Source organism: Acipenser ruthenus, chromosome 8, assembly GCF_902713425.1.
Source record: "Acipenser ruthenus chromosome 8, fAciRut3.2 maternal haplotype, whole genome shotgun sequence".
NCBI lineage: Eukaryota > Metazoa > Chordata > Actinopteri > Acipenseriformes > Acipenseridae > Acipenser > Acipenser ruthenus.
The window spans coordinates 8,428,423-8,489,370 of NC_081196.1; the positions used below are offsets into that span (position 1 = coordinate 8,428,423).

Sequence of the window (60,948 nt, forward strand, 5' to 3'; positions counted from 1 at the left end):
CTACCCACTGTGTCCCTACTCCTAAGAACCATGTCGAGTCCCCTCAAATTAAAGAGAATGAAAAGACTTGCTGCCCCCCCCCCCCCCCCTCCTAAAAAAAAAAAATACGTCTCTCAAATGTGAAACCTACTATCGTATAATACAGGCTCTCCATGAATGACTGTAATGCTGCCGACACCGTCATTATTAGTAGTTAACAGTATTGAAGTCGTAATGTTATTTTACTATTACAATATCCGTACAGACAGCAGATGCTTCAAATATACTATAGTGACGACATATACAGACGTGCTCAAATTTGTTGGTACCCTTACAGCTCATTAAAATAATGCTTCATTCCTCCTGAAAAGTGATGAAATTAAAAGCTATTTTATCATGTATACTTGCATTCCTTTGGTATGTCATAGAATAAAGCAAAGAAGCTGTGAAAATAGATTAATTATTGTTTATTCTACAAAGATATTCTAAAATGGCCTGGACACATTTGTTGGTACCCCTTAGAAAAGATAATAAATAATTTGATTGTAGTGATATTTCAAACTGATTAGTTTCTTTAATTAGTATCACACATGTCTCCAATCTTGTAATCAGTCATTCAGCCTATTTAAATGGAGAAAAGTAGTCACTGTGCTGTTTGGTATCATTGTGTGCACCACACTGAACATGGACCAGAGAAAGCAAAGGAGAGAGTTGTCTGAGGAGATCAGAAAGAAAATAATAGACAAGCATGGTAAAGGTAAAGGCTACAAGACCATCTCCAAGCAGCTTGATGTTCCTGTGACAACAGTTGCAAATATTATTAAGAAGTTTAAGGTCCATGGAACTGTAGCCAACCTCCCTGGGTGCGGCCGCAAGAGGAAAATCGACCCCAGATTGAACAGAAGGATAGTGCGAATGGTAGAAAAAGAACCAAGGATAACTGCCAAAGAGATACAAGCTGAACTCCAAGGTGAAGGTACGTCAGTTTCTGATCGCACCATCCGTCGCTTTTTGAGCGAAAGTGGGCTCCATGGAAGAAGACCCAGGAGGACTCCACTTTTGAAAGAAAAACATAAAAAAGCCAGACTGGAATTTGCTAAAATGCATATTGACAAGCCACAATCCTTCTGGGAGAATGTCCTTTGGACAGATGAGTCAAAACTGGAGCTTTTTGGCAAGCCACATCAGCTCTATGTTCACAGACGAAAAAATGAAGCTTTCAAAGAAAAGAACACCATATCATACAGTGAAACATAGAGGAGGCTCGGTTATGTTTTGGGGCTGCTTTGCTGCGCCTGGCACAGGGTGCCTTGAATCTGTGCAGGGCACAATGAAATCTCAAGACTATCGAGGCATTCTGGAGCGAAACGTACTGCCCAGTGTCAGAAAGCTCTGTCTCAGTTGCAGGTCATGGGTCCTCCAACAGGATAATGACCCAAAACACACAGCTAAAAGCACCCAAGAATGGATAAGAACAAAACATTGAACTATTCTGAAGTGGCCTTCTATGAGTCCTGATCTGAATCCTATCGAACATCTATGGAAAGAGCTGAAACTTGCAGTCTGGAGAAGGCACCCATCAAACCTGAGACAGCTGGAGCAGTTTGCTCAGGAAGAGTGGGCCAAACTACCTGTTAACAGGTGCAGAAGTCTCATTGAGAGCTACAGAAAATGTTTGATTGCAGTGATTGCCTCTAAAGGTTGTGCAACAAAATATTAGGTTAGCGGTCCCATCATTTTTGTCCATGCCATTTTCATTAGTTTTATTATTTACAATATTATGTTGAATAAAAAATCAAAAGCAAAGTCTGATTTCTATTAAATATGGAATAAACAATGGTGGATGCCAATTACTTTTGTCAGTTTCAAGTTATTTCAGAGAAAATTGTGCATTCTTCATTTTTTGTGGAGGGGTACCAACAAATTTGAGCACGTCTGTATATGTGTATATTATATGCACACATTATTATCTCAGCAAAAATAAACTGCCAGTACATTCTGGGACTTTCACATGTCTTCCACTATTCCACTTAGTACGATACTAAAATTCTTTGTCCATAGCAAGAGTTATACTAAGTTAGTCCCATACTTCGTATCCTCTAGAGCAGGGGTAGGCAACCCTGGTCCTGGAGTGCCACAATCCTGCAGGTTTTATAGGTATCTCTTAATTGTCAATTACTAAATACCTGGAACACATGGTAATTCTAACCAATTAAGCCCATCATTAAATCAATTAATTAAGGGGCTTAGGTAAAACAAAAACTAGAAGTGTCTGTGGCACTCCAGGACCAGGGTTGCCTACCCCTGCTCTAGAGGGCAGCAGCAGTTATTTTTAGGTTTGTTGCAATTGAGACCTTTTTTAGTATGCAGCTGGGGACTAACTTCAGCCGCCAAGTTCGTTGCAATTGGTATTTAACTTGCGTACTAGTTTAGAACGGAGCTGAGTACTAACCGCGGGATCATCCCTGGTTAGTACGCTACTTTCAGTTTGTTGCAATTGACCCTATGTGTTTAATCTGTGCCATTTTTACTAAGTTTAATGTTTAGATGTTAAACACCAGTCCTGTTATAAACATAATGTGATAGAATTGTGACAATTGTAAGTTGCCCTGGATAAGGGTGTCTGCTAAAAAATAAATAATAATAATTTCAATGCAATCTGCTAAACTATTTGCATTTGTCTTGGTATTTGTATATTCTGAAATATAAGAATTTGCATTTTAATTTCTATTCACCTGAAAGATGCAAACTAAAGGACACTTTTGAGAACTTCATGTTTATTAAACATAACAATCGAAACAAGTACAAAGAATAATTGTGCAATGCACACATATATAAATGTATACATATATCTAATCATTTACGTCCGTTTTTCACAAACCTGGTCCTGCGGGCCCACTGTGTCTGTTGTTTGTGTTCCAACTGAGTTCTCAATTATTAAATTGATCCCCCAATTGAACTAACAATTAGTGACTTGATGCAATGTTAGAAATAACTTGAAATATCCAACTCTTTCGCCTGCTTTCACAAACCCTGATCAGCACTAATCTTGGACTACCTTACCTGAGTTAACATTAGGTAGTCCTAGATTAGTGCTAATTGAGGCCTACGCAGCCAGCCATTTCTACAAATAATTCAAATGCTTTGATTAGACATTTTATTCATTCAATTAAGGGTTCAGTTCGTAATTTAAAGCTCAGTTGGAACACAAATCAGCAAACACTGGGTCCTCAGGACCAGGATTGGGAAACACTGTTTTATGTAACTTGCTTCCTATATTGGTGCATACCTGTTAATTATTATGAGCTACATGATTACTGCGTTTATGTTGTTATTTTTTGTTATTATTTCACCTCATGCTATGCAAATGTAACACTGCAGTGCCTTCTTCACTTGCAACCTCTGAAGGATTCATTAAAATACAGTCAACAAGAGGCTATCGGGAGCTTTGTTCACAAATAGGATCACTTGCCATCCACTGCGTCTCTAACTACTGTGGATATTTGTAACTTCTTAGGAGAACCTTTCAATAGAGGTGAGCAGCAACATGTTGCAGTTTCTCACCAAAATGTCTGAAATTTGTCCTGAAGTATCTGGCATGGTTTCAGTCACAATAAGTCATGGCATTCTATGTACTACAAGTAACTACTGCTCAACAAACCGAGAGGTGTTGCATGTTTATCCTCTACATGTACCTGCTGGTAAAGATTCCATGTGTTTGGAAGAACTCATTTATAGAAATGACAAATTGGCAATGATTCCTGGTAGCAAATGTAGGCAATCCAAAACTTCTCCAATCATGAAACATGAACTTATTGAAATCAGCAGGGAGACTGATTGCAGTCCAACTTATGCTTTGGGAAACCAAACCAGACGGGACCGTTACAAAGTGACACAATGCTAAGTTTACTGCTGTGCAGAAGAGCACAATTACTGTGGACAACAGGAATTACCAATTAGATTACATTATAATACACCAAGGACAGGGTGTTACTTCAGGACACTATGTGTCTGTTCTTGCTGTGGGTGCTACTGGAAAATGGGTGCATGCAAATGATGCACTTATTGAAGTCAAACCATGGTCAAGCAATGCAAACAAAATCTATAGGGCCTTATTATGAAGAGATCTAATGCTTTACAAATGCCTTAGCCTAAGTTCATAACACCACTATATCAAGGAGAATAATGTTTTTTTCCAGCATTAAAATGTGTTAGTACCCTTTAGCACGGACATGCATATGTACCTTTTGAACCATTCATAACATTGTAGTTTTGTACCTACGTAAATATCAATATATCAATACCTACCAAAATAGACATATTGTTTTCACCACTCATGCAACTATAAGAATACAATGTTTACACTTTCAATACTGTCCAAAAGTCCCTTCTACCATTATTTTACTTTCAAATCTTTTCTCATTTCTCTTATATTACTCGACTTATAACTATCTTGTAATGTCTATCTGTCTATTTACCATACACATTCTTGAATATCTTTCCCTCGCTTTATTCATTATTTGATGAAGTAAAAAAAGAAGTGATATCTAGAACAAAAACATTGTCAATGTAAAAAAACAAATTAAAAAAACGCAACAGCCGTTTAAAGGGGTGATATCAAACACAAAAGTCCAAGTTAGGAGAAGCAGTTAGACCAATCTTGTCAAGCATCAAGCAAATAGGCACAATTGGAAAGGTGCTGGGGCCCAAGATTCACACAATTCTTGCTTCTAATTTGGCGCCTTTTTTTGATCGCTTCGCTCCACTTTATCACTCCACTTGAAATGCTCTTTGTATGACTTGAAGTGACTGAGACACACACTCACACACACTGAGACTGTGTGTTGTAGTGTGTGTGTTTCTCAGTGTATGTATGTCTCAGTGTGTGTATGTCTCTGTGTGTGTGTCTCAGTGTATGTGTGTCTCAGTGTGTGTGTATGTCAGTTTGTGTGTGTGTGTCTCAGTGTGTCTGTGTGCCTCAGTGTGTGTCTCAGTCACTTCAAGTCATACAAAGAGCATTTCAAGTGGAGCGATAAAGTGGGCCAAGTTAGAAGCAAGAATTATGTGAATCTTGGGCCTAATTGCTTCTCCTAACTTGGGCTTTTGTGTTTGACATCACCCCTTTAAACAGCTGTTGCGTTTTTCTAACTTGTTTTATTTTACATGTTAGATATATATACACACACATATATACAAGCTGTGGCTTATCCAAGCAGGGTATAGGTTGATCAGCAAATGTATGTAAGCCCTTAAAGGACATGGAGCTAGCAAAATATTTCCAGTAATCCGAACTAATTTACATTACCCTCACTTTATAGGTATCACGTTCCTATATGAAATATTCACAAAACGCAGTGCTCCTTGCACATATTTTAATCCTGCACTTCAGTGTTTAGTTTGTAGGAATTTACAGCTCTTGCATTTATACTAACTCATTTCCCAGGGGTAGTATACATGTAGATAGAGAATATGCAATAGGACTTATGATTCAAGGCAGATACACACAGCTGACATTAAATAGAATAAAATAAAAAAAAAAAAACTTAAAATACTTTTGCTCTTTTTAGGTCAACTTGAACAGTGGGGGGGGGGGGGGTTAAAAAATGCTGTTATGACACATTTCATTTTACACAGTATTTGCTGTACTTATAAAAAGAAAATGCAACTACATTCACTTGAATAGTCTCCCAGGTGTGCTGTTTTAGCTACTGCTGTTTGAAGTTACCTTCTCCCCTTGTGGTTTACACTTTACCCCCAATAGTCTGTCACCTTTTTATCCTAATTGGCTCCAAGGCCTTCATCTGCTCACATTAGCAAGATGCAGCAGGTTTTTAAATTACTGTGGTTTTTTTTTTTTTTTTCGGTTTTGTTCCACTGATTTTTAATATAACCATCAGCTGCAAGAACTGTACCCTAGCTATCATCTTCTTCGGGATTTTAAAGTGGTAGTGATCAAAACAAAAAACACATTGGGGTCTATTTTAAGGATCTAAATGGCAGAGAGGGAGCTTCACATATAGAAAATGACTGGTGCCAAGGCAATTCATTAGGTGAAAATCAGCTACCCCACACTTACTCCTCCAAACACAAGTCAAATGAAAAGAAAATTCTTAGTCGAGCAGACACACTGTATGCTTCGACGCGTCTCTCTTTCTGTATACTATACTTCAAACTAAAGGACAATTTGTGGGGATTAAGCCAACACACAATTGCAGGTTGGTAACACATTGGCAGGACATGTATAATTAAGTTATTGTTTAATTTTGATTTTTAACATTGGCACCCTAATGTTAGCACAGTGTCATGCTGATTGGAGAGCACCGTTCCACTCAACACAGTAACAGTTTAAAAAGGCAGACAGTGCACATGGATATGCAGCAATGGAAACTAGCAACATATTACCAAGTTGTCCTTTTTCCATCTAAAGATTGCTCGGTTGCTCCCTGTCTTGTCGCTGTCTGCTGCAGAAAAGCTTGTACATGCGTTTGTATCCTCCAGGCTTGACTATTGTAATGCCTTACTTACTGGGGTGTCAAAGAATACCCTTCAAAAGTTCCAGTGTGTTCAGAATTCTGCAGCTAGGGTGCTGACAAGGTCTCGCTCTGGTGGTCACATAACCCCCATACTGAAATCATTACACTGGTTACCGGTCAAATACTGCATTGACTACAAAGTACTGCTGTTGACTTTTAAAGCCAATAGGGGTATCTCTCCCTCTTACATTTCTGAGTTAGTTACCACCTACACTCCTTGTCATGCTTTGCGGTCCTCCGATGCTGGCCTTATGGTTGTCCCCCTGACTAAACTGCGTACAGTGTGTGACAGGGCTTTTTCCTCCTATGCTCCTAGGCTGTGGAACACACTTCCTTCTGAGATCCGTCTTTTTAAATCCCGCCTAAAAAGTTTATTTAAATTGGCATTCTTATGACTTTTACTGTCATTGCATTTTTAATTCTAACTGTTTTAATATATTTTGTATGTTTGTTTCATTTTTTCTGTTTTTCACTTTTGTTAAGCGCTTTGTGATATTTATTTATGAAAGTTGCTATATAAAATAAAGATTATTATATTATTATTATTATTATTATTATTATTATTATTATTATTATTATTATTATTATTATAGGGTACAGGTTAATTGACCATTTAATATTAAACAACACACTCACAAAATGGAAAACAGTTTGCAAATATCACAAGCAAAAATATATTTATTACTTGAAACCCACACACTTAAACATTTTGCATACAGAAAATAGCATTTATAAATAATAATAAATAAATAAATAAATAAAACAAAGTCATACAACTTGATTAAATAAGACATTTGCAGGATTGAAAAGTCAATTGCTCTTTTTAAATTCGGCATGTGTGACAAAATTGCACTGAAAATAACATATATATTATGATCAGATCCTGGCTCTACCAGTAACTCTACCTGGTGACACAATAAATACCTCCATATTAAACTGGGTTAGGATTTCATAAGATTAGACAGGAACTTTTCAAACATGCTATACATGTCTCGGGGTATTTCAGACAAGGGTCTAAAATACTTTCAAAAACAGGTAGGATTATAAATGTTGCTTGCTTACACACTGCACTTACTTCTCTTGATGCCACTTAAAGTAAAACAATTAAATTACACGTAAACAAGCTTAATTTAATTAGAAAATAAATAAGTGCCATTTAAAAATTGTCTCGGTGTCAAATCTGCACCCCACAAACCTCCCTTCAGTAGATACTGGAGCCCAGCTTTTAAAACTGTTGAGGTTTTAATCCATCTGTCAAGGCTCTTCATATGTAATGTTCAATACTAAAGTACAGCAACATTAAACTTTAATTTGAAATTTAACACAGAGTGCTCCTAAGTAATGTTTTTGTTGAATAATACATTTTCCTGAATACCAGGACACCTTATTTCTAATTGTCTTATTTTTATTCTGGGGGGGGGGGGAGATTTCCACAATTACATGAAAGGAAACAAAAACGCCATGTTGTAAAACAAGAAGAAAAAAAAACCAGTGGACTTCAGGGTTCATACAGGAGATCTCCATCTCTTGTAACTGTCCGCATTTTCAGCTACAATTTCTCAATATACAGAACCCCACCCATCAAAACAACAAAACTGTCTGCACACCTTTGTGTCAGACTACATTTAGGGTGCAATTCATAGCTGTAATTAATCTTTAAAACATACAGAACTTACTCAGCTCTGTTGTAAACATTAATACCACTTAGCATTCCATGTATTTGCAATAGACGAGGCAGAGTCACCTGTAAGAAACTGAAAACCACCTCTGACACACAATAGAGCCGTGCAACCTGTTCTGTCTCTCACGGGAGTAATATAACATTGCACAATCCAAGGCAGTTTCTCTTACAGGGCATATAAAAAAAGGAATGATTTTTTTTTTTTTTTTTAGGCTTTATCCCAGAGCAAAAATAAATGTTCAAACACAAATGATACCTGAAAAGCAACAAAAATAAAAAAACCAACAACAACAAACATGTGTTTCTGAGCCAACAACGAGGTAACATGACAATGAGGTAACATAACAGAGAAGCAGATAAAAAGCGAAGCTCTTCCTCCGCTTTTGGAATTGTGCGCACAGTTCAAGCATTAGAAAATACAGCAACCCCCCCCCCCCCCCCCCCCCCACGCAGCAGCCCATCCCCTACAGCTGCGTTCATCTCTGCTGTGTAATTAGAAACGTTCTTTTTTTACAGAAGGTGTTTCTTTTATTATTATCTGTAGTGGTTTTATTAAGAGATGTGAAAGCTTTACTTTTTATATTTTTACACAGCTACAGGCTGTTTTTACCTCAACCTCCTACACAGAACAGTGATTGTCCAGGCTTTTTTTTCCATAAGCCTTTCTATTCAATTAGCCAAAGCCTCAGACTGTCATTATAAATCTACTAATTATTTTTATGTGCAGTATATTTTAAATACGCCTTTATCCGTGTGTTGGAACAAATTAGCAAATGGTTTATTTCAAAAGGCAGGTTACTTGACCCGAGCATAACTTCTGCCTTGATAGTGCATTGTATCTTTAAAGCAGGTAGCCCACCGTTTGTTAAACCCTGTTTTATAGTCATGCATGCAGCCTGGTACATTCTTTAAATTCATGTAAACAACAATGCTTAAGCTTCATTTAGAAACTCTACTTCGCGCCAAGACCAGTAGCAATTTGATCAATCATTATCAATATAAAAATATATAATCTTGAAGGTATTTTCCCTCCAGTCAGCCTTTTATCCTCTTAACACAGAGTGCTCCTAAGTAATGTTTTTGTTCAATAATACATTTTCCTGAATACCAGGACACCCTATTTATAATTGTCTTATTTTTATTCTGGGGGGGGATTTCCACAATTACATGAAAGGAAACAAAAACGCCATGTTGTAAAACAAGAAGAAAAAAAAAACAGTGGTTCATACAGGAGATCTCCATCTCTTGTAACTGTCCGCATTTTCAGCTACAATTTCTCAATATACAGAACCCCACCCATCAAAACAACAAAACTGTCTGCACACCTTTGTGTCAGACTACATTTAGGGTGCAATTCATAGCTGTAATTAATCTTTAAAACATACAGAACTTACTCAGCTCTGTTGTAAACATTAATGCCACTTAGCTTTCCATGTATTTGCAATAGACGAGGCAGAGTCACCTGTAAGAAACTGAAAACCACCTCTGACACACAATAGAGCCGTGCAACCTGTTCTGTCTCTCACGGGAGTAATATAACATTGCACAATCCAAGGCAGTTTCTCTTACAGGGCATATAAAAAAAGGAATGATTTTTTTTTTTGTTTGTTTGGTTTTTTTTTTTAGGCTTTATCCCAGAGCAAAAATAAATGTTCAAACACAAATGATACCTGAAAAGCAACAAAAATAAAAAAACCAACAACAAACATGTATTTCTGAGCCAACAACGAGGTAACATGACAATGAGGTAACATAACAGAGAAGCAGATAAAAAGCGAAGCTCTTCCTCCGCTTTTGGAATTGTGCGCACAGTTCAAGCATTAGAAAATACAGCAACCCCCCCCGCAGCAGCCCATCCCCTACAGCTGCGTTAATCTCTGCTGTGTAATTAGAAACGTTCTTTTTTTACCGAAGGTGTTTCTTTTATTATTATTTGTCGTGGTTTTATTAAGAGATGTGAAAGCTTTAATTTTTATATTTTTACACAGCTACAGGCTGTTTTTACCTCAACCTCCTACACAGAACAGTGATTGTCCAGGCTTTTTTTTCCATAAGCCTTTCTATTCAATTAGCCAAAGCCTCAGACTGTCATAAAAATAATTAGTAGATTTATAATGTGCAGTATATTTTAAATACGCCTTTATCCGTGTGTTGGAACAAATTAGCAAATGGTTTATTTCAAAAGGCAGGTTACTTGACCCGAGCATAACTTCTGCCTTGATAGTGCATTGTATCTTTAAAGCAGGTAGCCCACCGTTTGTTAAACCCTGTTTTATAGTCATGCATGCAGCCTGGTACATTCTTTAAATTCATGTAAACAACAATGCTTAAGCTTCATTTAGAAACTCTACTTCGCGCCAAGACCAGTAGCAATTTGATCAATCATTATCAATATAAAAATATATAATCTTGAAGGTATTTTCCCTCCAGTCAGCTTTTATCCTCTGTAACCTCATCTGTCACCCCCAATAATCAGAAAAGAAGGTGCTTTTGAAATTTAATGCACAACAATACAGCTCAAGACACCTTCCTTCCCGCTGCTAATGTTTATATTTAGACTCACGCTCACAACACCCACCCACACAGTACAATCAATAGTCTTTTAAAATCATTAGGCCTACATCTTCCAAGGCGACATGTAAAGAAAGGCATTTAGGCGCCATATTGTCAACCTCTGCACATATTTTATAACCACAGTTTTTTTTTTCTGTCCCCAATGCAGCCAGAACTTGCTAAGCTTACAGTCTATCTTGTAACGCATTTCAAACAGCAAAGGCAAGACCAGTCATTGTCTTTATAAAAGTAAGCCAGCATGACCTTGTGATCTGCCACTTTGAATGGTGAATCTAGCATAAACAACATGTCTGTCAGACAACTAGAACAAAAAGCAGCTCCTGAGCGCATAGTTAGGACTATTTTTTTCACGGTAAAAAATTGCTTACTTCACAGTATTTCACTGTCTAAAAATAGGGTTAAGCATAATATTTATTAAACCAGAACAAAATAGCATTGTCACTTCAAAATTGATCATTTTCTCTAGAGTTATTCTACAACAGCCGCTCCTAAATATTTAAATAATTTCCTCATAAAAAACAGTAAATGCTAAATTGCAGAATATTTCGTTTATGTCCACCTTTTGAAAAGACATTAGGGTTAAGCATAATATTTATTAAACCAGAACAAAATAGCATTGTCGCTTCAAAATTGATCATTTTCTCTAGAGTTATTCTACAACAGCTGCTGCTAAATATTCAAATTATTAGCTGAATCAAAACAATGATTACCAAACCACTCAGAACAATATCAAGCATAACAAAAAGGCGCAGGGCAGTAAAAACAAACTATATGTAATTGGAAGCTACTTACTCCAAGCCTTTCCATTAGGAGCCCATACTCAGTTATATCCACTAGTGCGGACGAAACCAAACTAGGCTAATAACTTAACAGCACAGAGACCTCACAGAAGGCGGCAGTATCCTTTATGTTCTTGTAACATGTCTGTAAACTGTTGTCATGTCGTAGTAGGCAAGTGGTCACTTGACAGACAGCCAGATGAACATGTTCACATCCAGCACGTGTAGAGTGCCTATGTATTATTTTCTCCCTCAGCTCAGAGATTTCCCAACGGTGAAATGAGCTGTTCTAAAGGTTAAGAGCCCACCCCTGAACCAAAACGTATTTTACAGCCTCCGACAAAAAAAGATGCTGCCTGTAAACATAGATGCATTACCTGTAACATTATACTATAGCTGTGACTATAAATCGCAGTAAAGGATTGTCCCCTGTACAAGGTTCTTCCTATTATGTTTCAAATCCCCATAAATGTTTGTTTATTGTGAAAGCCAAGTTGAATTTTAATATGCTGTAATGTATGTGGCGCTCTACACTTAATAGGCTTGATGTGATTAATGCATTACATACTAAAAGTGCAATGGTATATACTAGTGTGCAGTGAAGCATCCAACACGTCAATGCGACATTCCTTCATGCGCTCCTGAATGGGAATGTGTGAAGGAGCGTGTAAATGAATGTGCTTCTAGACGGAACGCTGGATCAGTTTGTTCTTGTCCGGCTCAAGAAACTCTTCAACCAGGACATGGATCAGCTTCTGAAGTTCCTCTTTCAGACAAGCGGGGTCGCTTAAAAAGAGCAAAAATCAGAAACACAAAGTTATGCCCACCTCCAAAGAAACAACATGTAAGTGGTGAATCCACATGCCAAAGTGGTACATGATTGCATTAGATTATGTTAAGATTAGCTCTTGTATTTTCTGTACTATCATGCTCTACCTTTTTTGTGGCACATGATATACCTAGCATTATACTGTGTGTACACTTGTGTATCACCACATGCTCATGTCATTTTTCCCCACCACCACAAAACCCATAAGAATACATATTCTTAATAAAATTTGGCTTTATAGCTGGAGACATTCCAAGTCAAAATGATATAGCCCATGGTTAAAGTTTGTGACTGCGGATTGTTGTTAAGGAGTATCCACACACAATATTCAAAGACTGAAACAACTTAAACAATTTGGTGGATTCATCATTTTCCTGCAGTTCCCGAAGACAATGTACTACTAGTTTGAACAGGGTAACTGTAATGGGAATCTTTTGGAATGCTGAATTAGCTGAAGTCTTTTTTTCTGGTCATCTTCTTAGTACTGTGGAGTATTACTCTGTGTAAAAGGATGCTCCAGCACTAACCTCTGTCCTGGAGCAGCACGTAACTCAGCATAGTACTTGATCTTGGGTTCTGTGCCACTTGTCCTCAGAGTTGCAACACATCCATTCTGGAAAGTGAAGGTGACCATCTGGCTGTTTTTAGTCACAGGAAGCACCTGCACCAGTGAAAGTTTTGTAAAGGTGACTGTAATGTTAAGCTCTGCATTATAAATGATGTTCTAAACTGGCTTCACCTTTTTGAGGAGGGGGGACGGGGACTTGAACATAGCTCAGAAATGTACATAAACAAATTCCCTTATACATTAGAAAAATCCTTACGAAATACTGTCATGTTTTTAATTATAAAATCACACCAGAAACCAACTAAATCACAGTGCAGTATTTGCCAGCATTCCAGTATCCTGTGTACAGATGTCATTCCATGCATAGAACTTCCAATGTTCCAAAATCAAAACAAAACAAAAAAAAAAAAACCCACACACATACCTTTGGTACCTATTCGCTTCACTCTTTAAATTTGGATGAATTTTATATATGTTTCTCCAAAAGAGAATATTACCGAAATCACTTTAAAAACACACGTTTCTCCGGTTGCACTTTTGCCACCACCTATGGAATGAGAGATGCCCTACACCAGGCATACTCATTTATAATGTAGGAATTTGCTGCCACTCAGTAGTTGGGGTGGGTTTAAAGTATTCAGAATGAATCAATGCTAGATACAAGTCAGGAAGGGACACAGCCAACTGCACTGGCAAAAGTATTTTTTTTTTTTTCTAGTAGGTTTTTTAAATTTTTTTAAATGGGAAAGGGGTGAAAAGTCAGCATGAATTGAATAACCATTTCCAGTTTATTGGCTATACACCAATTTCATTTTTTTGTATCTGGGGTGTTTTCTCATTTAAAAACTGAAAATCAGAAGCCCTAAATATAACACACTTTGTGCACCACCTGCATATACAACGTGCATGACAGAGCTGCCTTGGTGTACATCTTTGCACACTTGTAGCGCGCAACCTGTATATAGCATGCAGACATTCTAATAAAACTTGTACAAGCGTGCACAGTATTGTTTTAATAACAGGATGAGATTCACAATTCAAAATACACCAGGGCTGCTTCTAGACAGGGATGACGAACCTTCGAACTGAGCTGAAATATACTTACACATTTCTGACCAGGTTGGCTGCTGTCGTACCCCGTGGTGACGTCCCTGGTGTGGACGATACTGTATCCTCCACAGGACCTTGGGTATTCCCTCTCGCCTCCAAAGTTGCGAAGACGGTCAAATATTCTTTTGATTGTCGGAAGGTGTTGGCAGATTAAATAGGAAGTCTTTGAAATGTGGAAGCCATAGCTGCAGGGCAGGGGAGGTACATAGACATGAATCAGTTCAGACAGTTTGCCACTCTGATGTCTTAACACACTAACAGGCTGAGCAATAATAGTTTTGCACGATATGCTCTAGAGTCATCGTTCTGCAGGCACTCAGACCCCAGGCCACGTTTCAGAACCATTCATCCTCACTACATTACATACTTACGTAAGAACTTTCTATCTTCTGATATTATGGTCAATATTGGTGCATATGAAAAATGAGCTCCCTAAATTTACTTTTCAACAGAGATCCCAAAAAGGTTAAATAATGTATCTTTCTAGAAGGTTTTGACTCACGTTTCATATATTTTCGAAAGCTGTTGGGACAACGTAAGGTTCCTGGTCTCTAAATAGGCTGCCATTTCTGCCACCACAACAGCAGCACTCACCCCATCTTTATCAAGGACTGAAGTACCACACATGAATCCTGTGGTAGAGAAGCAAATCCAAAGAATATTTAACATGTCAGGGTAGAAAATTAAAACGTGTGTATTATTAGCAGTCAATTGCTGTAACGTTTACTTAACATCAGAGCTAAAAGAGCCATACCAGAGAGTTCTTATAAAACTATAGAAAGTTTAGTTTACTAAAAAGGGATTTAAAAACTCCAGTAGTCTTCAGTGTATTAAACAAGCTGCAAGTTTAACACGCAGCATCAATGAGCTGAATTGCAGCTGCCCTCGCTTCTACCCAAGAGTACACATTGTCTCTGCAGTCTTTTCAAACCCAGTAAAAGCCTTAAACAGCAGACTTCAAAAAACAGCCAAATTGTGGAGCTCAAGCGCCATCTACTGGACATCGACTGAAATCCGTAAATGGTTAGACAGCACCTCCATGTCCTTGATAATAGTGGCTGTATTGTTACCTGCTGCAGTATTCCAATATGCCACAGTCTAGACTCTTAAAACAGACCCCTACGGTATTTGGGATGGCGATTTTTGGCAAACACGAACCAACTTTTTAAACGATGCATGGCGAAAAAGAAAAATGCCACCTCTTTAAGGTACTGGAAGCTAATAAAATCAGGTTAGTGAATTGTATCTTGAACAAAGCTGTTCACTATGCTTGTCTCAAATCACAGGAAACATGAAGATATGGATTTACTAAATTTAATAGACACGAACACACACAAACACACAGACTTTTCAATCTCTTGAGGCATCCAAACCAGCGCCAAAAAAGTCTTCTACAGACTTACCCGACTAAGATCCAGTAAAAGGAGAGCAAATTAAATCACTGCAGTCGACGAACTGCTTAACTCACTAGAGGCATCATGGGATCCCAATGCGTCACATAAAAAAATTATTAAATGCCGGCACAAGCCCTAGTGGCTAGTTATTGAATTAACTCCGCCTCTTCAAACCACAGTCTCAGTATCAAGTGTAGGGTATTAAAAAAAATGAAGAATATATTTAAATGTATTCAAGTCAACAAACAAATTATTTGCTAAAAATATGGTATATGATATTGTCTTCTATGAAATAAAATACATTTTAATAAATAAAACACATCTGCAAACTATCCCTTCCCACACAAACAATATACTGTATAACACCTACTCTTAGGACTGATCCAGAACAGTACAGACTGAATAAATGCCAATATGATTATTGTTACAATCGCTTTCGATATATAGGATTAAAAAACAAACATACCGATAGACTCCTCAAATGCAAACAATACTTCATTTCCATTGTCCATTAACTCTTTGATTCTGTTTCCAATCCATTTGAAACCTGGTAATGTTTCCTGTAAAAAAAAAAATGACATTAAATTAAATAAATGAAAAAAAGGTTTATCATTATCAAGTATATCATTATCAACTTTTAAAAGGGCAGAACAGCATCAAAAAATAAACCATGGCAAAAGTGTAGCAGAGATAACCCTAGACATAGCCGTCTGGCTTTCTGTGTTGACTAACCTACAGTTTAGATTAAAACAAGCAAGATTAGGGATGCCCCTTTTCAATTCTAAAAACCAACAGGACTGTACCACAAAGTGAAACCCCTCCTGCTGTGCGATGGTCTGCAGGATTTTGGAAGAGACTGTAGTTGCCAGCATGTGAACTCTCTTGATGTCAGCTGCGTCTGGGTGCTTTTCCTTCCAGCAGGCCAAGAGCCACCAGCCGAGGAGTGCTGCCAACTCATTACCCGTGAACACTTTCCAACGACCACTGGAAACCAAGCAGCACAAACAGCCACATTAGAGTCTTTGTAAAACAGACAACCAAAACAATGTTCCTTTGCAGATTTCTGTGAAGAACAGAAAGTAGAAGCCTAAAGCCAACAAACGTATGGGAAGAATTGTGTCCAAAATTGCCCCAGGTTTTACCATGCGTCTTTAGTATATGTGAACCTTTACAAAAGGTGTGTGAGCTGGTAATTCATTTCAATGTAAAAATAGTAATGGCTAAAACTGCTCCGAAATGTTAGGAGGTGGATGAGAATCAGCCACCTTTATAATAAAAAGAAGCTCTGCTTGATGTACTTGTCAATTATTACTTTCCAGATAGCCCCTTCTCTGTGTTCTGACACTGGAAGCAGTTTTTGTACTTTTTATGATAATACGGACATCGATTCACTACTCTACGGCCAAAGGTTTTTGGTTATAACTTACATAATGAAGTCAACCGGAAGCCATAACTGTAGTGCAACTCCAAATCACACACACACTGTATACCTATATCTAAGGCTACTTTATATGACCATACCGTCCATACAAAATGAAACCACAAAGATTTGCAAAAAACAAATCTGAGCACTTACTTCTCATACTGCTCTGCTACTGCCAATCTGTCAGCATCTGGGTCTGTTGCTAAGACAACCCTGGCACCCTCTTTCTCTGCCAGTCTAAGTGCCAGCTCCTTAGAAAATAAAACAGGAGGCAAGACGATAATGGGTACCTCTGGACTGTTTTAAATTAAAAGACTATTTTATGCTAGCTTCGCTGGCCTGAGTTATGTCATGTTCTTTGGAAACCATGTAATATTCTGACCTTTCAACTCTGTTTCATGGTATAGTATAGAAACAGGTTGCAGTCAAGACAGTTGAAATGTCACAATATCGCATATCTACATGCCCTTTAAGAATTTCATTTTGAAAATGTATTTCAGGTGTTTTTTATGCTGAACAAAAGAACAGGAAAAGGTAAGAGTCCTCACCAAGACTGACTCGCCTTCCTCAGGATTGGGGCAACGGACCGTAGAAAAGTCAGGATCTGGGTCCTTCTGCTCTTGAACTGGAATAGGGGGTGCAAACCCAAATGCTTTGAAGGCCAGCTGCACATAGTCGTGCCCAACTCCATGAAAAGCTGTGTGCACAAACCTTAAAGAGGTCTTTGCATTGAGATCTCTAAAAAGAAATATAAGAAATAAAAAAAGATTGCGAATCATGGAAGAAATTTAAAAAAATATCCTTGCAAAATGAAGATTTTTTTTTTTTGTACCTGTGAAAACATATAACTTTTAAGTCTTCCATGTAGCTTTTGCAGATTTCATCCAGGGGATCACTCCTCAGAGGACTACCATCAGCTATGTTCTCATTCCAGGATCCATCCCAAGGCTCTACACTCTCTTCTATACATTTCAGGATCTCTTTGTCATGAGGAGAGGTTATCTGAGAGCCATTCTCCCAGTACACCTATAATAGTAATAATATTTAGGTTGCAGTCAGTGGCCCTTGAAGAAAGAATATGAAACAGAAGGTTACGTTAAAAGCTCCTACGTGAACCTTAGTTAAAACTTAGCACCAAGGTTACAAACAAGTTTTAACCCCAGAGCATCCATTTAGTTTTTTAGTATCCACCCCAGTTCTGTAACAAGCAATGCTTTACTGGGAGAACTCCATCCCTCATAGTACTCAGACAGAAGACACTGGTCTGCCCAGTCATTATATCTCAAGACAAACAAGGCTCTATGGGATCAACCTGGCCACCACCTTGAGTCAAGGCAATTTAACCTACAATGCAGTGAAATCAGTTATGCACAGCATGCATGGCAGACCCGGGTTCCTCAGGAGATCTCCCAGGATTTTATGCACTCTGGTATAAAATAAGATCCCCAATCAAAAGAAAATACACATTTTAGGAACAGGCAGACATAGTTCATGCCATGTGTACAGCTCTCACGCAGTTCTTGAAAAACACATATGCAATACTGCTGCTAAGAAATTGCTCATCATCTCAAAAGAAGAGAGAAGGTTCACCTTGTACCCATTGTCCTGTTTTGGGTTATGTGACGCTGTGATCATCACACCTGCAGTAGCTTTCATCTGCTTCACCGCATAGGGCTGCAAACAAATGAGAAACAGCAAAATGGTACATATGAAAACCTCAATATTTGCACATTTGCACATGCAAAAATTCCAAGTGGAGCTTTGAGAGTAAAGCAATCTCATTTGACAGCAACAGCTCTAAAACCCAAGTGCTAACTACTAAGATTTAGCTTGAATATTCAGATTTGTTAAGAAGCAGTTAAGATGCATTTAACAAGGGGATTCGTCCACATTGAGAGCATTTCCCTGTGTTTTCTGCGTTTATAATGTCATCTAACTAACTTAATCAAGAATAGTTGTATGCCTTAGATTATAATGCAATTAGTGTGAACTCTTCCTAAATTCTAAAATACTAACATAGGGCCAGATTTATGAAGATATTTTCTTGAAAGTTCTATTTACCCTATTTTTTGTGAAAGGGAAAAAAACTGTTAATGTTACAAATCTGATAAAAGGCAACTAAGAAAACTTTGTTAGATAGACTTTCCCTAAAGGCTAGGAGTTCAGAAATATGAGCATATACTGCTGGCAGAGCCTATTTATTCCCCAGCAGGATCTATACATGTCCAACTGAATACCCCCTGTAGAGGCAGCCAGTCAGTGACAGAGTGCTCCATTTAGATCACAGACAGTGCGGACATGCCAGGAAGTAAAGCTGTGCCCCACAAATCCAAAGGGTGTCTGCTATGCACCAACCACTGCAACATCAAAAATTAAAAGAGCAACACTGAAAGAGACAAAATCATGTCAGACTGCGAGCAGCAGTTGAAATGTCCTCATCTAGAACACAGGCCTTCACCTTCACCTCGCACCAAGGAAGCTATACTGAATGCAGCACTATTGCCAACACTATGGCTGCTGAATTTAAGTACATGTGGGCTCATTACCAAATGTCCTTCACGGACTCTCAAAAGACCGTACATCATAATAAATAAAATAGAGGACTTGCTGATCTTTCAGCTAACTACGAAAGGTGCTGTACATTTGTATTTTGTGTTGTGCTTCATTAAATAAATTGAACTTGAAATGTGTGTATATTACTTACCACAAATGGTGTAGGAACATATGTGGAGAACAGATAGACAGGGACGCCTTTAGAAAGAAGAACGGCAGCTGCAAGCTTTGCTAGCCTGATAAAAAAAAATGGAGAGATAAAGTTAAGCACCCTCTAAAAAGTACAATTATGAACTTTCAGCACAATTTTGCAAAAATCCTACTAATTAGTTTCAGTGACTTATGCCGAGGTCACACAAACATTATATAGGGTATACCTGAGTTAACTGCTGCTGCTGTTAGGAGCTTTATTACTCCCAAGTCAAGAGGACAAACATTTCAAATGCAGAGTCTCCTACTGCAGTGCGTCACACAGCACTGCTATACTTCAAAGCACATATACAAGTTGTTATAAGCAGCCATTATGTCAGGCTGAATTATTAGACAGAGAAACAGTCCCCGGTCATTTTGCTGATTTGGGCGAGCCACCGCCAATGCAAAGCTCCCTGTGGAATCCCCTGCAAAGATCCGCGACTTCACACAGCCAGGATGTGAATCTGCACTCCACTGACCGTACGGCTTATCCTGCAAACCACAAGCCACTCAGGGATCCTTCGCTGCATGGAAGAAATCCAAACTATCCACCGAAAAACTGAAGTAATCACAGATAATGTCTGAAACTTGCACTGCAAGTGATACTGTGAACTGTAAACAGAATTTTGTCTTTGTCAGCACAATCTGGCTTAAGCATGATAACCTGATAATATTCATGTGCCACATTTTCTCAAATGACAAGAGATGGATTACAGTAAAGGAAAAGTTAGTGTGTGGGCAGATTTAGTTGGATCTTCTCTCTCCAATGCTCATACAGTATATATGCACATTCAGCTATCATGGCATGCAAAATAAGCAAACACAAAATCATGGTTATCCATGTTGAACAGCAGCGACACCTAGGCTCAACAGAATGAAGCATCGATGTCAGTTTCATTCCAGCGGTTTAATTCTCTGGGTGACCCATTGGAATGCCTCTAACCAGGTCAGTATGGTGAACAGAGTTACAGGCACTGCTCTGAATGGACAGAGCCACATCACAACAACCTGAACCATCACATTAACTAGTATTGAAACGGTCTAAAATGTTTCAAGATAAACAACTTCCTAGGATACAAATATCTTCCTCTGTCCTGTTCTAATAAAATCTATACAACTAATTTAATGCATCGTGGACCTCATTTTAGAAAATAATGAAAGGCTATTAAAAGATATCTACGCAATGACACATCTTTTTTTTGCGATTAATTTTGCTGCTCACGCCTCAAGCCTGCCCTGGACGGACAACCATGCCTCACTGTCCATGGCCTTGGACTCAAAAGTGACAGTGGACCTCAGACCTAATGGAGGGCTTTTTTAAAAGGTGCACTGTGGTGGTGAAATGTAAAGTGAAACTTGCTCAGCCAGCCTGTTCCACACACACCCATCAACTTTGCCTAACCTGTTGATAAAATTAAGTCATTGGATGGTGGGTTTGGACAACTCAAGATCATCATTTAACGCATTTCACTGGGGGGGGGGGGGGGGGAGGATAAATTTTAATCCAGATTTTATCTTCTGATGGGCCATTTCCATGAAATGCTCCAGTTACTGGAGTTTATGAAAAACAGAATTTGAAAACTCTTCCGTAGGACATACAATTGCTGGAGATGAATACAAGTACAGTGCTGTACCTTTCGCTGCTGCAGCTGATGGCGGCTTGCCCACGTGTGTCGTACCCGATCACAAAGCCTCTTCTCTTCAAGTCAGGGAAACACTTCTCCAGGTACCGATACATACCCTGGATTCAACAAAGTGAAAACAGTCATCTAGCTTTAAAAATAACTTCAGTTTTAGACTGTGTGTGACCCATGACTCAAGATCCAATTAATAGAAAAATAGAGAGAGAGAGAGAGATTACACATGTATAGCCACCAGGTGTCTCAATTCTTCACATAAAATGTATACCACAGAAAAAAAAACCTGAGATTTGAAATTTACAGTATCCAACTTTGCATTGTCAAATAGGATAGCCATCAGGTGGCAACTATATCAGCTGTTAGTATTGATTCAGAATGATCAAACTTGAACTCACAAACTCTCATACAATAGCGATAGTTTATAATGCATCAATGATCGGGCATAATGAAAGCAGTCAGGCTTAAAACCCCCAGGATGAATTATTTTTTTCCAGGATGAAAATATACTGTATGTATTGAAATTGAGAAATGCAACTACAGCGTGTAAACTAAACTAATCTAGTAGAAAACACCCCTACCGGTAACAGTAGGGTACCCTTATCCCTGGCTGTTTATTGCATGCTCCAAAGGTTATAGCAGACAGTCTAAACACAGAACTGCTTACAGATGCTGAATAGATCACAAGAGTAGGAATTATTTGAGAATAGGAACAGAATAATAATAATAATAATTCAGGAAAATCAAGAGCTTTGCATTGCCAAAAAGAGATAAAAACAGTGCCTCCATTTTATCTGCAGCAGAACATCAGCACGAGACACTGCAGTCCTGCAGTGCGATACCTGAATGTGAAACGCGCTGCAGTGCTGGTGTCTCCTGACAGCTAGCTAACACGTCAATGCAGTCAAACCGAGACAGCTTGTCTAAAGACAGCAGCTTTATTTGCAACATAAAATGTACAGTTGTAGTTTTTATATATACACAGTGCTCATCCTTTATAACGCTATAGTGGAGAGCCATGGTGACAAGACCGTGCTATTTGTGTTCCGCCTTACAACGAGTTACTGTACTGGCATTATGGAGCAAATGGGAGCCACGACCCTACCGTGTTATAAACGATTCTGCACTGTAACGAGGCGTGTTATAACGGGTGAGCACTGTATGTATATATACAGTGCCTTGCAAAAGTATTCAGACCCCTGACCAATCCTCTCATATTACTGAATTAGAAATAATAGTTGAAATTGGGATGCAAAGCTGGTACATACTTACCCCAAAAGACTTCAAGCTGTTATTGCAGCGAAAGGTGGCTCTACCAAATATTAATGTGTGGGGGTTGAATACTTATGCAAGCAAGATATTTCAGTTTTTTTATTTTTCTTAAAAATATTTCCCAACATAAAACCAATGTCACCTTACAATAATTGATTTTGAGTTTCAGTGTTTTGAAATAAAATATCAAACAGAACGGAATTTCAATGTACCATTTGTAATTCCGTAATATGAGAGAATTGGTCAGGGGTCTAAATACTTTTTCAAGGCACTGTGTATATATATATATGTGTGTATATATATATATGTGTGTATATATATATATATATATATATATATATATATATATATATATATATATATATATATATATATATATATATACATAAATGCTAATTCAAAAGTATTCATACCCTTTGATGCTACGATAGTATTATCTACAAGGTGCTATACATTTCAATATTATAATATAGAACCGAATTCTAGAAAAGTCTAGAAAATGCTAGATTGTAGGTGAACATTCTTAGAGTATAAAAGGGTTAGGCATAGGATGATTGCTGTCATTACCAGTAAGTCAATATGGGAAAAAGTAAAGAGCTATATGAAGACCTTAGGTAGAAAATGTCATAAAGCTGGAGAAGGATACAAGAAGATTTCCAAGCATTTGAGTATCCCAATTTCAACTATTATTTCTATTATCAAGAAGTACAAGACTCATATATACACACACACACACACACACACACACACACACACACACACACACACACACACACCATGAATATAATACTTGGCTATCTTTACATCACCTTTTTATTAAAAATACAAATCAGCATTAGTTGCTAAGCAACCAAAATTTAAAACTGAATTTCAGTTTTAGCATGATGCAATGCAATCAAACATTTTTGGCAACAAAGTACATTTTGCAAGGCAACAACTATAGGCCAATAAAGCATTGTAAAAAATTAATTAATTAATTAATTAATTAATTAATTAATTAATTAATTAATTAATTAATAAATAAAATAAGCTATTATTCAGATCTGAATTTAAAAATATTTCCATCTAAAGATAATATATATTAAAAAATCGAACAATCAAGTACCCATACTCTGTGCAGTCTTGTTGATCCTGATGTAAGCTGGACTCTTTACTTCAGGCTAGTATAAATGAAACCGAAAGAGGAAATGATCTTTTGTGTCAGCAAGTTAATACTGGGAGGTTTACCCAGTCCAAACTAGTAATTTAGAAGCATCAAGGAAAACATGAGCCACCACCTTTACAAAACTAGACTGTCCATCCAGTTTCAGAGGTTCACTTCACCACCCAAGTGGAAAGAGTTCTGAAAAGACTGACCTGTGTGGACTGGATGACTGTGAGATCATTGATGAGGGAGAAGCCTGCCCCCATAGCGGCCCGCAGCCCTGATGTCCCGAAGGTCATCCTGCAGCAGAGCCGCTCACGGAGCTCCGTCTTCTTGCCCTCCTTCACCAGTTCCTCAATCTGCGCCCTCGTCTTGGGATTCTGCGTGCAAAGTTAAGGAACAGCTCTTTAACAAGATTAAGAGTGCGTCAGTGGTTAATTTGTGCCAGGGCTCATCCCCGGCACCTCTTGGCTTGACAAGGCACCTCTTCAGCTAGTTAAAAATGTCATGAAGTGTTTCGCTCGCAAATGCGTTTTCTTAATTCTCAACAGTCCGCTGCTGGTGACATTTAATTACTTTACAATTTCAGCTACGTGCCGTAAAGATGACACTGGCTGCAAAAGAAAGACTGCGACCCTAGTGTCGTTTTTTTATACACAAATAAGCTTACTTGCTTTGAAAAACGTCTTGAACAATACAAGCAGATTCTTACACTACTTGGCTTGATTGAATGAGTAGTACACAACTTCAATATGAAAGATGAACATTAATTTCAATAAACAGCAAGTTTTTTATGAAAAAAAAATTGTTGTAGCCTACATCACTATAGTAAAAACTGGCTTGTGTTATTTTTAAACCACTACTTCCGATTATTACTACTGCTTAATAACAGGAACAACATGTTACTTAGGGTTGTTGTTGTTGAAATTAAACGCGTTCATGCCTTAACTTCCCCTATTCAAATAAATACAAAAAAAAAAATACAAAAACAATAGCAACGGTCTGGTTCTCTCTAGCCTAAATTGAATTATTATTATTATTTTACTTTTTATTTTATTTTTTTTTCCCCCAATCTCCACAAACTGCGGGTTCTGTTGCATTCACAGCACTAATAATGTTAGATATAGCCAGATATTACAGTGCGGACCATGGGCCAAACCAATGTTTGTGTAGGGTTTTTTGTTTGTTTGTTTGTTTGTTTGTTTGTTTGTTTGTTTTAATCAGTGTCAGCCTCCTGGAGTCATCTGACTGCCTTTCCACTTTTTATTTCATTTTAAACCAAACACAATAATAGTGCATATACACAGAGGAAAAAAAGTGGACGGGCAAAATACAGTCGTCGCCCCCCCCCCCGTTAACTATTTTTCTGCACATTATTTATTTATTATTTATTAGCCAACGCCCTTATCCAGGGCGACTTACAATTGTTACAAGATATCACATTATTTTTACATACAATTACCCATTTATACAGTTGGGATTTTACTGGAGCAATCTAGGTAAAGTACCTTGCTCAAGGGTACAGCAGCAGTGTCCCCCACCTGGGATTGAACCCACGACCCTCCAGTCAAGAGTCCAGAGCCCTAACCACTACTCCACACTGCTGCTCCATACTACTACTTTGTATGTGATGTAGAATATGTTATTGTAAAATCTAACACTAGTACATGCTCTTTCAAATAAACGTGTTATGATTTTGAATGTGCGGTTCTTAAGGACGGTATTATGGTCATTGCCTGCGCCCCGGCACCTTTCTTTACAAATGAAGCGCAGGAGTGCATGAACCTTGTGGGTAAACACATACAGCTGGGTTTCACAGAATTCTGGACAACCTTTTAAGGGTAACATTAGGCAGGAATCTATAACAGGTTAACCCACTTTGTACTGTGTCATTATGTTATGCTGCTATGTTTACTGTACACTGCCCTATTCTAAGCATGAGGCATCGTAAACATGTACAAAAGAAAATGTTTAAAAGTGTAAAATCCCTGTCTGCTGCTTATATGACTGATCTACAAGTACTTGCAATCGCAGTCTGTGGTCTCTGGAATGTTAGGCATTGTTCCCTAACTCTACGGAAAATCGAAACAGATTTTGGTAAACATTCATCTGCTTACTGTACAAAATCATGTGCTTGGAATATTTTGTCACCTGATTTTAGAAATATTGATGATTTTTGTACTTTTCAACAAGCCATTTTAAAAGTATTTTAGTTTTGTTTGTGATGGTTTCATGCTCCAACCATCAGGGAGTCCCTGCCAACAAGGTGATTGCATCTCTGGAGGACTAGTCCTGAATAAATAACTTCTAATTAATAAATATATAACAGTCAGAAAATAATAAATCATCAAATCCAGGGTATGGAACCAAAGATACAGCAGTGCCATTGGGTACTTGCTCAGCAGGGGACTCTTAAAAAGCACTCAGTTGTCCTTTAGAGTCCTGAGATCTAGCGAGGCATGGGTGGTTCCACCTCACTGTGCCACAGCAACCCATACTGGGTAAGCACCAGACAAGGCCAGGCAGTAAAACTGAATCCATGCACCTCACATACTGCCTGGGTTTGCTGCTTGAAAAGAGGGAACTGTCCAGACAGCAGGGACGGAGGTCCCATCTTTAGTCCTCCTGGGTCAGTGTGTGGGTTACACTGGTGACATTGGGGAGATAACCCATTTTAGAACAAACAATTAATTGTCTATTCAAAAAGCAATCACAGTGCAGGTTTCATGGGACGAGAGAGTGATCTTACTGTTTAATAATTCAAATGAAAACTGACTCTTGAAAGAGAAAGAAGAGTAAAAGGTCACACTGGGAATTACATTTCTATTCCATCCCTGTAGGATAAACAAATTCAGTTCTGGAAGCTACAAAGAAGGTTAATGCTGCACAGAACAGAATGCATTTCTCCTCTTCTCCTATTGCTGTCTATTCAAATACGTCTCCTGCTACTGCTGTAGGCATTTTACCTTTGTTTAAGAAAACTCCACAAAGCCTCTTCATAACATTACAATACCGTTGCATTCAGCGGATTGGGTAGCCCTCCGCGGTACAGAGAACTACAAATGAGTCACCTTTTCATTTGATATTTATTGCCAGTAGCACACAGCCTCCTCCAATGGTTACCAAACGTCTTATCTGATAACATGGGATGTACCCAACAAAATGTTCAAGGACACACTGCTGTGCAAGTAGCTAATATGCATTCAACAGAATATTCAAGAACACCCCGCTATGCAATGGAAAAACACAACCCAAGCATCTCCTGGCCTCGAGCAAACTAAACCAATTTCAACTGTCTGTGGAATTTTACCCACTATATCAATACATTTTCACATACATTCCCCCCTTTTGCTGTTCCTTGTATAGAATGTACAAACTACAGCAGTTAATACACCCCCCACATTTCCTGCAAAAGAACTATACACTCGTTCCATCATCTTACTGCAAGTGTTTTCTCACGTGTGTCCAAGGCCACTCTTATCTATATTAACATGCTGTGCCTGCATATCTGGATCAGGGTCGACGTCAAAAACATTTAGATACACCAGCTAACCACAATTTGTGTCAGCATTTTTCCACTTGTATACATAGAATTAATACAGACATGATTTTAAATCGATTATCCAGACACATAATTACAGTTAAGCCTCCTGACAACAGAATCTCTTCATGGTAATTAATACATATCATTATTGCCTACATCAAAACCTTGTAGTAACCCTCCATGCCCCATCCTGAAGCCTGTCTGCAAACTGACATGTAGGCACTTAAACTTTATTGGTGAGTGAAAAAATTTGAAATATTTGGCTGTAGCAGAAGGCAGTTTGTTCGCCGAAGGGCTGGAGAGCGGTACACGAATGAGTGTCTGCAGGCAACAGTGAAGCATGGTGGAGGTTCCTTGCAAGTTTGGGGCTGCATTTCTGCAAATGGAGTTGGGGATTTGGTCAGAATTAATGGTTTCCTCAATGCTGAGAAGTACAGGCAGATACTTATCCATCATGCAACACCATCAGGGAGGCATCTGATTGGCCCCAAATTTATTCTGCAGCATGACAACGACCCCAAACATACAGCGAAAGTCATTAAGAACTATCTTCAGCATAAAGAAGAACAAGGAGTCCTGGAAGTGATGGTATGGCCCCCACAGAGCCCTGATCTCAACATCATCGAGTCTGTCTGGGATTACATGAAGAGAGAGAAGCAACTGAGGCTGCCTAAATCCACAGAAGAACTGTGGTTAGTTCTCCAAGATGTTTGGGCCAACCTACCTGCCGAGTTCCTTCAATAACTGTGTGCAAGTGTACCTAGAAGAATTGATGCTGTTTTGAAGGCAAAGGGTGGTCACACCAAATATTGATTTGATGTAGATTTTTCTTCTGTTCACTCACTTTGCATTTTGTTAATTGATAAATATAAACTATTAACATGTCTATTTTTGAAAGCATTCTTACTTTACAGCATTTTTTCACACCTGCCTAAAACTTTTGCACAGTACTGTATATTTCATGTATTGTCAGAACAAATGGTCATAACAAACAGCAGTGGGCAATTCAGTCTCTCTGCATGTGGTTCCTTCGCACTGGGGCATTTTGGTTTAGGTATGTAAAAGATGGCTTATATTCAGCACAGGGTGGACAAAATTATTCACACATTTTAACCCTCCTCACACTGCCTAATAAAAAGTGAAAGTAAAAGCTGTTTCCTGACCTACACCCTTCAATGATTTTTATTTTATTTTTGACAAGGAGCGTCCCTGCTTGTGTGCCAACACAAACTGTTATCTAGAATATTAACAGAAAGTGATCATACAGCACTGTCGTGACAGCAGTGCATCTAACACAACCAACACAGAGGCTAAACCTCGCCCCCGGCAAAACTATTGACACTCAGAGAGTATGCCTATGTGATCACCTAAATTATACAGTCATCTGCCCTTATCTGTCTGGATACCCTGAAACCCCAATACAAGGGGATAACACAGGCACCTACACATAGGAGCACTGAAACTTTATTTTCAAGTAATATTTAGCATACAGAATGTTTTCAAATTGCTCTGGTAGAAATATGTGACTGTTACTCACAATGGCCACCTCTAAATGCTTTTCAGGACTGAATTGACTGAACTACAGTATGATCCTGATACCTTCCCACATTTTATTGACCAAGAAAAAATAAAATTCTATTAAATCGAATGTATAGTTTAGATCATAAATCTAGTTGTCCGTTTTCAAATTTCCAACCAAAAATACATTGTTTATATACAGTACACAATAATACAATGGCGCCGAATTTTGCTTTCTGATTGGAATCTGGAACTGCAGGTACAGGGCTGCTATTAATTATTCTTCTCCAATCGCAAGAACTCAACTGCCAAACAACATCTTACAGTCAGAATCTGATAAACAGTTTTGACATTTAGAAACACAGAGGTCAGCCAGCTCCCAAGTCTAACTCTGGGTTCCTCCCTGGGAACAGAAAACATACTTCAAGCAAAACTAGAGGGAGCATTAAAACTGAATACAGTGAAGTGTATTACATTGCAGGAAACAGTCAAGCAGAATGTGCTTTGGGTAAAAGCCACCATATTGCTGGGGTACCATTTGCAGAGAAGCCAAGGTGGGTACTTACTGTAGTACAGTAGTTGAGGATCAAGAGCGACACAACTAACAAAGCTGGTATGTTAAAATTCAATAAGAGTACAACAGATAGCCTGCAAAGATGCCTGGAGACACTCTGTAAAACAATACCACTGAGACCCACGAACAAGTCTGTACAGTATTGTTGCCACCTGCAGTGCTGACAAAACACCATGGATGACTCCTATTACAGTCTGAGCAATAGGGTTGTTGGTACCCAGACATGTACTTGGGCATTGTCTCTTTTTTGTTGTGGTTGGATGGCTGGCTAGACAACAAATACAGTATGTGTGTTGTCAACACCATTCTACAGCAGTACCCCTGTGGACTACCAAGTCTGGTTAATCTGTTTAGTAAGCAAACTCACGGGAACATGCATTCTGCCCGTCTGGACAGGAAGTAAACCATCATTAAAACTTGTTAATAGTTAAGTATCTGTAATCTCTTGTACAATAATAAACATCATAAAGGCCAGTCGTGCATAAGTTTAATTTAATTGGTGACTTAGACATTTGAATTTTACATCATACCCAAGAGCTTAACAGTGCAGCAGTCCATAATGTTGTGTTTCTTAACCAACTTCCTCCTGCAGAACCCAGACTGCTGCAATCTGACATATGTTGACTGGCTGGTTTCGTGTACTCTAGAGACTGTGAAATGTACTGTTTTAATGAGCAGTCGCTAATTATATAAAAATTTAATTTAAAACTTGCTTTTGCATGATACTATATTATTTCGTGCTGGGCAGGAATCGTGTTTCAGGTGTTAATTGCTTGGAACAAACTCATGTATTATTTACTGTGTGAGGTAAGGTAACATAAGCGCATGAAACTTGAAAGGGGCTAGTAGTATTCTTAAATTCCAGTAATCCTGGTGCATAGGGAAAAAAAACCTGCAGCTCAGCACGAATGTTTGAATTTTTATGTCGTCAATGTGGGTCAAATTACCAATATGTCCACACCCTACTAGTAAAAACACATTTACATGTAATTGGTAAGAGATAAATTTTGTAGTTCTAGGTCACTTTTTTAACTAGATATTTTTAAGTCGCCAACAACATACACACTCACCTTATCCCAGGTTATCCACTGCCAAATCGCTTTATCCAGCTGGGAATCCCCAGTGACGTGAGAGACCAGGTTAGCGTTTACATCCTCGCCACAATCACCCATGGTTAAAGATTCCCTTGTTAATTATGTTAAATACCTTTTTTTTGTTTTTCTCCCTTCTTAATCCCACCCCACGATCTACTGCTGGCAAAATAAATAAACAGCCGAAGCATTCATCAATTGAACTTGACTGGAGAGTGTTATCTTCACAAAATTGAGATAGGTACTGTGACGGTATATCCTAGTTTAACGAGCGGTCAATAATAAATTACAAAAACTCATCATTTCCGTGGAATTAATACACTACAACATAACATGTTTTTATCCTGTAATGTTAGGCTCTGCAACATTTGATATTACAAAGTAAAATCCTAGCTATGCTTTAAAATATGACAGCTATGCAAGCTAGTAGTACTTCCCAAACAAAACGTTACTCAAATAATGTAAATTATATCAACTACCGCCGGTATCCTACCACTCGAACTATTTTATATATTTATAAGAACAATAAATATCAACCAACTATGTCTGTTTTAACATTTAATACTGCACCTAACAATAACTAAACCCCAAACTTCCCAATACAACCCCAGCCTGTCAACTGTCTAACCAGAAATCCTATGCTTAGCTCTACGCTGCTTGTGTCCCTGCAGAATGTTTCTAGATAGGCGGTGCTATTTACGCTGGGAGCTGTAGTTCTTAATCTTACAAACTTCGCTTTCAAACAGACACGCCATTAGGCAGAGAAAAACTACAACCCCCCACAATGCCGCAGTAGGGACGAGATCTCTGCCATGACGCATTAATATTGCAAATGTACAGGCTCTGGCTTCCCCTTTCCATCATTTAATAGCACATTATATGTATTATTCAAACCAGTCTGGTACAAACCGTTCCTGGGAAATTATAATAGTATAGTTTGTTAACTATGATGGCACAACACCCTTTCTATTAAACCAAGGCAAAGTTAAATAAATGTTCTCATTAATCACCAACTGTCAAGAAAAAAAGACCGAACAATTGGTTAGAAATCTATTTGTGGTAAACACCTCCGCTAATAATAATAAAAAGAAGGTAGAAGTTATCAAATGTGCTGCATGAACAGCAGCAAATAAGAAACAAAGGTAGTAATTGTCAGCTGAAATTAATGTTTTGAATTCAGGCTTCCAAAAAGCGCTACAATAAAAATGTTAGTCTTGCAAATGTAAACCGTCATTGTTAAACCTACAGCAATGTTAAACCTACATTGATAAATGATAACTGCCTTTTATTTGCTTAGTTTTGTATGTACTGGTTTGACATTTGTACAATAATAAAATATGAAAGCTGTGCAAATTTGTTAGGTGTATATCAAATTGTTGGTTTGAGATTATCTGACCACATTTGGAGAACAATAACAACCAGCATGTCTAGCTTGGTAACTAGTGAAAGCTTTTAATGGTGACTTGTGCTCATGGTTTGATAAGAGTGTCTGAGTAATACTCTGGAGCAAACTAGTGTCCTTTCATTTATTCTACAAACCCCAGCTGGCACAGAATTGCTTTTTATTTTTTTTATTTTTTTTATTTGGAAACTGGCAGATTTCCATTTGAAAAAGCAGGGATAATGAATGACTACAGTAACTTGTACAATGCATAATGTAAGAGATCAGGCTAAAGGTTATCACATGCAAATAACAATTCCCTGAATATCTACAGGGGGGGCAATATCAGACAAAGAAATGGTGCGGTTGAAGTCAGACGACTGATTGTAAGCATGTTAAATTATGAATAAATAACAGTGAACTGATTGTGTGGGTTATCAGTTGCTTGGCAGTGGCAACAGTAGTTATCTGGTTTAACTCTTTCGTGCATGGTGACCTCATAATGGGGACAGATAGAAAAAAACTCTCTTCTAGTCTTTATACAGGGACATATGGAAGACGCCAATGCATGACAGCCTCATATGAGGATACAATTTTTTCACCATATAAAGCAATGGAAAAAAATGTCAATGAACAATATATTTATTATGTGTCCAAAACTACCTTTTTTCAGCTATTTTTAATATTTAATGCATGGAAGTGGAAAGCTAATCAGTTGATAATACTGATGGCTGTATTCTTTTTTCCAATGTGCGTAACACCTTTCTTGTTTTTCAATTTGCAAATTGGAAGATGTTGTAATAAAATGTACCAGCACAATGCATTTAACGTCACAGGAATCTATAAGTAGATGAACAAATGCCTTAAAAAAATGCACTTTCTCCAGTGTACATTTAATTAAAATCAGAATGCCTGCAGTACATACATCGGCCACTAGATGTCAACTAGAATAGCATCGTACAGAACTGTGGCAGATATTTGCTGTGACCACCACACTGCATAATTTCTGCTTGACAAAAGACACACTTAGGCAGGCAGTTTTGCAGTGAACGGGTATATTTAAATGCATGTGATATTTCAAGAATTTTGGAATCTGCAATAAACAGAACCAAACTGTAAAAATAATAATAATAAAAAATCTTTCAGTCCTAATTAACTTTGCAAAATAAAAGAGGAGTTTGTTGTTTTTAAAAGGTTGCGTGTTCTGCTCATACGTTCTCTGGGACAATTCTTTGTTTGTATATCTGGTAGGGGTCCTGTCCCTCGTCCACCTTTTTGACCCTCGTGTAGCCCAGTACCATGCCTGCCACAATCGCAGCAAAGAGCAGAAGGATGAAGACGACGTATATGTAGGAGTGGTGGTCCTGGGCAGCAGCCCTGGAAGAGTTGTAGTCACTGAATTTGACACAGGGTCTGGCCTGCGTGTTGTTCAGCTGAGATTCTGAGAGCAAGGGCCGCAGTGTGTGGTGGAGGCTGCCCATGCTGCCTGGAAGAGAAACCCTCTGAAAGAAGATACACACGGTTTGGGGTTATAGATACAGAAAAGAAAAAAAAATTACCAGTCTGAAGTGTAGGGTTGTTTGGCATACGTGTAAATATGTATTTTCTTTTGAAAAACAAATATCCTGTACCATACCATGCTTAGAAATCTGCTTTCAGCTTTCCGGTCAGTAACCAGCTACTTCCCCTACTGGCCAACATGCTTTGCAGTCAGCGACATTTTGATTAAAATGCATGTTTGCTGTAACTATTTTTTTTAAACATCACATACGTTATGTAGCCTACATACTAGATGGAAGTGCGTGACATTAATTTATTAGCCATTTCCCCTTTTTAGCTGCTGATTGAGCTTGTGTATGTCTCTCATTTTACAATGATTCATGCTTTTATCATACTGTTCATGCCAGTGCTTTTACAAAGGGGTACTACAGAACACCGAGTACTGTGATTATTGATCAAATTCATTGATCAAATTCCTGATGAATAACAAATAAATGGTTTCAAGAACAGCTGATGACACTTGAAAAAAGCATCTACCACAGCAACCACAAATACTAACCTCTGCAATACACAATGAATAATTCAGTATTGTGTTCGGGCGTGATTGTGGCATGTTTACTTTTTCTGTGTTTTTGTTCACATTACATTGCCTTTAATAAACTTATATTTAATATTGAATGTTTTCCTTGAATGGGCCTATTGTAATGTTTCAGTTCTGTGCTAATCTAACCACTTGAAGGTGTGCAAACACATCTAAGCACCCTTTGAAGTGGTTAGATTATCGCCAAAGTGTGAGGTTCTTCGGCAATAGTCCAAAACTACAATTTTCCACATGAAATTCAACTTCAGTTAAAGTGAAATGAACGTGCCGAAAAAAAAAAAACGGAAGTCTGGAAAATGAATGCAACTACAACTAAATGAGAAGTGAGAAGAGAACTTTGTTATGCTAATGAGAAGCTTAAGAGTGTTCTGGATTTATTAAAGAGAACATGTAGCTTCAAAAGTCACAAATTATAATTTTATTTTTTACATTACCCTTACTATTTTATGGTGTTTCTGGTTTAACAGTTAAATTGTGATATGATTTGAACTATCATGCCTTTTATAGTCCATGCCACAACTAGCAACTGTGCAGCTTGTCACCTTACAAAATATATAGCAGGGGTAACATTATCCTTTACACTAAATCATCTGAGGTCAAGGGCAACCATTCAAAATCCTATACAAATGATCTAAGTACCAGGTTTGTGCTGGAGACACCGCCCCCGCCTTTCATTTACAGAACTATTCATTAAAACAACGATTTCATTTAATTTACAAATATCAAACTACTATTCCTCTGCTTCGATTTATTGTTTGTATTCATGTTTTTAAATGCTGCTTTTAGTTTAGAGAAATGTGTTATAATTATAGTGAGCAACTACCATCAGATCAACTACTGTGCGATTTCTTTCAAACAATTCAAATCGTCACATTGACTAAAATTTCACACGTTGCGTGAATTCATTCCGAGAAGACAAAAGCCGTGATTTTATTTGGATGTGTAGGCCCTAACCCACATACTTCTAAACCAAAGAACATCCTCGATCAAATAGCCATAGAATGGATGCTGTAATCTTAACTTGTTAATCAACTTGGAGCCAGGAAAGCAGTTTCTTTGTCAACTAAATTTTGCTGCAACACGAACAGGAATTGTTTAAAAAATACATATATATTCTGTGCAAAATTACAAAACTCAGATCACCTGCTAGAAGTAGTCGATCCTTTGAACTAATAGTGTAGTCCTTTAAGTCATGTTTTACTTTTACTGTGTCTAACTGTGTACTGTATCATACAATGAAACACGCATCATTCTGCTTTACCTGATTACAGATGTTGTCTTTCTTCTTTGTCAAGAACCTTGTCCATGAAATGTGAAACGATCCGCAGGCTCTCACGAGTCTATCCTTTGTGTACAACTAGTGCTACCTATGAGCATGCTGCCACACACAAAGAGCAAATACACCCACTAAAAACACTGAAACAAATTCCCACCCCCAAGAAGCCGGAGCACTTCAGTTAACCCTTTACAGGGAAAATTACCAATCCATCTATCTAAATCACAGATCTTTTTTAGTAATATTCTTAGTAGTGCTAGTTTCCTCATTGAGTAATAAGCACTGTATTTTATATTGGAACTCTTCCACTCCATGTGTCTGAGGCATATAACAAAGGCTGTTGTGACGTGCAGCTAACATGCACACTCCTTTCGGTCAATAAAATGATAACACTTCAGTTGTTGATGAGTTACCTGGTAATTCAGAAGTCAGATCTGCAGACATTTAAAGGGTGACAAAAGAAAAGGTCATAGGCCAATCTTTATGAGCTTGGCAGATTATGCTGGTGTTAATATTCAATAATGTTCATTTGTTTTGTGTAGATAAACAACAGTCCTATAATCTACATATTTCAGCAACTGAAATCTGTGCCATAAAATAATAAATCCTTTAAACTCCTAAAAAATAAAATATGCCATACAGGCATGCTTCGATAGAGCTGCTGTACTAATTTAATATACAAACTGATGTTTTATTAATATTAATGATTCAAAGTAGTTTATACCAAAAACACAAAAAATAGCAATGTTTTGTACAAGTCACACTTTACAAGCAGTAATAAATGACCAGCACTCTTTATTGTACAGTACAGCAATCAAATCAAGATCCATCTGTCGCTTTGGCTAAAACATATCCACTGACTGTAAACTGAAATATCATTCTATGTCAGCAGATGGCAGCAAAGGATCTAACAGTGCAGTACAGGTAATCCAAACTGCACAAAACAATACAGTTAGGATTTGATATCATCTAATGACAAACATGGACAGGGATGCATTCCTAGAGACATTCACACGGACGCTGCATCTTCAAATCTTTCCTGTTTCTAATATCAGAAGAAACTTTAAGGCAGATGCTTGGGGGGAAAATGGTGATTTTGGAATCAGGCAACACAGGCTCAAAAATAAAAATGCTTTGTGCGTATTTTTGTTCATGAGGATCATTTATTCTTTTTGGCCTTCAGTTTATTGAAAGAGTGCAATTAAACTGCTCTGCAAAGGCTTCAAGGAAGGGCTGTGTGGTCTCCGAGACAGAAACCTCCTTCTCCAGTTCCCGACTCAAAGTGGTAACTCCCTTACCCACAATCCCACAGGGGACGACATGCTCAAACCAGGTCAGGTCAGTGTTGCAGTTCAACGCTAAGCCGTGCGAGGTGATGTACCTTCCACAGTGTATTCCTGAAAAGAATGGTATAAAACTGAATCACGAAGTACCAAAATACAATACATGAATTCCAGCTTGATGCTTTAACTCTGTTGGTTTGGCTCGTAGGTTATAATTGTACACAGCAAACACTTGGTGAAAAGTGAGTTAAAAACAGACTTGAAAGGGGAAAACAGAAACTTGGAATATTCCCAGAACATTATCATAACTGAAGCCCTTCATGCAAAACACATATCTCAACATGTCATATATCTTTAATGTTTTTCTATGTTACCAAGTTTCACAAACGCCATGGCCTTGCTTTGTGTCAAAATGCAACAATTGAGGAAAAGCCTAGCAATTAGGGATCCCAGTTCATACCCAACTACAGGTTAATGTTAAAAGAAAATATAAAGTGTTTATAAGTAATTCTAAGAACCCTGTATTTCATATCTTAGTCGTTCTAAATGATAAACGATACTTACCAATAGCACAAATCTTATTGTCCCCCACCCACACCCCTGTATCAGGGGATGTAGAAGCCTTGATCCCAAACCTGCTGCACAGGTTAATCACAGTCCTCTCCAACTCACAAACATACCAGCGGACACTCTTCTTAAAGCAGCCCAGATTGAGGATGGGGTAACACACTAATTGCCCGGGGCCGTGGAAGGTTATCAGTCCACCACGACGAGTCCGGAAGAAATCAGCCCCAAGACCTTTCAGTCTCTCCTCCTCGTCGGTAGGGTAAGGGGCTTGCCTGATGCCGATGGTGTACACTGGACGGTGCTCGCACAAGAGGAGGGTGTTTGGCCGCTGGTCGGGAGGGCAGGTCAGGGAATCCAGGTGCTGACGGATGTAATGTTGCTGGACCTGCAGGGCACGTCCATAAGGAATCCGTCCCAAGTTAACCACCCTAATAGCTGACCTTGGAATAGTCATTATTTATGTTTTTTAGCAACTAATAAATATATATCTTTTCATCATCAGATTTGAGTTAAGTCACATATAAATCTGTTCAGTGCTTGTTCTGTTGTTCTATGAGACTGAGACTCTTACACTGTACACGTGTTTCCATCCCTGGTTGTGAAAGCTACGCTTTGGTCTTGCGTCATAGATGTTTTCAATAATATATGTCCTGCCCCTGTTGAGTGTGCTGATCCAGTGATGAATGCAATATCCAGAATGTTTACAAAGAGCAGCAACCCCTCAGCTTCACTCATAACAAGGAGCTGGAAACAGAAAAAAGAAACAAGTGAAAAAAAAGAAAAGAAAAAAAAACTAAAAGCTTTGCTTTAGACATCTAGGACTTTACTGCACCAATTACAAATATTAGATTAGTAACAACGATCCTATGGTTTTAAGAAGGAGACTTGAAAGGTCACGAGCAAGTAAAACACAATTGCTATATTGCAAAACTACCATCATTTCTCAACCTTATCACCAAGTTCCTGCCGATCTAGGAGAATCTGCCTGCATATGCAACCATCTGTGCTCACACGATACGTGCTGCTTTTACGCATGTTTTAGGGTACTAGGCAATGTATTGTTAGTATATTAGATTAATACCCTTAGCCATCAAACACAAGTTTGAACTAGGTGAAAAAACAAACTTAAACTTAAAGGACGCATTGCCTCAGAAGGTATTGAGACCTGAACGACTTATTATACACATACAGTGTTTTTAAAGACCTAGCGTAGTATTAGTGGAACGACGCATCATGTTTGTTTTAATAAAGTTTAGTTTTTCAAAATACCTTTTGAACCATTTATTATCCGAAAATCACTCACCAAACCAAAACTCGTCCAAATTCTACAATCTTTAAGGGCGCAGCCATTTTAATCCAGCTGATCATTCACTTGTCAACTGATAACTTTATTAACAAAAATAAAAAACACAGGCCGCACTGTGAGAGGCATTTACACTTTCAGAGACAATATTCAGTAAATAGAAAGCATGTTTAATTCTCACTCAGATACATATTTTTAAAGTACCATTCTAGAGTATGGATTAATATATGCTATTGTTAAAGTATACTAAAATTAATAAGCATAGGGAATGCACACTAGTAGGAAAAAACAGTAACATAACAAGCACATTTACCACGAAAGACTTCGGGATAGCTGTCACAATACATCTAATATAGGGTTACCATATTTGAACTTACAAAAAAGAGGACACTCTGGAGAGGGGGGGGGGGGGGGGGGGGGGTTGGTGTATCTACCAACTCAAGTTGTATTAATATGTGTTTATATATATTATATATATATATATATATATACACTGTGTACTACACGTCTACACATCTACAACAAGTGTTATAGCCTCAGAAATCAATGTCATTCAAATTTAAATGTACCTTTTTACATGTGGTGAGTCATTTTCTTCTGTGCTTCCTCCTGATGTGCTCATCAAGTAGCCATAAAAGAAAGTCTTTGCCTGAAATGTGATCCCTTTCAGTGTCTATTTATTTTTTTTTAAAAAAAGTGTAATGGCCTAAAAAAAACAACGAATTTAAATGTCTTTTTACATCCACCAGTCCTTTTTCAGTCCTCTTCCTCCTGATGTGCCCATGCATACTTCTCTGTAGATCGCACCTTTCTCAGCAGTGGTTGATTGCTCATCAAGTAGGCATGAAAGTCTTTGCAAGACGTTTGTCTGAAACTGTACTGTACAAGTAGAATCCCTTTCAGCGACTCAACAGTCAAGTGGTTCCTTTCCTTTGTCCACTGGCTTTGTATCAGTGAGAAAACTCGCTCTACATTTGATGTTCGAAAAATGTCTTAATCACCGTGGATAGTTTGTCCTGTGACAGAAAGAACGACTTAAAGGCCGGAAACATCTGTAGCAGCCTTGTAATGCCTGGGAATAAGGACAGCCATCGTGTCTTGCTGTGAGAAAGCAGCTTTCTGTATTTGATATCAACAAACTCACAGTACTCTTTCAGATGCTCAGTTCGGACAGTATTGGTAAATTTTAAAAATAATGTTCTCAATGTCAACATCCAGTGTGTCTGCCCCATGATGGACATAATTGTTCAAAATGTGTGCTGGGCAACCCACACCGATTAAAGTCCTCTTCTGCAACAAATTCTTTAAGTTTGCAAACACGTTCTTTCCTCCTTCATCACGCCGGAGTCATCCGAAATTTGTATTGCAGTTGTCCCCCGTAAACGCGATACACTTCTCAAACAAACCGTTCTTTTCCAGAGTTTCCTTGACGTATTGCGCAATCGTATCGGCAGTCTCATTAGGTGTGTTCTGGACCTCGATTAATTTTGACTGCAAACCGCCGTTCTTCCAGTCAAAATACTGAATTATTACGGGGAATATTTTCACTGAACCGTGATTGCTTCCATCTGTAGCAATTCCACAGTAAGCTATGTCATTTTCTTCAAGCGCTTTTAGAGCAGTGTCAACAGAACGCGGTGCAAGCACAGAGTTAACAATCGCTTCTGTCTTGGTTCGAGCACTGGAACATTTCTCAGACTCAGGGAATGTCTTCTTCAACAAGACAGAAAGAAGTGCAATCCATTGACTTGAAACTATTGTGATGCTTAACGGTGTGAAATGCTAGAGCACCCTCAGCTGCAGTAAGAGCATCCTCTGATTTGCTGCCTGGTTTTACAAAATAATCTGTTAATTTTGCTAATGAGCTCTCTCCTCGAACTGCCTTCTTATGCTTCTCAATTCCACATGAGATTGTAAATCAATAGCACCTTTATTTGCCACAGAGACGTAAGTACCAGCTCTACATACCAAGCACTCGGCTTCCAATTCTACTCGACCACTTCGAAAACACGGAAATTGTGTTTTTAATAGTAATACTGCAGTCAATTTACACTTTCGTTTTGGCATTGTGTTCGGTGGTAGGTGTCTTCATTTAAATAAAAGTGTTCAACAATTTCAAATCAAATTCTAGACTATTTCGCACCTGCTGCCACTTACCCCGCTTCTAGCTCTGCAGTGTCAGTTGGCTACGCTCGTGTCTGCACTATGGAAGCGTATTGCTGCCACACATAAAAAAAAAAATTATTACTTAATTACTTGATGACGATCACGTAATTACGTGATAGGGAACTAACACCTCGTGGAAGCTCACAGGAGCTGCTGACAATCCTTAACAGCAAGTTCCAAAGAGTAGATATTATTAAAGTAAATAATACGATCGAGGCTGTATGCAAGTTCAGTTTGTTCTTATTACGTGATAACTCCATATCACGTAATTACGTGATATATATATATATATATATATATATATATATATATATATATATATATTTATGTGTGGCAGCAATACGCTTCCGTACTGCACAGACGTTAAAGGCCTCTTCTAAACACGCACGGCACACACCGTTCGTTATAGGGTATATGCACACTGGGAATTGTAGTTCAATGGAAAGAGCAGGGCAAAATCCCGGAGATTTTTAGAAATTTAAAAAACCCGGCCGGACGGAGATTTAAGGACCAAAAAAGAGGACATGTCCGGGAAAAAACGGACGTATGGTAACCCTATCTAATATTTACCATAAAGTATAATTTGCCAAAAGATTTGCATATTATGTTATTAAAAAAAATCATAATTAAACATTCTACAAGATACTGTGCTAGTTACATATTTTAAAATATGTATTCTTCTCTAAATTGAAGTAAGTATTTGGCGGGTAAATGCTGGACTGCGGAAGTTTCTACACTAGTAGCTATAAGTTAGCGGTGCACCGTCTCAGCCTTTTCTCAGCTTAAACCCTGGTGGACAGGTGCAGTGTTTTTTTTTATGTAATTGGATTGCAGTAATTGTCTCCACCTGAGTTTCACACTACAGTTGAGGGATATCATATTTAACATTGTCCCTTTGGGCTCCATTTGCTTTAAGTGCACTAGATTGTCAGTAACCCTCCGTATTGACACACTTGTTTTTTTGTTTGGAGGGGAGTGCTCTGGAGAAATGTATTATTGCTGCCTTAAGGTTTTCAGCTGAACATCAGACTGCTCAGTTTCAACAGCCCTATAAATGCTATAATGCGTCCCGGCTCAAATTATTCAGATGTATTTTCTTGGCTCCTGTTTCTCCCCATATGTACATTTTGCCATCATTTACATTCTCATTTATGGCAGAAAACAAATAGGATGTATATCTATGGTTCCCGATACAGGATAGTCTGCTGCAAACCTTCAAAAAACACGAGAAATTCACATATGACATATGTAGAAAAAGAACATTTGCTTTATATACTGTGAATGGGCCCATAGGAAATGACAGTTTAATGAAACAAATCAAGCAAACGTGGTTTGGTCAATCTTCCTTGGAATGATGTGTTTATCAAGTTAAAATGTTAATTTAATTGGGCCCGTAATGTGATTTTCATGACCAAGGGGCTTGAAATTTAAATTATATTTTATTTAAAAAAAACCAAAAACAAAAAAAAAACACAAGGACCAACAAATTACAGAACACAGTGGTGATGAAGCAGTTTTGAGAGTTACATACTGTAGGATGAGTTTTCAATGTCTTCAACATTTTCCACACTCTTCCTAATAGTCTGTTGTTTCCTGTTGGATTCATGAAGTTTCAATTCAAGCAGCACCTTAGTGCAGTTTACTGGCTGCAGTAAACATATTAGCAGTCTGATCCCAGGATTACTTGGATCACAGTGCTCAGATCTGGCTTCTGTAGGCCACACTTTACAAACTATATTCAGCAAAAGTATACCCAGCAAAACTTTTAATGACTTCCCTTGTGTAGTTATTGTGCAGCCTGGCCATTTTCAGCCACTGGTTTGGCTCCTGTAGTTCATTTTCCCAAATCACTTACCCCAATTAAAAGACTATTCTTTTGCTCGTCATGGTGGAAGGAATAATTGTAGCAAACCTACTGTGGCCGTCTTTTAATTTCATTTAATGAGGTGGACAGGTGATTAGGATATGTTTCTGGAATTTTGTGGAGGTCGATCATATAACTGGACCTGTAAACATGCTAAGTAACTTAGTGTATGACCACACACCAAAAGGACCCAGTCTTCTTTTATTATTATTACTTTATTTAGCAGACGCCTTTATCCAAGGCAACTTAAAGAGACTAAGGTGTGTGAACTATGCATCAGCTGCAGAGTCACTTAGAACTATGTCTCCCCCGAAAGACGGAGCACAAGGAGGTTAAGTGACTTGCTCACAGTCACACAATGAGTCAGTGGCTGAGGTGGGATTTGAACCACTGGACCACACAGCCTCCTATTGGGTAAAAAGTAACTTATCTTTAAGCACATTGTTGAAATTGGTTGAACACTGTACAGTATGTTGTTTAGATGAGGCTTTAAATTATACCATGAAGCCAAAAATAACAGGTTGTCAAAATGACTGAACATGTGTGGCTGATTCAAGGCACTCTGTCACTTAAACTAAACCCTTTCTGATTATTCTGGTTAAACTGTAGCGAAAACAAGGAAATAAAAAATATTCATACTTGAACAAGGCGGACGTGCGTCTTTGAACTGTGTTCTTACTAGTTTTGTTAGGGAGCGTGTTGTGGGTTTTTTTTTCTTGGGGGTGCAAAATCTATTAAAAATATTTAAAGGAATGCAATTTAAAGGGTACATAAGGACCTTTTTATTTTATTGTGTTACATGTTCCCATGTGTTGCTGCAACTGTTTACGTAAGGTGTGTGTATTGTTTTATTTATTTATTTATTTATTTATTTATTTATTTACTTACATTTTGACCACTTTTTTCAACTTTTAAATTGCATTCCCTGCCTCAAGGCGGCTTCACATGTCCCCTCATGGACCTCTCAGAACTACATTTCCCATCATCCTCCTGCTCATTGGTAAATCCATCTCAGTTACATATGTGTAACACAATAAAATAAAAAGGTCCTTATGTACCCTTTAATGCAATTACAATGCAGTCAATGGAAAGCAAAATTTACAGTTGCATTTATGGACTTTACAGATTTTTAAATTTCAGTGCAATTCATAGGTTATATTAAGTGACATGTTGCTTTATATTAAGTAACCAATACAACAACAAAAAAATGCAACGCATACATTTAATAGACCACAATTACACAGCCTGTGTACAAGTGCACAGGTTAGGCTTTGTTGGTTTCTTTTTTGTTTCTGTCATATTTTTTGTGAACTCTTCTCACTTTTATAGTAGCCATGTCATTTGAATCTTTAAGCAGCCAAATATGTCTTTGTAAAAGGATTTTTTTAATGCATAAACAATGGATCTGATATGTGATGTCACACCAATATTGTCTTTCAGGTTCATTTGTAACCACTGCTGCGACCCCAGAGATGATCAACTCCTCCATCATCACAACTCTGTTCCTGGCTGGCTACGATGATCTGGAGGATTTCAGATACCTGCACACTACTGCCAAACATTTCACTGACAGATAGACTGCCTCCTGGCATACCTAATGATATTTATATCCAAGTGCTGACTGCAGTGACTGCCTTAGAGAAAAGCCTCCATGAGCCCATGTGTATTTTTATATGCAGTCTATCTGTCAATGAAATGTTTGGCAGTAGTGTGTTTTTCCCCAAGCTCTTGTATTACTCGCTTGCCCGGATTAGGACTGTTTCTTATATAGACTGCTTATTTAAGATGTTTTGTCTCCATTCATATGCTTCTGTTCAATTTGCCATTCTGGCTGTGATGGCCTATAACAGATATGAATCAATCTGTAACCCTCTACTGTATCACAGCACAATGACACCTTGCATGGTCTTAAAGCGCCTGTTGATGGCATGCTTACTACCTTCTTCAATTGTCCTGGTTGTTGTCCTTTTACACCTATGTGTTGTCACGTTTTTCAAAGGCAAAAAGGTAAATTTGGAGAAATAGGTACATTTTCCAAACAAGAGGCTCTTCCTTCCTCATTGAAACCCAACTTATAATGTCGTTACTCATCTGGCCCCAAACAGTTAAAAGTATTCAAATACAATGCTTCTTCATTGCCCTTTTTTAATTTTTATATTTTTATTTTTACAGGGAAGACCCTCAATACAATAAACTGATTTTCACCAACGGAACACACATATCTCTTTAGCCATTCCTTGAAGTTCTGGTTTTTCACAGTACTGTATTATTTGTCCCTGTTTCATCACTTTTGTTTTGTTACAATTAACACTTTAATCTGAATGGCCATTCAAAGCACATAGTGCCTATTCCAAATAGCCTCGGTTTCCCGTAATGCAAACGCTTAACCTAAGGTTTTAAATCACAAAAACAGTGATAAACCTGTCTAAATACAACGATTAATATCAATTCAAAATAAACTGTAAGAACTGGTCTTCAAAAAGAAGGTTGTTCAGCAGTATTACATTTTTGTATCAAATACCATTTTTAAACGTTCCCCACCAAAAATGTATAAACAGTCTTTTGTTATGCTTTCTGGTGTACATCAGTCCGACATTTTCAACATCAGGAGAAACTCATTTTGTGTCTCCTGTAGCTATTCTTCAGAGTAAATGAGTGTCCCATGATAAGTAGTGCCAAAGACATTTTAATAGATGAAGGGGCCTCTTTTTTTCTCAATGTGATTAAGTCAGACAGGAGCTTAGTTATATTCCCTCGGTCCAATGAATTGGTTATATGCATGTAAGTAGCAGTAGCATCATCACGAAAGTCTGCTCCTCCCTCTTTATTAAGTCTAAAAAAATCAGCTGCAGTTGACTACAGATACACAGGAAAGCAGTTTTAGAGATACCTAACCTTCATCCACCATGAACCGTCAAAATTGCATTCTCTTGGTTCTATTTGCATTCTTGGCAATAACTTGTAAGTTTTATTTTTCCGTTTCAATGGTTGTGTGTATAGGTAGTCTCAGAGAACATGGCTGAATTGTAAGCAGGTGATATTAGATGGTGCTTTGTCTTGTTTTAATGGATTTTTTAATGTACTGTGTTAATGTTGCTTTGTTTTCATACTCATACAATTAAAGTATTGTATAAACAAGCTTTTTGTTATAAACTCAGTAAGAACTGGTCATGCAAGATACAACTTGGGAATGCTTCTATGTTAATTATTGAACATATACGCATCTAATCCATTGGTTATATTAGGTCTGAATGTGTGACTGTATGCCAGCTATATATATTTAGGCTTGATTAGTCTTCCTATAGGCACAGTATATTAAAGGAGTGCTGAACAGGCTTTACAATCCATTTTCTTACCTCTTATTAGCACTAGCCTCATTATTAAGCATGGGTCCCATTTACTTTTATAATACATATTGGTGATTACTCTTTTAATTGTAATGAAAGCAAGTCTTGAAGAGCAAGCACAGCAATGAAAATGCCATTGTTTTTAAACAGTGTCTTGATCTTAGGAGGTGGAAAAAGAAGGTAAAAAATATTTAACATTGTGTCTGTTCGTTGCAAAGTCAGAAATGTAGCAAGGAACTATGAGTACCATTGAACCATTCATAATGCATTAAAGGGTAGTGCCTCATCATTTAACATGGCATTTGTAGATTCTTTTATCAGGGTATGGAAAAAGAAAGGTGTTTTACCATTAGAGTTATACCACCTATTTGTACTGTATATTTGCAGGTGAAGTAGGAGTTGTCACAAGCCTGCCTTGGGGTTGTTCCAGCTACAGTGGGACCTGTCGTGTAGCTTGCCTGCCTGCGGAGTTACCTTTTGGACCTTTTGGCTGTGCTAAAGGATTTGTGTAAGTATGTATTTGAATTAAGCTTCGAGGAAAGCCATGGAGACATGCATGTTGTATAACATAACATGGATGACCTACAATTGGCAGTAGTGTGATAGACTCAATACCATGATGCCTGAAGGGTTAAATAGAAAGGGAAAGTCGATCGTTATATCATTAACTATGTAGTAAATGACATTACAAACACATTAATAGATTGAAATAGAATAAAGTGAGTGTAGTTGCCGCGGCATCAAAAGCCTGTAAGTGCCTCCACTGTTTGTTTTCAAACACACTTTCCCTTGACAAACATATGTTAAGCATATCGAAACGTTGGGAAGTTGGCTCTTTTGAGCAAAAACTCAATACATATGTCTTGGGGCTGAAGGGCAGTGATTGTTAAAAAGACTGGCACTGTGACTGTTTATAGAAATGTATGTATTAGTTCCTGGGACCCACCTGGAAATGAGGTGGCTTTATCCTGGTAAAATGTTTGTAGATCTCCAATTCAAACACACACTTACAAACATATTGATATAGTTCGTTTTTGCTTTTTCAGGTGCTGCGTATCACAAATCCTATGAAGATGAACAGCTCCATAGAATTAGAGTGCTTCCCTTTGATGTCTTGTGTTAGTCTACTGAAGACAGTGACCCCTGCCAGTCGCTTACAGGCGTCTAATGGAACCTGAACAAAACCCCCTCCCTGGCACTTAGTACAATACCAGCCTTTCTAATAATTATCCACTTCTTATCAGTCCCAAGCCTACTAATAAAACACAGCTGTTTAACAACAGCAGCACCTGATTGTGGCTGTGGGTCTGGAGCTGCTCCATACCTCCATAGCTTTTCTGGTTTCTGCAGCATTCTTTGGCTTTACCTTTCCTCTTAAGCCGCAATGTTTTAATTCACAAGATTTGCATGAGCTGACTCCAATTGCATACTACTATTAATATTTGATATAATCAGCTTTTGCTTTTTGTTTAATAAGAGTGCTTACTGTCTTCAGTTACAAATGATTGCAACTTTTTTTTTACTGCCATGTATGTTACCATGTTTCTGTGAAAAAGAAATGTTTTTAAGTATCAGAATCTTGTTTATTCCATGTTTTGTTTTCACCCACAAATAAAAAAAAAAAAAAAATATATATATATATATATATATATATATATATATATATATATATATATATATATATATCAGGCTTTGCTTTCTTGTAGTTTCTTTTATTTACCTGCATGTTTTATGTTTTCTGAATATGGTAGTGTTGTATATCCGTATACGTTTGTTATTATGGCAGGTACTTTCAGTTACTTTTGTGTAATATGAGTAACCTTGAAAACTTGAAAAATACCATTGGAATAACTTAATCACATAAATACAGACAGGTTAAATTGAACTAAATTCTCACTTGTGTCAATGATAGCTGGCATTGCCCTCAAGGTTTTAAGAAGTGGTTTTAAGGTATTTTTTTTTTCATAAGGTTGAAGTTTATGTCAGGGTTGAACACATTCATTATTATGATTAATCCCATACAATGTGGGGACCAAGCCAGCTATAGAAGGTGCTAGAAGTCTTAATGTACATCATTTCAATACTGAACATCACATCACTTGGTTGCACAATTAGATGAAACCACAACTACCAGTTGTTAATCTACTGTAGACTAACCCTAGTGAGACGTGTGTAACCAAATCAGCAGCCAAATGGTCAATCACGTGTGGCATAGCCCCGTGTGCATGCTACCAATCGGAGTTGTCCGAATTCCGTAAAAACAAGTGCACTACCAAAATAAACCAGTGGGTGGCATGAATAAGAAACATACCAACTATCCGGTTGCCATTACAGAGAAAGAAATTAGCAGTTCGAAAAGTTTGATCCCTTTGAGTCGCCGTAGTCTCTGTTGTTTACAGTTTCTAAGGAAACTCCCTCATGCCCCCGTGACCTCAAAACCTGCATGGGGACCGGAGAAGAAGAAAAATACGTTCCCGCCTGAACTGAAGCTAGAAACAGCAGCCCTGGGAGGAGGGTTCAAGAAAAATAAAAACCTTATATTTATAAAAACTCAATATTGCTGATACGATGGATGACCTATACCTGGAGAACATCGATGAGTTCGTCAACGACCAAAACAAAATTGTAAGTGTATATTATATTATCGTTTATTGAAATATTATTCATGATGTGTATGCTACTGTGTAGTTTGGTTTGTCTCGCAAATAACACGCTTTAATTCATTACACGTACATGCCAACAGTCCCTATATGGTCGGGACAGTCCCGATTTGTCCCGAGCAAATGTCCCGTGTCTCGATGCATAGGAAGAAAGTCCCGATATTTACCCATAGAAAAAAAATCATATTCTGCACAGTAGAGTTAGTGAAAACCACACGCTGTGCTCTTCTGCTGATCACTAACTTATACAAAGGTAAGAACGCTTCATTATGTCTGTTTTTATTACTACCATGATGGTCGTGTGGTGTTGAGTTGGGGGGGGATACTCCCCTCTCCCCTCTCCCCTCTCCCCTCTCTCCTCTGGGACGAGCGTCCCACTGAACAGTTTCTAAATGTTGGCAAGTATGATTTACGTCGTATGTTAAAACAGTTGTACCTGGTTGTGTGCGCCCATTAAGTTTGGAGAATAATTCAATTATATAACATACAAGACTAGTTTTAAATCTATGTACTTCTGTGGGCAACTATTTTCATCAAAATTCTGACTGAATTCCACGTGATAGTATGTATGCATTTGATTCTTCCGTAGTGAATATTATTATTATTATTATTATTATTATTATTATTATTATTATTATTATTATTATCTTAGCCGACGACCTTATCCAGGGCGACTTACAATTGTTACAAGATATCACATTATTTTTTACATACAATTACCCATTTATACAGTTGGGTTTTTACTGGAGCAATCTAGGTAAAGTACCTTGCTCAAGCAAGGGTACAGCAGCAGTGTCCCCCACCTGGGATTGAACCCACGACCCTCCGGTCAAGAGTCCAGAGCCCCTAACCACTACTCCACACTGCTTAATATAATAATGTGTCACATGCAGCTCATTATAATATGTATATTTATCGACAGATGTGAGGTTTAAAAATACTAGCATCATAGTGACCACGCTTTAACCGTCCAAGTCTTTCTGTGTGTAGTCTGCCTAAAACTGGGGAATGGGAATACATTTTTAAAAAGATTGAATTGTGTTGTTGATTTAATGTTTCACAGCGATATCATGCACTATATTACAATATGTTACACTGTACCTAGAACATGACTATATAAACAAAAAATATGTAATATATGTAAAACAAATCTAACATAGCACCTTGTTAACAGTGGCTAATACTATTAACGAGTTACAGTTCTTAAATAGTTAGGCGCTGTTTAATGCCATCTCAGTGGGTTAGGCTAATTCCAGTTTAGTTTAAAATGCATGCTAATGTATCCTAATTTATGCAGTGTTCACGGAAAAGAGTGTGGAAGATCATGCAATATGTTTCCTTCACTCCATGCTTCAGTTTGTTTTTGTGTATTTTAGGTGACTTACAAGTGGCTGAGCCTCACACTTGGCGTGCATGTCAACCAGGCTAAACAGTGAGTAACAACTTCTTGGTCTCAGGCCTTTGTTGTCTTTTTGAACATTTACACAATATATTGCTGCTGATCTGCCTTGGAGACATTACAACACTAATGTAGCTGGTAGTTAAAAAAACAGCAATCATGTGAAGACTGTGTAAGCCAGTAGCAAACTTATCTCTTTGTGATTCACTTGAAATCTTTACACAGCTCCACAAGAAGGTTAGCTGTATTCTCATATCGTTTACTAAAAGGTCATTCTTAATCATTTTATTCTGTAGGATGCTTTACCACTATTTGGAGCAAAAGCGTAAGGAGAGCTCAGGAACTCGGCTGCATGCCACGTATTTGGTTTCCGGGAAATTCACACAGAACGGTAACACGGTGAGCAGCCCTCAGAGGATGTGTGATCTCAGATTTATAGGCTTTCTACAGCGTTCACACCGCACCATTTCTGTTCTCACAAGCACATTCTGTAATAAGAAACAATGCTGTCAATGGATATTTTGGGCAGATATTGCTAGATCAGTACTACCCGGGTTATAAAGTGTATTTTTTTTAATGAAATAAATAAAGGGGAGGGGTCTCTTTCTCAGTCAGCAGTGGAAAGGCTTGCAAAAGACTGGTGGTGTAATACTAGAATTACTTGTCTAGTTAAAAACAGACCTTTCATGGTTTTAGAAAAATAATCACATTTTTTTCTCTAGTGTCACAAGGTGGCAGTAGTGAGAGAAGATCAACTTGAAGGCAAGTTTTACAATAATGTTCTTTTACTGTGTCACATTTATTGAAAAAATATTTAATACAATCTTGACATTGTATACTGTAAATATGCATATAGACATTGAATGAAGTCTGTTGACATGTCAAAGTCCTCATTACCATAAGGTAAAAATAAGACCTGTACATTTTCAGTGTTATTGACGTATAATTAGTAATTCCCTCTGCATGGTGTATTACAGTTTAATTGATCCACAGTTACTGTATTGTCAATTGCTTTGAAAATGATTCAAAGAGAAACTAAATATCTGTGTGAATCAGTTATCCAACTGAAAACTAGCAAACCATTAAAACCAATAGTACTGGATTAAGCACTGTTTCCTGCATCATTTTTTTGTAGTGTAAACATGTGAAATCTTTTATTTTTTTACAGGTTTAAAATCCAAGGTGATTGTGACAGCCAGCATCCATGTGTACAGCATTCAGAAAGTGGTGCTAAAGGACAGCGGCCCTCTTTTTAACACAGACTACGATGCCATCAAAGAGAACCTCAACATCTGCAGCAAGTGAGTCCTGGCAATGCCATTTGATGCCTGTTTTACCCAGCTTGCATACCTTGCTTACTAAACGTCATCCATTTAAATGACAGTTAACACAGAGTGACAGGGTGGGACGTTTGTGTGACGTGTCTCTGCACTCAGTCGATCTTCATTCATAATAAATAAGGCTCTGCTTTTCCCAGTTATCACAGATTTCACGATTTCTGTGAAATATACCCATTCCCGTGTTCTATGTAGTTCCCTGTGAAAATTCCCATTTCTGAAACAATAGTGGAAATATGCTTCTTTTTTTAATCACTTAACACTAGCACCGCCATAGCCGCTTTTTGAACGGCTTTTGCAATTCAAATTTAAATATCTCCGCGTATGTGAATATCTCATGCATGTCCGTTCTTAAGTGTTACTAATATTTGAATTAAATACCCATACGGTGTTTCAGCTGCTGAATCATAAAAATGTATAAGTTATAAGCACTTGCTTCTTCAACCGCCAGACCCGCAGTTTATGCAGCATATTGAAATCAATATAATATAGCCGACAATTTAGTCTGGGCTTTGTAATAAAATCAGTCATTGTGAAAGAACGTATTATATACTCCTGTCGAGTGCTGAAACACTAATGAAAGTCATTCTACACATAATTTTTTATTATTATTATTATTATTATTATTATTTATTTTATTAGCAGTTGTCACAAAATATACACATTGAATCACAATACAGTGTGATATAGCTACGCTACAAATCAGTGACTTACTTATTGGCGGGTAGTGTGAATTGGTTTAAAGGATAGTACACCTCTGTTTTAGTTTAATATGTTCCTAAAGGGATATTCCCACTAGCATTCTACTAACAATACAAATCTGTATAAACTTGTTTTCATTTCTTTTAACAACCAAGGGCAGTGAGATTTTTCTGAGCATGTTCTGGATGCTTTTTCTGTTGATAGGTACAGTGCAATCCGATGTGCCAGTGCAGTCCCCAGGTCCTCTGCTGAGATCTCTCGCTTGCAGGAGATTGCTCAAGGGACACCCCCAGCCTCAGAGGGGCAGCAGGCTGCCAGCAAGCTTTCCATGAATGGACATAGCCCATCTGCTCTAAAGCCAGCCAGCCAGCAGCCCAAGGGGATCATGGGAATGTTTGCATCCAAAGCAGCCTCCAAGCACCACGAGACTAGCAAAGAAGTGAAAATAGAAGCCAAAGAAGATTCTGTGGCTGTAGGTTGCTACTGCTACAATACAAAATATACTAGAACTGCTTTTATGTCAGGCAACCTCATGTGCTATGCATAGCAAAATTAATTATTTTCTACATGTAGTAATGGAATAATTCCATGAAACCCATTTTATAGCAAATATGATGGGTAAGATCAAGGGAATTATTTAATTTGCTAAGAAATGCTTTAGGTTAAAAAACAAAACGTATGTGAGTTGAGAACCCTCCTATCTTTACTCACAGCTGATAATGCAATAAATTAACTATAATCCTGCCTTCCTGTTCCAGGCAGAGGCATCAAACAGTAAGCCAACCAGCAAAGGTAGTGCCATGAGTAACTTCTTTGGAAAAACAGCAACAAGTGAGTATTATTATTATTATTATTTAGTTCTTATAGTCACACGCTGTATCTAACTTTATTGAATCGCCCCATCTTGGGAGTCTTGAGTACATAGCAAATTGATTCAATACATGCTTTTGAACAGTACAAAAAACAAATAACCATAATAATAAATGAAAGATAAATGCTTCCCCTCTCAATATCTCCAGGAAAGACCAAACCATCCCCGCAGACTGCAGAGGTGGTGATAAAAGAAGAAGCCAGCAGTGCTGCTTCCCCAGCTTCTAAAGAGGAGGACGAGCCGTCTTCAAGCTCAGCTGCAAAACAAGTACCGGCCATCAAAGAGGAGAAACCCAAGACTTCTGAAGCAGCCCCGAAAAAACGGAAGGACAGTAAAACGTGAGGACTCCTGTTATACTATCCTTCTGCTTTCTCTGGCTTGATTGGTCTGAGATCCATTGAAATGCTTCTGAAAACTAAGTCTTGTATATTGTGAATAATGGATCGACTTTAAATATCATCGCCTAAATATGATTGTTCCAGAAAAGCTGAGCAGAAAAGAAGCCCATGGTATTGTGAAGTAGAGGTGAAATCCAAGCCCATTGCCTCCATACCAAGATCTAATCGTATACAGTGGCGTATTTAAAACCATTTTATTTCTTCATTTCTACATTGAGACAGTAATCTGTTTGTTAAAAGCTACATATATAGTGGACAAAAAATGGAAACACCTGGGTAAATGAGGGACACCAAGTATATTGAAAGCAAGGGCTTCCACACAGGTGTGGCTCATGCGTTAATTAAGCAAATAACATCCCAGCATGCTTAGGGTCATGTATACAAATGCTGGACAGGCCTGGTTGCCTATAATTATGGCTAGCATGGCTGCAAGAGGAGACCTCAGTGACTTTGAAAGATGGGTGATTGTTAGGGTGCGTTTGGTAGGAGCTTCAGTGACCAAGACAGCTCAACTTGCTGATGTTTCATGAGCAACAGTGTCTAAGGTGATGTCGGCATGGAACTCCGAGAGAAAGACATCATCAGCAAAGGGCAACAGTGGGCGGAAGCGCATACTCCAGGATCGTGATATCCGTGCATTATTTCGAAGTGCAAGGCAAAACAGGCGAGCAACTGCAGATCAATTGACTGCAAATTTCAACCTGGGGCACGAGCAGCCAGTTTCATCAAAAACGGTCCACCGAGAACTCCACAGAGCGGGATACCATAGTGACCCAACGCCCTATTAAGTGACTTTACATTGGTGTTTCCATTTTTTTGTCCACTACCTGTATATTTAGTATAGTGGAAGTTTTTGGTTTTGTTTTCCTAATGATTTAAGGATTTGTTTTTTACTTTACTGCTAGAACTAACCATGCAATGTCAGAGTCCCTGGGCTACATAAAAAATAGAAAATAAAACTTTTTTCTACTTTTTCGCAGTAAAGCGAAGCGGCTGGAGCGTTCGGACAGTGAGGATGACAAATCGGAGAGCCAGCAGAAGAAGAGGAGGAGAATAAAGAAACCGCAGCCGGACAGCAGTGATGACGAGAGTAAGGAGAGACGCACGTTTAAAAAAAAATAATTTAAAAAAAAACAGTCAAATATCTCAGATCTTCCTATCCATTCTATATGAATAGAATTATTATTTTTTTGTACTTTTTCTGATGTCCAGTTTCTGAACTTAAATCATATATGTAACCTAACAGCAGATATGCCATGAACCATGCCGCCTTGTATTTACCCATAACGTTATAAACTGTGTTATATAACAGTTATTCCAGACTCCCCACCAGCACGTGATGTGAAGACCCCCTCACCACCCCCTGAAGCAGAGGTCAAGAAGGAGCGTGCAACACACACTGAGGTAAGGATATTGAGCAAATCGGTTTTTTTTAATAGGCATACCATATTGCTTATTGGTACAGTATATGTTTTCCATCCAAGCTTAACCATTATGCAAGAGACAAATGTAATTTGTACTTGATTGTGAGTTACATAGTACAAATAAAGTCTTTTTCAGTTTTAATGATCTTTTGAACTGTTATTCTGTAGGTTTAAGAAAATACCAGAAATGATTGCTGATTCCGCAGTGTTAGGTCTAAAATTAGTATGTGATCATCAGTTTTGATGCAGAATCTTATATAACAAATTACATTTATCCATTAATGTGCTCCCTGTACAGGATGCTGGAGGTATCACGAGAAGGAAGAGGAGGAAAGTTCTCAAATCTAAGACCTCTTTGGATGATGAAGGCTGCATTGGTAAGAAAAATAAGCAATATAATCTTTTAGGGTTAGAACATTTTTTTTGTATCAAAATATCTTGATTACTCCGAAGTGTTAGAAGATAATTGGCGGAGCATTATTATATAACAGTTCTGTCCTACAATGGGTATAACCCTAGAAAACCTCTCTGTTTGGTTCAATTCCCAGTTGTATTTTTTAAAGGCTATGTTTTGGTGCATTAGGCTTGCTTCTCACTTACTGACAGCATCTGTGGCAGACTGTCTTTCTTTTTCCAGAACAGCTCATTAACCCCTAAAGTGCTAGGGAGTGTACGGCGTACGTCCTGAAATAAATCTCACTGTAGTGCCGGCTGTGAGCATCCGATCAGTGTGTAGAAGAGTTTAAGCTCTCAAAATATGTGAATGGTGTATCGGTCACATCATTTAAAAAGTGCATGATTGACGTGTAAACTGCCCTGTATTCGATTTCTCTGTTTTATTCAATGTCGGATGCGGAAGTCAAACAAGCAAACAAAAAGGTCTGTATTATATTTTTTATAGTGCTTTGATTGGCGCAACTTTTGATGGATACAACATTTAGGGGATCTAAAGGCCTATTTTTAGCAAACTTAATCTTACTTTCAATAGTTATTTTCAGAACTGATCGATCGCTATTGATTACTGTATGCTGTCTGTGTTGTACCGTAGCATATGCGGTAGTAACTCAGTGCTTGGGCAGGCTGTGTTTGATTAATCGCTTCTGATATGTTAGGATATGTGTGGGAGGGTTTAGTCTCTCAACGTGTGAATGGTGGATTGATCACGTCAATCAAATGGTGAATGATTGATGCCTAAACTGGCCTAATAGGATTTCTCTGTGTTGTTTAGTCTGCAATCCAGTAAGTCAAACAAACTGAAGAGTTTTATATTTCGGGTCGTGGTTTGATTTGAGCAAATCCTGACGGCTACAACATTTAGCAGACCCAGAGAAGATATTTTTGTTATTTTATTTTATTTTCAACAGTTATTTTCAGAACTAATCAATCGTTATTGATTTCTGTATACTGTCACAGGCTATGCTGCACCGTCCGCAGTAATAATAATATTATAAAATATGTCGGTGCCCTAAAGGCTGCGAGTGAGTAATCGCTTCCAAATTTTAGGACAGGTGTAGGGGGATTTAGTCTTTCGAAATTATATTTTGAATTTAGTTTTTGTCTACATTTAAAAATATGTATAGTTTACATATTGACCCGACGATGTTCTGTTTTAAATGTTTATTTTTATTATTTATTAATACAAATGTTGACGCAGCCATGACAGAAACATACTAACTCCTGTTTTATTTTCTCAATAGATAATTAACATATTAGCAATGCAAGACACATGCAATTTATCTAATTCCCCATTTAATCTGCAATATCTCAATCAGTTGAGTAGATATGCCCAAGTAAATGATGTCATTGAAAAGTTCAGATTGTGCTGAAAAAAGCACTATAATATTCCTTTAGAGACCTATGAGAAATTTGACTTTTAAACAATTCAGTACCAAATTCAAGAAAAACCTCTAGCACTGGGGGTGGAAAACCCCTGGCAGCGAAGTGGTAAATCAATGGAGAGTTAATTTATGACATTTCTTGTCACACCCATTTTGTTGTTATTGATTATTAGGTATTAATGTCACCCTTGGCTTTGGCTCTTTCCCTGTTGTTTTAACAATACCATTGAAAACAGTGTGTGAAATACCGTTGTCTGGGAAAAGTTGTTTATGTCCTTTTTATAGTCAAGTTCTTAACCTTGACTGTTCTCTATCTGTGTAACCAGCAACCAAGCCTGTTTCTGAAATGAGCCTCCCACTGTCCGATTCCAGCTCGTATGAACCAGTAAAACAGTAAGAGCGGTGTACAGTAACAGTTACACACCGCAATTGATAGAGTGCTTTTATAAATAGAAATGACAATGTACTTCGCACATGGTAGTTCTACGCTTGCATCCTTGGGACTGCCTGCTGATTTACATAGGGTAGCTTGGATAGTGCAGCTTCTCCCTTAGTCCACTATCACATTACATTCACATGTCATTAAATCTCTTCTCAGTACCTCTCTGTAAATTACCCCAGAAGCAGTTGCTTAACATCAGTCCTAGATATCAGAAATATGTTCTGTGGGTCACAGCCTTTTAGATGATGATGATGATGATGAAAAAGGTTACGTATTGTAATTTGAATAGTAATAAAAAAAGCTAAAACTTGGACCTGTGCCAACGCCTTTGACAAAAAATCCCCACTGACACCATTTCACAGAAAACGAGGATAAGAGTGTACTTTCAGGCCAAGTGGCAGATATTGTTTGCCAGCTTCCAGTTGCAGATTGTTTATCTTGTAGCCCACACAGGTCATGGCGTCCTCTGTGCTTGGAGCTCACAGATCATTTTTACAAAACAGAAATGAAATAACTTCAAATTCAATCTGATCAGAGCTCCAAGCATGTTTCTGTTAGAAGCCTGTGAGCTTGCCAGAGGCGATTTAAAGGGGAAGTCTGATCCCTGAGCCAAACAGCAAGTCATGGAGCAGATTGCACCGTTTCACCCAATAATACTGTTGTCATTTTATCACTAAACTAGCTGTTTACTATGTGCTGATGTTTGGCTATTTTGCCTACGTCTCTAGTGGATCATTTATATAAATGTCCAGGTATGCTGTAGATCCCACAGCATGCCTGCGGGACACCCTTGTTGGATCTGTTCAGAGATGTACGTTTTGTCCTAAAATACAGATTTGTATTCTGTTTAATACTGAACATAAGTAGCAGGCTCTTACATTTTGAGCAGCTATTAATAACTGCCCAGTGAAACCAAGCACAAGTACTACCACTTTAAATGTGGTGATACAGACCATTTGTCTGGGATCGCTGAATGTATGAAAATAGGGTGTCTAGGTTCACAAGGGTGTACCTGTGTTATGGCTGTTCCACAAACCTCCCATCATTGGATTAAATAATATGCAGTCAGCAGCTAGACAGAAAAAATGTTGGGGTAAAAAACATTCAACTTAAGTGGTATATGGTAACGAAAGAGAATTTTAAAAACAAATCCTAATAAAGGTTTATTCTTTGCATCACAACCCAGCAGAATCTCAAGTCTGCTTTTTGTTTGCACACACGGTCAATGAATGCGCCATACTTCTCCATTTCAATACCTGTAACCTTGCCGGAGAGAAATCTAGTTTGTTCTGTTAATATGGATGTTACTACATATGCAAGCTAACAATGGATCCTGGGACTACTTGAAATAAAAGCATGACATTACTCGTCGGACAGAGAAATAAAAAGCGACGTGATTAGTAAGCTTAAGTTATTTTTTACTGGTACTCATTTCCGTATATTAAATGTTTGTACTGTATATTACTTTGTATTGACTTGTGAGTTGGTTTGGCAGTCACTTCTTTAGATTAAAATGCACGGCCACCTCTCTAAAGAGTAATCCATTTTTTTTCTATTTTCCCCCAAGAGAAGCAAAGCCAATCTGTTTATCTAAATGGATATGGAAACATATCTCAATTTACAGAACCACCAGCACACCATTGAAATATTTGTTGGAAGCCGGTCAATTTGTACCTTTGCTTTCCCTGAGGATTTTATAATCTGCCAACATTTTTGTCCTGTGTATGGAATGGCTATAAATCAGTTATACTAGGGTTGATGCATTTAGGGGGCTAGCATTAGAGGGGTCTTGTACCTTTTAGAACACATGGTACACCTCATAAAAAGAAGTTGAGCCAGGTAGCATCACTATTGGATATCACATTGTCTTGGATAAGTAATCTGTGTGCTAGGATATGTCTTGGCAGCTGACTTAAAATCAGAGAGCCACTGCTATGCTAATAAATTGTAACTTATTCCATAAATGGGTAGCAAGTGCGCTGAAGAATGCAGGGTCAGTGAGTTAGCTGTGTAGTTTACATTATCTAGACAGCATCAGAAGAGAGTATTCTGCAGTAAGGGTTGAGTGGGTTTTCTGTTATTAACATTTTTTTGTTTTACTGTTTCAGTAACTGAGAAGGTGTACGAGAGCGAATCTTATTCAGACAGTGAGGATGACTTTGTGAAGTCCAATAAGCAGCAACTGTCAAAGCAGCCAGCAACGGGTGGGAAAAAAGTCGAGGACAAGAAGAGTCAAAAGAAGTCGGCTGCCAATAAAGGAACCAAGCAGGCATCCATCATGGGATTCTTCCAGAAGAAATAACCACCATGCTGCCCTTGCACCCCTTTGCTCCTCAAAACAAGCACTGAACTTATAAATCTGCTGTTGGGTTTGGACAATGGGTGCTGTCCATTTACCAGTGTGGTTTGAACTGTGCATCCTTGAAAGACACTCTCTTGTAATATTTTGTGTTTGATAGAATTTTACTGCGATAATAGGTTTGCTCCAGTAAGCTGAGAATTCCAAGTCTTATGAAAAAATATTCCCTTAAATATTCATTTTCTTGTGTGCTTAGCAGCAATTGCTGGCAAGGTGATTCAAGCCGAAGTGCTTTGGAGTTTGCTGAACCAAGCCACTCAGTTGGGCCCAACTCAAATTAAGCTCCAAAATTAGATCCCCACTCTTCTCCAGCAGGAGGTAATTTGGCAATGCTCATAATACTAACTTTAAGCATGCATTATTGGCTGAGTCAACCACTAATGAGACTAAACAAATACCTCTGAATCAAAAGCTGTTATATGTTCTATAAAACCCTTAATGAACTACAAAATGGAGAAATAGATTTATTTTCTAATTACGGATAAAGCTGAAAAGCGTAAGTTCAGCCAAACAGTACAGATTAGGATTCTTTGTGCAGGACAAAATGTTTGCCTTTTGGCTCCATTTATGGAAACTACTGTGTCTTACGATCACGACTGATACTTCTTGTCACAGAAATCTGAAAACGGGCACTTCATTCAAGATTGGGTCTGTGTTGCCAATATCTTGTGTGTTTCTGTTTAGATTGCCTCTGCGAGACAGTGCAACTCTTGCAGTTGTCGCACAGGGCAATTTTATAGTCTCCTGTCGTGCAACTGCCTGATTACCATTTTAAACTCCAAGGGAGAGGGATTCCCATAGTTGTGTTTTTCTTTTGCTGGTCTCTCTAAGTGAAAGACTTATAAGCCAACCTTTTATTGTGAAATCGAACATGCTGTTAATACAAATATAATTTTAAAAAACTGAATTTTGCATAGATCTCTGTTTCTGGCCTTTTTTTAAATCTTGAATGTTTTTCAGTTTGTGATGCCCAAAACACGCACACCTAAAATACATTCACAATACTCATTCTATAAGATACAGTACAAAGGTAAGGCCATTCACAGCATCCCATGCAGTCATAACTTAGCTTGTGGCTTTGTTATTGAAAATGTAGTATTCCTTTTCAAATGTCTATTTTGGGCTGTTTGCCAAAGGTCCCAAATTATAATGATCTGTTTTGCCAGTAAAAGAATTGCCTTGTATGGTCCTCCTGGCTTTATACATGAAGATCCTATTTTATTGTTGTTGGAAGGTGTTGCACCTTTATACTACATTTGTACCGAGATGCGGCTCATAAATTATTGTTTTGAAACAAAAGGTTTAATGTTTTGAAGAGTTGTCAAAATGATCACATGTTCCTATTAAAATTAAATTGAAAATGGAAAGTGTCATCATTAATCTGAAAGTGTATAAAACATGTCACTTTTTGATAGATTTATTAAAGACCACATTTGTATAGAAGTAAACAGTAATGGCTTGTTTAATATTTGTATTAATCATTTGGGTGGATATAGTTGGGTTCCTGTTTCTTAGAAATAAAAAAAATAGCATCAGTATGGTCAAGAATCCAATATGTTGTATAAGCATGGTCTATCATTTATAAGGTCTCTACTTCATTTTGATAAGTTGATTACTGCCCATTGAGAACTAAACCCATTTAAAAGGAATTTAGTATAAGCACTCTATAGCTGATAGAGAAACTTATTTTTTCTTTAATGAATCTTCATATACATGATTCAGATGTAGACGGGGTCTATGGGTTATGTCTGCTCAGAAGGAACACGCTGCACAGCACAAGTTCTGACAGATGGAGCAGAAAAGCATTTCAAAACCAGACATTGACTACGGTGCCA

The 60,948-nt window shown here is 37.9% G+C and overlaps 3 protein-coding genes and 1 long non-coding RNA gene across 8 annotated transcripts; 2 read left to right on the forward strand and 2 right to left on the reverse strand.

Moving 5' to 3' along the window:
* Positions 1 to 7,172: 7,172 nt before the first annotated feature.
* On the reverse strand, positions 7,173 to 31,155 carry LOC117405574 (glucose 1,6-bisphosphate synthase). The gene is made up of 14 exons (XM_059028367.1): positions 30,375 to 31,155; positions 23,881 to 24,048; positions 21,250 to 21,356; positions 19,575 to 19,659; positions 18,461 to 18,544; positions 17,703 to 17,896; positions 17,419 to 17,608; positions 17,024 to 17,121; positions 16,251 to 16,431; positions 15,914 to 16,007; positions 14,556 to 14,685; positions 14,049 to 14,238; positions 12,903 to 13,036; positions 7,173 to 12,332 (listed from the first exon to the last, which is right to left on the reverse strand). The coding sequence occupies exons 1-14, from the start codon at positions 30,474 to 30,476 to the stop codon at positions 12,230 to 12,232; spliced, it is 1,860 nt and encodes a 619-aa protein (XP_058884350.1). The 5' UTR covers positions 30,477 to 31,155; the 3' UTR covers positions 7,173 to 12,229.
* Positions 31,156 to 32,099: 944 nt separating this feature from the next.
* LOC131737702 (putative lipoyltransferase 2, mitochondrial) lies at positions 32,100 to 38,403 on the reverse strand. 5 transcript variants are annotated; one of them, XM_059028368.1, is made up of 5 exons: positions 38,307 to 38,403; positions 37,001 to 37,747; positions 36,452 to 36,550; positions 35,567 to 35,587; positions 32,100 to 33,278 (listed from the first exon to the last, which is right to left on the reverse strand). In XM_059028368.1, exons 2-5 carry the CDS (start codon positions 37,455 to 37,457, stop codon positions 33,169 to 33,171), a joined length of 687 nt encoding a protein of 228 aa, XP_058884351.1. In that variant the 5' UTR covers positions 37,458 to 37,747; positions 38,307 to 38,403; the 3' UTR covers positions 32,100 to 33,168. The 5 variants fall into 5 exon arrangements, with proteins under 5 accessions (XP_058884351.1, XP_058884352.1, XP_058884353.1 ...); XM_059028369.1 differs by having other exon boundaries at positions 38,273 to 38,403; XM_059028370.1 differs by lacking the exon at positions 38,307 to 38,403 and adding an exon at positions 37,938 to 38,230.
* A 6,739-nt stretch (positions 38,404 to 45,142) lies between these two features.
* Positions 45,143 to 47,292, forward strand: LOC131737859 (uncharacterized). The gene is made up of 3 exons (XR_009329439.1): positions 45,143 to 45,297; positions 46,071 to 46,191; positions 46,730 to 47,292. It is a non-coding gene; the product is annotated as an uncharacterized LOC131737859 (long non-coding RNA).
* Positions 47,293 to 47,442: 150 nt separating this feature from the next.
* On the forward strand, positions 47,443 to 60,666 carry LOC117405283 (DNA polymerase delta subunit 3). The gene is made up of 12 exons (XM_059028374.1): positions 47,443 to 48,308; positions 49,720 to 49,775; positions 50,039 to 50,141; positions 50,465 to 50,504; positions 50,911 to 51,043; positions 51,986 to 52,253; positions 52,540 to 52,612; positions 52,801 to 52,990; positions 54,031 to 54,140; positions 54,363 to 54,454; positions 54,773 to 54,851; positions 58,863 to 60,666. The coding sequence occupies exons 1-12, from the start codon at positions 48,252 to 48,254 to the stop codon at positions 59,054 to 59,056; spliced, it is 1,395 nt and encodes a 464-aa protein (XP_058884357.1). The 5' UTR covers positions 47,443 to 48,251; the 3' UTR covers positions 59,057 to 60,666.
* Positions 60,667 to 60,948: the final 282 nt, after the last annotated feature.

Coding starts and splice junctions, on each gene's coding strand:
- LOC117405574 (XM_059028367.1), bottom strand. CDS start 30,476: ATGGGTGATTGTGGCGAGGATGTAAACGCTAACCTGGTCTCTCACGTC. Junction 21,357..23,880: donor CAGTCATCCAGTCCACACAG/GTCAGTCTTTTC, acceptor TGTTGAATCCAG/GGTATGTATCGGTACCTGGA. Junction 16,008..16,250: donor AGGAGGGGTTTCACTTTGTG/GTACAGTCCTGT, acceptor TTTTTTTTACAG/GAAACATTACCAGGTTTCAA.
- LOC131737702 (XM_059028368.1), bottom strand. CDS start 37,457: ATGACTATTCCAAGGTCAGCTATTAGGGTGGTTAACTTGGGACGGATT. Junction 36,551..37,000: donor CAATAAGATTTGTGCTATTG/GTAAGTATCGTT, acceptor CATTCTTTTCAG/GAATACACTGTGGAAGGTAC. Junction 35,588..36,451: donor CGTCCCCTGTGGGATTGTGG/GTAAGGGAGTTA, acceptor AAATGTCTGCAG/ATCTGACTTCTGAATTACCA.
- LOC117405283 (XM_059028374.1), top strand. CDS start 48,252: ATGGATGACCTATACCTGGAGAACATCGATGAGTTCGTCAACGACCAA. Junction 51,044..51,985: donor AACCTCAACATCTGCAGCAA/GTGAGTCCTGGC, acceptor TTCTGTTGATAG/GTACAGTGCAATCCGATGTG. Junction 52,991..54,030: donor AAACGGAAGGACAGTAAAAC/GTGAGGACTCCT, acceptor ACTTTTTCGCAG/TAAAGCGAAGCGGCTGGAGC.